The following is a 72,089-nucleotide window of genomic DNA, read 5'->3' on the forward strand; positions in this document are numbered from 1 at the left end:
AAAAAAATTGAATTGAGCGTTAATAATTTATAGAACCTTTTTCATAATGTATTGGTTAATTTTTAAATAGACTTCTATATTAATATGATTATTTCATAATATTTTATTTCTGCATTTAATATTTGCTATTTTGGAGATTCAGCAGCCGGGCTGTGCACTCTGGAAGTCGCGCTGCATGGTTTCTCAGCAAATTACACTAGAAAGCTTACAATTGCTCTGGCTGCTTTACATCTCCTTGACTTTTCAGTTTAAAACCAGTCAGTAAACTGCTTTGGAAGTGGCAGTCTTTAACACCAGCCTCTCCCCTGCTAAAAAAGCATTGGATTTGCATTAGTTTTCTAAAGCTGCTTTTAGTTTGCTGGAGAGCTTAGTGTGTCATGAGGTCTACCAAGTCCAAAAAAACTAAAAAACCAAAATGATACTCTGCAACAATTAAAATGATTTTCTGCCATTAAAATTCTCAGGTGGATAACAACGAATAGTGGTTTCTTTTATCCCAAAATATTCATCTCCAAACCCGTAACTGTTCGATTTAACTGCAGTCTTTGAGATAGACCTATCCTTGATACTTAGGTTTTACTTTAAGAATATCACAGTTAGGTCCATCTCAAAAATGGCTGTTGATGTATTGTATGTTTGAAGCATGGTTACATGGGTGTCACCTCCAGAGTGCAGAATAACAGCTAAATGCAACATTTTGCTATGTTGTTTATTTTCCTTTACCAGAGCTCCTTCCATAGCCTGTAGTTATCTTGATTCCCTGCCAAGATGCTCATGCATGTTGCATCCGGACCCTCACTGCAGATGGAGGGTCCATAATTAGCTTCATTTCCCTTCATCGGTGCGGGGGGGGGGGGGGGGGGTTGTAAAGCTGTTACTGAGACCAAGAAATACACTCTGACTGAAGGGATGGCTTTCAGTTGCTGCATCTGATGAGAAAGTTCTTGACGTCCAGCAGGAGCCTGCAGGCTCAGGTCATCATGTTTCTGGGCACTGTTAAATGGAGCTGTGGCCCTAGCATGGCACTGCTGTCAGACTTCACAGCCTCTGCCAATGACTTAGGGGGCTGGTAAGGGGACCAGGGCTGATGGGTTTTTAGTCTCCTTGGGCAGCCACATGTAAGAAAATTGGAACGATCCTGTGGTATGTGTGTTGGTGTGTGTTATCATGTGTGTTGCTGAAAGACACACTTTGAAGGTCCAGAAATAAGGACATGTATATTTATATACCTCTGTCTGGTTTGGGTGGGAAACCATGCAAACACAATTGGCAGAGGTTACGTTTGGGAAGCCAGTGAGGCGTTGTGCCCACATCGCTGCTCTAGTCTACCAACCAAATGGTTGGTTAGAGCACCTGAAGGGAGAGAGATCTTGCAGAGAATAGTCTGGACCTCTATGTGCATTACAACTTTTACAACTGAAAACAGCACTGTATTAAAAAGAGTCTGTGGAAGTATGGGTGTGCGCTACAGAAGATGAACTACAATCCAGAAATTCTAGTTTGACTTGGATTCCTGAGTTGAAGGACATCACATGTAAAAACACTCCACTGTTATTTATATGAGACAATTTTACAACTTTGGAAAGTTTACAGCATGATTTTATCTTCCATCTTGTGAGGTAAACTGGAAAATAACAAGGTTGATGTCACAAAGTGATTTACAGGGATGTACCTTAAGAAGTTGTTGGTGGGACTAGATGGATGTAAATATCTGCTTATTCTGAGCAACTAAAGACTGGGAAAATTGCGGAATGCTCCAAAAACACCTGTTTGGAACATTCCACAGGTAAACAGGTTGATTGGTACTGTAACAGGTGAGAGTATCATGATTGGGTATGAAAGGAGCATCCTGGAAAGGCTCAGTTGATCACAAGCAAGGATGGAGCGAGGTTCACCACTTTGTGAACACATGATTGTATAATGGATATTACTATACATGGAGTCAGGAACACTTTGTAAAACCGTTCTCAGTAAACACACTTTAAAATGATTGCATTCTGATTTTTTTTATGTTTTACGCGAATCCCAAATTGTGTAATTTTGCCAACAATTCATCATTTCCGTAAATGTGAACTGTTATGTGTTGGTTCATACCACCATTTCACAAGATGTGATCCTTCATCTGCCTGTGGCAAGTTCTCTGCATTTACTTTTTAATACAATATGTTCCTATAGGCACTATTTGCAGGCTTGATTCAAACCCCTTAACAAAGCCACATTTCTATTTTAGAAATATTACCTAAATATAAAAGACAATTGAAATAAATCACAGTAGAATGTCCAAAGAGAGCTGCATGAAAACCAAGAATTTGCTGAGAGAGTAAAGAGAAAAGAGGAGGGTTGAGAGAGACTATGAAGTCTAATGGTTAAGTATGTGTGAATGTAGAAGAAAAATGCATCCTCCAGTGTGTGAATGAGACGTGATGTACTCATGAGGGCGGATCCTTGTATCTTGCCAAATGTTCCAAATGTTATTCATGCTAGAAGGAACTCTCGCTTCCTCTCGGCGTGAGTCTCTTTTTCAAAGTCTCAAATCCACAGGCCTTGTGTTTGCCAGCATGGAAATGCTTCTGATGATCAAGCTAATTTAAAAGTGTGCTCTTGAAGTCAAGACATTTGATAATATTTTTATCAGGGAAGTGCCTCTTTAAGTAATAATCCAGGACAAGGACTTCTATCACAGAACGCAGTGGTGAGTCCTCCCAGTGCATGTTTGCAAAACCATCGGCAGTGATTTCTGCTGAACAGAAAACAGCAGCAGTGATTTGTTTAAATTAAACAGAAAGATACACATGGTCGCATGAGCCAGCCACCATTGCTGAATCATGGCCAGTAGGAAAACATAGAAGCAGTATTAGTGAGGAGGGGAGCTTGGTAACGAATGTATTGTCAGGAAGGCCTCAAAACATACTTTTCTTTAAGCCTTATTGTTAAGGGGCTGTACAGCCTATTGTAATAGGACCCAGAGATGCAGACCTGAAAACAGAGGTTGTGTGAAACAAAACCAATTTATTAATAAAAAGGAAAACAGAAAACACGCTCAACGAGCGGATAATACTTAAACAAAAGACGCACTCAAAAGGAGTGGATAAACAGAAGGAGCACCGACGAAGCGGGTATGACACGAGGCACGCGTGGAAGCGGCAGGCAGACACTGAAACAAAGGAAAAACACAGCTCACTTAGAGACTGGAAAAAATGTGGACAACAAAAAACGTAAATCTGGTTGAGAGAGAGAGACTAAAGACATGTACTTACGAACCATAAGACCAAACATCGACAAGGAGCTCGAGGAATAATCCGGCGACGAGGAGCAGGAAGTCCACGTCTTAAAAACTCTCCCTGATGAGGGAGAGTGACTGCAGGTGAGTCGCAGTGGGAGGAGCTGGCAGCAGGTGAGGGGCTGCCCAGCCATGGAACCAGGGGTAGACAGACAGACACACACACAGGGAAAAAGGAGAGGAGACACACAGGGAGAGACAGGAAGCCAGGATCGTAACACTTATCAGAGGAGCAGAAGGTAAATTTTCTATTGCAATCATAACTTCTTGTGGAAACAATGAGGCACGAGAAACATAAGGTACTGTTACTGTTCTATGTAATGTATGCATGTAATAATGGGAAATTTGAGTTGAGGAACATTGAACTTGAATTCATACCCTGACCTCTATAAAATAGACAGACAATTGTTGGACACATGTATAGATCTTTTTCATCAAAGTACAGAATGTTGTTGGACATAGAGCCCCATCAAAACATAAGAGAGCATTTGTTGCCACACATTCAACCAAATTTGAGCAATTTTAGCCAAATGTTTTTAGAATATTTTGAGCTATCCTGCAAAAATGATCAAACTAAAAAAACAAACTGCATCAAAAACAAACTGTGATGAGGAGATAATGACCTTGGATCCACCACTTTTTGTTTGTATGTGCGTATACATATTTAAATACATGTGAAAAATGAAGGGGTCCTTTTTCAAAAGAAGCACTAATCTGTATTTTCTGCGGTACATTGGAAATGAAAGCAAAAACATATGCACATTGACAAAAAATACTTACAGTACACGACTGTGGAGGTGTCATTCCAGAGGAGCAGCAGGCCTTTATCCACATGATGGTCGTTTTAACATATGAATGGGACTCATGTTTAGAGTGCTGTTTTGGTAATTGCCTGAGCAAATATACAGGAAAGGTTTGACGAAGGCACAATTAACGGCATCCTCTCAGCCTGCAGCTGCTTGTGTATTAGCAGAGGGTATAGAGGGACTCTGTTGGAGGGGCCTTGTTGATTTTCCCTGTTGATTCCTCCTCAAGATCAATATCTTCTCAGGTCCCCTTCAGTCCTCTTCCTTTCCAGGGTTAATTGACGACAATGGGAAGCTGTGGGGATTTGTGGAGACCCTGCCTTCTAATCCTTTCACTTTGTGCGAGATAAATTGAGGGCTGTTGACAAGATCTCAAGTTAATTTGGAGCAGAAAATAATTCTCTACGTTATCCAGGCCCATGGACGCACCAGCATGGACCCACCCCGGGCGAATCAGCCCTGGAGAACTGTATGACAACAAGACTTCTCCAAGCTTAAATGATTTTGTATTCAAATGTTTCAGACTGTATTTTCTATGTCAGAAAAGCAAAGCAGTAATTTATGTGATGCCTAGAGGTTCTCTGCTGCTCTCAAAGTCAAGGCTGTGATGTGAGGAGTCACTTTTTGAATATTCCCACAACATTTTCATACACTGTTTAATAATTCACTCAAAATGATAAGAAATGTGGCAGTGTTTGTAATATACATAACTAGGTCTAATCGTATGCTGAATTTTGTTAAGCTGCCTGAGGCATTTCATTCAACATCATCATACTGCATGCACAGCAGTCACTTAAGACTTGTAAATACACTGCATGGATGGATGTTGACTTTGGATGGCGACCTTGTTTTAAATTGCATATTACAGCATAATCATTGATTTGTTTGATCTTTCAGAAAGCCTTAGGAGATTGTACCAAGAACAGAAGTTGCAACTAATAAAGATCAAACACAAGCCTGCTAATTTAATTTCAGCATGAGTTATTCTGAGGCTAACACTTCCTTGACCAGTTTAAGATCAAAATTTAAATGGTGGTTACATCAGTTGGAAAGCAGAGGTGAAAAGTTCAAAACCCATGTCAGTGAAAGGGTAATTTATGCCTCTCTCTTTATTTCTGAGCTCATGCCCTTCTTCTCTGGAACATGTCAAGTGCTGCGATGCCAACGTCCTGAAGAGGCTGAGGAGAAAACAAACAAAATCTGGACGCCTGAGGTTTGGGACGAGGCCAGATTTGACAAAGCAGTCAGTCATCACTCTCCCAACAATCCTGAAAACAATGAACACGCCACAGTGGGCCTACCATCTGTTTGGGAGGAAGAATTGTTGTTTGGCTCGCAATGTGGTTAGTGAGACATAATATGAGCTGCTGTTACTGCAAAATTCAAATGTATTTTGTAAATTCAAATACATTTTGGTACTCATTTACAACAGTTTTGCTGACACAATCTTAGAATTTGGTGCCCTATTATGTAGCTTTTCTCCAGCTCATTAAAATAGCACACCAGCACAGAAGATGCTCATGAGCTGCAAATATTAAGTACAAGAAGTCCAGTAATTACCTTTGCTATTCTCTTGGGGGTCCTGGGGTCCAACAAATTATCATTTTCATCACTGATTCATTCATTGAATATTGATGAGGTAATTTTATCAATAAAGCACCTGAAAACATAAAATTTCTTTTGCTAAATGTTATAATAGTGCAGGTGAATGCCTTGAAGTTGCTCAGATTCATCTAATCGACAGTTCCAAACCTATAAACATCAGATTTCTAATATTTCTAAATTTATAAGAGAGAAAAGCAGCAAATCCTCATGTTTAAGAAGCTGGTGACCATGTGCTCCGTGATGCTGGAAAATACCACACAGTATCAAAAGCTCTACGAAATAAGAACTTTTATTCATAATATATTCATAGTTGTACACAAGTAAAATAAAATGCATATCTATGGTTCCATTGCAATCGCCATAAACAAATTGACAGCATTCTTTTGGTAAATGCTACCCATATACCCTTTCTGTCATGAAAATAGAACGAAAATCAAGGGGAGGTAAAACATTTGTTTTAAAAACATAAAAAAACATAACATTACCCAACAAATGCATCACTTTGAATAAATAATGGGGGGGAGATCGTTTATCTTCATTAAACGGACCCAACATTCTTTTTGTGCGCTCTGTCTCTGATTTCCTGGATTTTTTTCTTTGTTGTTGTTGTCTTTGTCTTTGTCTTTTTTTTTTTTTTTTTAACTCTTCCAGTGGTCTGTCTAAGCAGTAAAAGTTTTTGAGAGGGAAAAAAGGGAGGAGTCTCCGAAGTGTAGCTTAGACACAGTACAGTTAAGTACATAGAGAACAAACAATTTTGGGCACCAATTCATTATATACATTAGATCTGTAGTGTTCTGTAAAGGCATCCATTTTGTTAAATGTACTCTAGCGTCCTCATCATCGTTTGTCCTGACCCGTGCTGGGTCAACGTGACTCCTCGCTTTTCAGTCACTGTCTGTTGTAGATGTCACTGCATCTTCTGTTATCATTGTCATGAGCATCAACAATCTTGAGTCCTATGTTCAGAGTGAGATCAGGAGTCCTAAGACATGGCTAGAGATATCCAGATCATGGGAATGAAGAGAAAACGCAGCACTTGCAAATTAGAACCCCGGCCTTTGATGCACTGGGTGTCTGATTTGGGCTTTTTGGAGCACTTCTTTTTCTTTTTGTTTGATGCTGTCGATGACTCCAGATTGTCTATAAGATCAGGGTTTAGATTTTCCAAAGACTTGTCCAAGGTGTTGGACAAGGTTCCCAGCGGTCCGTCATTCTGCTTGTTCTGGGTCTCATTTTTCGTTCGTTCCGGCTCTTTATATTTAGTTTTAGACATGTTCTCCTTTTCCTTAAGCGGGTTGTTAGTGATTTGGCGGCTCTTGCCAGACAGAATGGAGGACTTGTCATTATCTCCAAGGCAACACCTGGGAATGGTGTCTCCAAGAGGATTTTCAGTGGAGGAAAATTTCCCAGACTGTGCTTTGGAACTAAATAAATTGGTCTGGATTTGAGGTGTTTCCACACACCCCTCCAAGTCTTCACTTTTCAGTCGTTTCAGGTCCTTCCCTGCCAGGAATTCGGGAATGTTGCACTCCAACTCAGAGCTGGAACCTTTGAAACGTTTGAACCAGTCCCACAAGGTCCTCGCCCTGCAGTCACAGATCCACTGGTTCCCATTTAAACGCAGATACTGGAGAGACACCAGGGGGTCCATGGTCTCCCCCGTCAAGACAGTAAGGTTGTTGAAGAACAAGAACAAGGATTTCAGCTTACCAAGGTCACTAAAAGCCCTTTGTTGGACATAGACAACTTGGTTCTGGTGTAGCAGCAGCCGGTCCAGATTGATTAAGCCTCGAAACATGTTGTCTGTGACTATCTTGATTTTGTTATTGTGCAGGTAGAGATAGGTGAGGTTGGCAAGGTCCAGAAAAGTGTCATCATGTAGGGTTAGAATGTTATTGTCCTGCAGGTAAAGGTACTGTAGGGAGAACATTCCTCGGAAAACCCCAATGGGGAGCTCTGACAGACCACACCTGTGCAGGTGAAGGGTGTGCAGCTTAGTTAAGCCCCGGAAGGCTGTAGGGCTGATGGTGCGGAGTTTGCTGTTATCTCCGATGTCCAGTTCCTCCAATTTTTCCAAGCCGTAGAAGGCTCCAGCCTCAATGTAGCTGATGTTGTTGGAGTACAGCCAGAGAACAGTGAGATTGTGGCAAGAGCTGAAGCTGGTGGACCTCACCACCGTTAGCTTGTTGCTCTGGAGGAATATCCGCTGGCTCCGCACGGGGATCTCAGTAGGGATAGAAAACAGTCCTTGTTGTTGGCAGGCCACAGTAGGCCTGGGCTCACTATAGCACACACACTTGGCAGGGCAGCTGTCAGTTTGAGGCACAAGGTTCAGCCACATCGCTAGAAACAGGAGTCGCCCCCCTATAAGACAGAAAAAAAAAAGAAAAAGACATCAGTGGATTAGTAAATAATATATGTAAATATTAAAAGTCACAGTTCTAATATAGTTGCATAGAAAGAGATGAATTCAGGTCAGAATGTAATATGCATAAACCTTTGAAAGAACACCCTCCATTTTAATCAGACAACATAATTGGAAAATCAGTCTGACATAGAGCACGAGCATAAACTCTCATAAAGCAAAGATGAAATAGATTTTTCATTTTTGCCTGAAAATACTTAAAATACTTAATACTTAAAAAAAACAAAAAAAACAAAACATTAAGGACCCTGCTGTATAAGCAATATTCACAATGTAAGCCGACGACACTGCACACAGCACCAAATTAAATAACAAACAAAATCAAAAGTGTTTTCTTGCATGAAGTTCAGCATTCGGCGCGCTGCTACAAAACAGGGAATCCTCTTCATAACGGTGATTCATCATGTATTTGAACAGTAGTGTTATGTGGATCAGGGAACACACCTCTTTCCCGCTGCCCCTGCTGACAGCTAGACTTAAACAGCTGAAGAGAGTCCTGTGAAGGCACTCGTTAAAATTGGGTGTGTGGCTTTTATGTGGAATTAGCTTGCTCTAATAGCGCAGATATAACTAATGGTGTTTCAGCATTCCTGAGGTTGACATTTAGTCTGACGCTGGGAGATAAGCTTTCATGCCAGGCTAAGAGATTGATGCCTGGGGCCACGGTGGAAAGAAGGCTACAGAGGCCCTGCTAGAGTTTCCACTGTGCAGCCACGACTGAAGAATTTTTTATAGGAGCAGCATGAAGATGAGATACACAAGAGGTGTGGTAGCACTCAAAGCGAGGCTTGTAAAGATTTTTGTATGGCTTTGCCCTGAAGGCATCCATGTTTAAAATGAGGCATATTCCGCATTTGCTTGCATTAATAATTTCTGCCTGTCCTCTGCCGTGGTTCAGATCAGCTTGCTGCACGGTCCTACGATAAGAGAAATGGGCTGGATTATCACATGTGAATGATCACTTCGAACATTGCACTGTTGTAGCTACCGCTGAGATAGAAATACGGTGCATCTATTGGGGCTCACTCATTCCTTCATGTAGAGATGATGGCATCAAAGTGTCATAGGCATGTCTACTATCAGCATATAATGGCAGGTACTCCTCCAAATCTCTGAATCCTCTTCAGCACCTGTCCAGACTGAGGATTTCCTATCTCTGCTCCCATGCACATGTGAGGAATCCCAGGCTTGCAGGCATGACAGGTAGTGAGCCTCTGGAAAAATGCATGAGCCTTACTCAGCCCTCCCCCCATTCCCACTCTCCCTCTTCTCATTCCCCTGCAATGTGTTGTGGTGCAGCTCATCTCTGGACCTTGTTAAACGGAGCTCTGGTGTGGCCTGACAGCAGCCCTCTGCTGCACTTTCCTTCCAATCTCCATGCTCAGCCGTCAGACTGCCACCGGAAAGCTGTCAAGACTTTCCACTCTTTCTGCATCGCAGCACTTTTCCCTCAGTACTGCCTAACAATAGCAATATTTTATCGCACAACACGCTTCGTGTATCTCCTCTGCCGTCTTCATTTTTTCGCTCTGTGCTGTCTATTCATTAACAGGCTATTTCCACCCACGCCTCGCATGTCAAAGCCCGGTTTCCTCGGCTCTCTGCATAATATGTCTTGTCTTTGTAGGCATCTGTTGAATGGCAGCCTAAGCCCCACAATGTCATCAACTCTGTCCCAATTATTTTTTGCTCACTAACAGCATCTTCACATCTGCACCACACTGATTGCATTACCATATGATGCAAACATAAATCTCTTAGTCATGACTGATATCTTTGTGCAATTTCATTCTGTCATACACACGTTTCCCAATAACCTCTGCGTGACTTCACAGTTAGACCTCTTGCCTTCCACTCTAGAGACCTGGGTGTCATTTTCTCACTTTTAATCACCAAACAATGCTGGTTTCCCCCTTTTATTTTCATCCCTACTTTGTTGTCTTCACTTCTAAACTGTAGCAGAGATTACACAAAAAGGAGCTAATGTTTAGCAGTTTGTCCTCGCAGCTGTTGTTGACACAAACTCTACTATCTTAAAATACAGCATCACGGTTTTGGGTGAACCAAGAAAAAGAAAAACAAAAAAAATCCATTCCTTATCGTCTTTTGCCAGCTTTGGTTTCAGCACTTAATCTTCCCATATCTGCTGTGTCAAAACAAGACCCTGAGCACTGCCTTCCTGTTACAGACCCTGCCAGTGGCCTCTCTTCTGAGAGCTATATTGCTGTACAGTAGTGATCATCACTCTGTTTAAGAGCAGACAAGCCTCTTTGTTTCCTCCTCACTGACACTGTTGCCCCTTAAGCTTTGAGTAGAGCACATCACTTCACCCACTCCCTCTGCTCCAAGACAAGCACTTCTATTAACAATGGGCGCCTGACAATATGGCAGGTTAAAGAATCGAGGGTAACCAGTGTTCTTGGTGATACAGCTTCATTGCTCAACTAATTGAATTGTCTGTCAAAGCAAATTCTCCAAAATGCTGTGATGCTGCTGAGGACACTCTGGTCAGGACATGAAAATTGGGCTGATATTGGTCTTCTACCAAAAATTGGATGTTGGTGTCACAGTGTTGGTTGGATTGTGATATGATGTGATTTTGTCCAGGCAGCTTCAGGCATGATGACTTCAAATGATACCTGTTTTGTTCTGCATGAACAGCTCACCTTAAATAATTTCATTCGTGTGGACTGCAGGAGAGCTTTGTCCTGTGGTCAAAAAGACAAATAAAATACTTTGGACTTCATGTCCAAAAATACTGGTATGGGTTCTAAGCCAGAGGACACTTCTTTCAGCAGCAAAACACAGAGATGCCCACAGGAGAATGAGTGGGTACAGACAGCTTTGTTTACTTATTGTATGAGTGCATCACTTAGCCAGACTCCTTGCTCATTTGCATGTGTCCCTGGCATGTTTGGAACTCCAAACAAACTCTCAGCGCTCCTTTGTCTTATTGTGAAAATACAACACAAATTTAAACCCTTCCTCTCGCTCCGTAACCCACAATGAACACAGAGGGCATGTCGGGACAGAACATTCACAGGGCCTCCGATTCATCACGGTGGCTTTACTTTGAAGGGCTGGGGATTGGGCAGGGACAGCTAACATGACAGTCTTATCCCCTTGGCCCAGAGTGGAAGTGATGTCTCTGTCAGAGATGAATCACAGTAGTTTTCCAGAGGGACCTCCTGGCCTCTTTCTGAAATCATACATTATTGTGTTTCTCAGAGGCGGGCCTGCATTTAATATAGTCATGATCCCTCTCTCTAAGGTCATGTATCTTGTGTAAATCCATCCATGCATACATAAATTGTTTTTATATTGCATTGAAAAGAATAACTTAGAGAAAGTATAGGATATGACAGTTGTATGAAGCCTAATTTTGGCACAGCCAAGGCAGCTATAAATGACTTTGTGAGCTGAGAGTAATAAGGGCAATAACTTGGTGCAGCGCAGACTCACCAACACAAAGTTCTTATGAGGAGTGAATACAAAAATAAGAAGATTATATTCCTCCACTCAGAAAAGTCCTACTTTTTCCAGTTTGGTATTTCTACCTGAGTTAGACAGGCAGGTCACTGGGACTCTACCATCTTGTTTTGTATCAAACGTTATCGCGCTGTTTTTGTCTGTGTTGTTGTTTATTTCTGTTTTCTCTCTCAAGCCTTTCATCAATGGCTGACAATTCCACTTCCTTCTGCTCTCCCTTCTGGTTCTCAATATGACGTGGTCGACTTGGCTATCTAGCCACGCTAAACCCATTTAAATTACAAATAAAGCAGGTAGTTAGCTACATAAAAAAACCTTCCTTAATCACACTCACGCAAAACACCAGCAATTTCATCAAAGCTCAGGCACACCCTTGATGATTATGTCTGGTTTATGAGTTTAAGAGATACTATCCTGAATGTGAGGCAACCAATTACCTGCACTCTCGTTATTGTAGATGAATTCCTTTTTGTCTCCTTGAACTTTCTCTTGAGTGCATTCTAAATCAGTGCTTCTCCTTTTCACTCACGTAAAGTTTTTGATAAAGTGCTACTTTTGGAAAGGCAAGAATTACAGAGTAGCCTACAGTTACACTGTCATGGCAGACCAGGAGAATATTCCATTTAAGTTTGCTTTGAACCTCTTTTCCCTCATAAGCCTGTGAAAAAGTTTTATTATAGAGAAGAAATGATCTTCACTTTCAAGAGCATCACTGAATTGCAGAGGGATTGGTTGGTGGGGCATATTCATATGGAAAAGGTTGTGATCAGAAGGCCACATTGGCCCTTTTATGGCTGCCATATTTACCCTGTCACTGAGAGTGCAGTGTTCAAAAGAGCTACTTTACTTCTTTTACTCAGTTTTCAGTGCAATTATTCCTACTTCTAGGTCAAGTAATATTTCTTCACTTGTACATTCCAGGACTTTTTCAACCTTGGCACTGTCTAAATCTGCTTCCTCTTGGTGTCCTCATTACTAAAGTGTGATTGTGGTTGCAATGACGAGTGCACAGCCATTTGACCTTTGACTTAAATGGCGAATGGATTCAATGTTTGCTATTGAAAAAGGCTGCATATGTTTCTGTATTTCATTCTCAAAATGATTCATCTTCACCCCTTTCCTGGAAGAGCACAGGCACACATACAGACAAGCTCACAAAGACAGATTTGTGCTTGCCCTTACAACATTGATGAACCAGATGCCATGATCTTAAATAAAGATGCACACATCAGATTAAACAGGTTATTTGGGACATGATGGACCACAGCGTCTGGCTGGCGTCCCTTGGCTAACAATGGACCGTTGCAGGGGCATCAGTGGCGGCCTCAGCATGCAGAGGAGGACACAATTAGAAGATGAGCGTGGGGACAGATGAGGTCCTGTTTGACACACATCTGACACAGCACTTGCCCAAGCAGATGGCTCATGAATAACTGAGGGAACCGGAGGTCGGCAGGCAGAAGGAAAAACAGAGCCAGGACCACAGCGTGTGTGTGTGTGTGTGTGTGTGTGTGTGTGTGTGTGTGTGTGTGTGTGTGTGTGTGTGTGTGTGTGTGTGTGTGTGAAGAAAAAGAGGGTGTTCATAGATTTGTATGCATATGTGGAAAAATGTGTGCACATACTGTACATGAAAGTCTCCTCTTTTCTGCAAGAAGGATGAAATCAATTGTGCCCATTCAGTAAATACATCTGCTTCAGCCTAACTGCAGTAGGCTGTCATGTGACACTACTGAGAAGTGACAGCAGTAACAATAGGCTGTCGGCTGGCAATATCCTGACAGTGAGAGAATGAGCTTGCAATCAGAGGGCTGTCGGATCGAATCCCTGCCCGGATAGCGAACAATTGGAAGATAAAGTAGAAGCGAAGAGTTCTCCTTTTCAACAACTGTCATCAAATTACAATCGACCGTTGAGTGATGTAGTGACCTCCCAGCTGCTCAAATGCTCACAGCAGGATATCAGTCAAGACTGTGTTCTGCTCAGCATTTACAAACTGCTCTTGCTTTATACAGTGGTGGAAAGCAGCTTGATAAAGTAAATTTGCTCAATGCTATACACAAACTTTTATTGCCACTTGCCAAATGTTGTTCTTTTTACTCCACCACAGTTTTTAATTAGTTACTTGTATTTTACATGCAAACTGTACATATCATCAGCTCATTGAACATGATATCTTATTACCTAACAGGAGGGGTGAAAGCAATAGGTTGTAGGAATTTTGGTTTTAATGGAATATTTTACCTTGTGGTATTTAGTTACGATTACACTGATTTAGTATTGCACTCCTATTAAATTTGCAGTGGGGGACTGAGAATGATTTTTAAAAAGAGCAGTCAAAATCGATGCAGCGGTGGCTGAGATATTCTGACTTTTCGTGCCTTAGGTCAAGCTCCAGAAATGATTGATCCCACACCTACTACTGCAAATCCATAACCATCCTTTATTTGCCCTTCCTGCCTGGTAAATGCCCATGTCTTTCAAACCCCATGGTTTCCATTGAAGGCTTTCCGTTACAAATTGTGTAGTCTAAAAGTTAAGACCGAGATAGTCAAGGTTTGCTTTCTGAATAAATTTCTCAGACTGGATAAAGCTCCTCCAGAGCCACAGAACACTTAAACTGTTTTCAGAGGCTGTGTAGTACTCCACATGACTATTGCATAGTTTCTGGCATGCGCAAGTGGTGAAGTGTCCCTTTAAGTAGAGGATGGATGCTTCTTACACCGCTGACTGTAAATAGTGGCAGCTCTCCTGCAACTATCAATCAACTTAATTGCTAATATGACAATGCCTTTTCTTCTAAGTTGCATTTGAAGAAGACTGAAAAGGAGTTAGGTATGCTTAAATGCCACTAGAGTGGATTAATTGTAGTGTGGTGGCAGAGAGCCTCTGGATTAGGGGGCAAAAATGGCACATTCCTCACAACTCCATTGTATAGTTGGCAGCAAACCAAGTCGCCCTCAGTGCTGCTACAGCTCACTATGTAATGTTCCACGGAAGGCATTGGGAGTCAAGTCTACCCGTGAGGTTTTGCAGAATGGCTCAAATCCAGCTTTGTACCCGCCTCCACATGTCACAGACATGGACAATTTTCACATGTGAAACCATGTAAAATGCATAATTCAAGTAATGTAAGCTGAAAATAATGCAGGCATCCGCCGAGCATGAGTGTGTGGGGGTGTCCAGATGCACTTTTCAAGCCACAGAGGAGCAAAAATTCGGAATGCCCTACTTTGGATTTTGTGCCGTGCGGTCTGCCAGAAGTGCAGCCAAGCATTTTTGCTTAACAGAGTGTATAAGGCTTTATCTTATCTACACATGGCTGGAGAGAAAATAAATGAGGGTAGCAGCTACAGTGCATGCTCTATGCGTCTTGGTGTTGCTTAGCTCTCAGCCAGACTTTAACACAGGTGTTAACAACATTAGCAGGCACAGTTTTTTTTTTTTGTTTGTTTTTTTTTGGTTAAAACAGTATATGTCATCCGCCTCAAGTACTAAGAGGATTTGTGTGAAAATCTACCGTGCAACGAAATACAGCAATGAGGCTCGCCCTGTATGTCATTATGTCTTATAGTTGTGCCATATATGGCTATTTCCTGGACAGGTTAGGCTGCTTTGAAATGTTTGGTGTGACGTTTGGTATGCGAGTGTTGCTACACATTCTTTATATCTTTATATCTCCAAAGTCTTTTCTCCATAGTTAACTGCATGTAGATGGATCGAGGGGAACGTCTTCTAGTGATTTGACAGTATAAAGACATATTATGGCTGATGGATTGATTTTTTTTTTTGTTCACTTCTATTGATTTTTTCATTTGAAGCTATTCAGAGTTTAATCATTACATTTCCCAAAAATCTTTGTGTGATGCAAACAGGTAATGTGTTGCCTTGGAGTCAGTGAACGCACCCATTTTTCCAATTTTAAATTTTTTGTTTCCTATTGACAATCCTGTCTTGGTTACTAGCACTTCTTGTTTTCACTGTGGTCGTTGTCAACTGAGCTCTAATTGTATTTAGTAGGTAGCATTGAATCGAACAGTACCTGGATCGTGTACATGTGTTTCCATCTGACTATGACTCCAAGAAAATGGATGTATCATATTTTGAGTGAGGTCCTTACATTTCAGGTGCACTAAAAAAACATGATTCACCACTCCCAAAACTGGTCCCTCATGCAGTTCTGGGTCTCTCGTGTCAACAATTTGAAACTGCTGAGGGATGCGAGCCCTCACAGCTGATGCACTGCACTGGCATGAAAGCAAATGAGGCCTAATGAATCACTGTTATATTATCTAAAAGGATAGTGGCCTCAGTAAATATCCCATGATAGCTTCAGATAATACTAACACCTCCTCGTATGAAGTGTCAGCTGGAGAGGGAAAGAGCAGTGGCAGCATCCACAGGCAGTACATTTGGGCATGCGAAGATGGGAGAACACATTGAGGTGGTCTGAGCAGAGAACACGCTGTAATGAGTGGTTACACAGTTTGACTCTAGTTTGATGTCACTGTATGCGATGCCTACTTTGCTGTAGGCAAAAGAATGGTCTATTCTGTTTTCAAGGCCTGGAAGTGGAGCGGGTGCAAACATTATACACTCCACATCTTTCTGACAGCTTCATTACCACAAAATTCCTGTGTTTGGCAGCAGCCCTCTCAGACTGGCACTTGTTGTGCTTGTCGAAGAGAAACTAGCTCCGGATGAAGTGTTGTGTTTGTGTGAGTTGCAATTGGGGGAAAAATACATCAAACAAGCACTTAATCTCTGACCAGTCTAGACTAAACCAAAGTCATTCTCTGAGTAATCTATTTAGTTGGTTTGGAGAATTGCTGTGTAGGAAAGCGTAGCTGGAGAGGAAACCAAAGAATTTCTAAATTACCAGCATCTTTCCTGCTTTGTTCTTGACATGGGCTCTCTGTTTAACCTTGCAAAGCCCTTGCGCCCGGATTAGAAACAATTGCAAGCACACACATTAGTCATTCCAAGGTTATGCATAGGTGAATGCACTGTACAGTACAGAGAGGTATTTTGAGGAGGCACACTTCTCATTCATGTGAAATCACAATGAATGATACAGGTATTTTCACTGCCTGAGGCGAGAAGTGGTGAAAATGAGCCTGAGAATGCTTCACAAGACAAACCATTATTGACACCCTTTTTACTGCCATAATGTGTCATCTAACCTTCCTCGCTCTTCTCCAGTTTCGCAATATTGCACTCTGCTGGATTGGCCAGCTGACTATGCAGACTGGCTGCAAATGTGTCATATGCAATCACCTCAGACTGACTGAGACTGGACAAGCCCAGAAAGATGTGCTTTAACCAGCAAGTGTGGCTTGAGAGAACCGTAAACATCACTGAACTCATCCTCACTGAAGTGAATACAGTGCATGCTATTCCATATGTCGTGTCATGTAAAAACACACACACACACACACACGCACGCACGCACGCACGCACGCACGCACGCATGCACGCACGCACGCACGCACACACAGATCCATTTGGTTCAAAAGATTCAAGCACGCAGTGGCATCTGCTGCAACAATATCCACACATGCAATTAAGCGTGTATGTTGTTCATGAGATTTTCATATAATCTCTTAATCTGAAATCATGTCTCTGTCCTAAAATGGAGAGAGTAGAAAGGGTGAGCTGTCACTACATAACGAGGTATTTAAAGCTGCTAAAATATATACTCGTATATTAACAATGGATCAAATCACTGCATGACTGTGAAAGGGGTTGTTTGATGTGACAAACCCACGGAGTATAATCACCTGACTCCCCAGTTCCCCTCAGCTCTGAAAAGCATTTCCCTTTGAGCTCAGTGATTTACTTTTCCTTCACACCACTTTAATGTTTTTGTTTTATCTCACCACACTCGTCAGCATCACTTCGCATTGTCAGCTTAGATTAAACGCCCTAAAACTCGATGTATGTTACCTTCCCAGCACCGGGAGATGGACAAAGTTGGCGACAAGCTGGTGAACATATCCGACCATTTATTTGCTAAAAAGACTGATTTTTCCATCAGGAGCTTTCTGTCACAGTTAGGTAGTTTTAACAATTCTATAGCATTTTGTTGTGGACTGTGATTTTGAAGTCCTGGTCTTCATAAAGAAAATAAGAAGTAAGCATTCATTAAAACACCCTGTGGCAAAACACGCAGGTTAAATACAGTGCAGACTCTTCCAGTCAATCAGATGGTTATTTTTCACATTAAACATGCAGCCTGACAGAATGACATAGCTCACCATGAGATGACATGTCATACAGCACAGTGCTCATCAAGCTGTTATTTGTGATGCTAGCCACAAAGCAGCTCAGCTACGCCGTGACATATGAGAGATTTGAAAGAGATGAAAGGGGGCATCATGTGGGATATACGGCCCACATCTGCTAGAAGAGCAGGACATTTTAATGACGTGTGAATGACAGAGAGCGACCCAAATGGTGCCTAAGAAAAGGAAAGTCGATGAGATCTCGTGAGTGGGAAGATGGATGAGGCAGATAACTGGGATGTGGTGGGCAGGTGGCGTCCTGTTTGCAGTCTGTGGTGACTGACCGCTTTGTTGTAGTGCCGGTGGTATTTATATGGTCTATTTCATCACATCAGGACGTCTGCATGCTTAATTTCTCAACTTCTATTTACAGCATATTCAATTACATCATCTCGTACGACACATGCTATCACATCCTGTCTCATAAGGTAGTCATTAGTTATCCATTTTCTCACACAATGACTGTTTAATTCCTTATTGGCTCATGTGCATGACTCATCAGATACGCAGCGGAAGGGATACTGAGACGCTATGTGCCCACAAGCATCTGTAAGAATAGCTAGAGGAAGAAAGAAGTACTGAGACGAGCAGAAAATGGAGACAATAAAATAAATAAATAAATTAGGTAGATCATTGTGTGAGTGTTAACTAATTCTGGCCAGCTTTCCTGTAGATCCATCTATTTTGGATGTGAAAGCAGCCCTGGAGGGATGTTGACCTGAAAAAGACAAACCCCTCTCTTCCTTTCATCTTTTGAGTCAGTTCCTGCAAGCAAATGTATTAGGGCCAATAACACAAGGCCTACTTCTGCTGTTCTGCCCTGTAACAAGAGCAGCGTTCTCACCAGTGTTTTGCTCCCATCACATTGGATGTTTTTTTTTTTACTGGCTGTTCCAAAATAGTGTTGTCAAAGGGATATGTTGGGATTTGTTGTGCAATGAAAACTATTGAAAATCTGGTAAATATTTGTGGAGGCTGCAATACTCTCAGTGAGTGTGTGTAGGTGGACCTTTGACATTAGTGAGGTATAGGATCTCATATCCTGCCATGCCTCCACATACGTCTGATTCATTCTCTCTGCTGGACCTTCCACTTAAACCCAAAGCATGTGAAAACTGCAGCTTTGAAACTGAGTTTGGTCGCTTCTGTTGACTCAAACAGTATTGACTGTATATATTAAAGCACAGCAGAGAATAGAGACTTTCAAGCACACTGTAAGGTCTCCATTCTGTGCTTTAAAGAGAGATCCATTGCAGCATTTTGATTGTAAATGTAACACCACTGGAGTGGAGTTACAGAACTGAGTGAAAACAGGAGGTGAATAATAAGAACACTCGTATTTATTTGTAGAGCAAATGGAAAAAAAATGTGGACCAGATCAAAAACAAAATAAAGTAAAAGATAACCCATGACGATATTCAGAAGAGGGAGGGAAAGTCAAAAAGGGACATGTCAGAGTAAGTCTCAGCACTTTCATGTCAAGGTTACAGTGCTGCTTGTCAGGAAAGGTGAGCAAGTTTCCCAAACTTGACTTTCATCAACGTTGCTTTGAATCCTGTACAGAAGACGATGGCCATCTGCTCCTCTTTCTTCATTTTTTTCTGTTCTAAATGTCAAAGAATTCATGAGCAAGTTGGCAATCTTATCTATCGGCAAGAGATCAGGCACTACCTGACTGCAGGATCTCTGCAGTGCACCAGAGCATACGCACACTTAGTGACTTTGCAAGCTCCATGCATCTTCAATTTGGAGTAAGGGAGTGGGATAATGGGCCCTTGCAGCAGATATTGTCTTTAGGGATATTTTCATTTTTACCTCACCTCACCCCCAAAAAAGGAATCCACTAGCCCACTTCAGAGAAGGTCTTATAGTGTGCGCTCCCTCCTTTGGAAGAATTGTAGGAGACTTGTGCATTATTTACCATCAGCCTTAGTACCGCTGCACCCTGCGCAGACAAAGTGGCCTACTGCAGGAAAATGGATTTTTCTGCAGAGGAGCTCAGATAAGAAGGATAGAGGGAGTAAAGGATAGAGAAGAGAAAAGGAGGGGATGAAGACAGAGAGACATTAGGATCACCCCCGCTCAGCCAAGCCCAGAATCAGTTAAATTTCTTCACACCAGCCTGTCTGCTATCTCCTCCTCTTCCTCCCTGTTGGCCTGATAAGGGCAGTTCTTTACATCAGAGGCCTTCACGGATCAGTCACCTTTTTTACTAGAAAGGTCGAGCACTGGCCCAAAGCTCAGCTCAAGCTGGGAAGTCATCATTCCTGCTCTTTATCTCCCAGGTGAGGGATGATCCAAGGCTGAGTGCCATGCCACTCTGCCCCCAATATGCCCTCTAACCTCTTCAACATCTCTCTCACACCTCCCTGGGCTGCATCCAGAGAGATAGAGGGAGAGCCGGTGACGTGTGAGCACCGGTTTCACAACACCTTACGGCAACGCAGCAATCAGATAAGACCAGAGTAAAGATCCAATAGTGGCAAGTCGTCACGGTGGCAGTATCCGAGCAATGGGTTGGTCAGGCTATCTCCTCGCTTCGGAACAAGTGAGCCACAAGATGAGGAGAAGGGATAAACACATCAGCATATGGCAGCCACTGGGGACTTTACCCTACCACCCAGAAAACAAAACTCTCCTGCGCACATTGCTCCACTGGATTCCATCACAGGTGTGCATGTGTTCATGTGAAGTTGTGATTGTGTGTATCGCTGTTGTCACAGTCCCAAAACGACTGTAGCACTGTAAGTGATGCGCTGGCGCAATTTGCGTGTCACTGTACTGTGGGACGACCCAAATGACAAGACTTCCTGCTTTGCTGCCTGGGTAATGAGTCATTCCAGCCCTGGAGAAAAACAATCTGGTATTTTTAAACTGCATCCTTCAGCTGTTCCTTTCTCCCTGGAGCTCCAGCTTGTAAGCTCTTGGTGACTTGTAATATGAATGCCATTTCTAGTGCTTGTGCTAATGGGCCTGATATGCAGGAATAATACAAATGCATTGCAGTGCTTTTAATGGTACTTATGGTCCATCCATGCCCTGCTGATTAAGACTTAATGCTCTGCACTATGCAACAAACTACCTCATACATTTGAGTTCAAAATCAACCACTAGACTGTCTTCAGGTAAAACCACTGTTTTGAATGCTGCAAAGAGGAAAACAGTATTTGTATGTGTGAGGGGAAAAAAAAGCCTCAATTTCAGGAGCTAAATAGTACGCGACAAGCATGTGAATATTGATTCATAGAATAAATGTAGGCGGAAATGAAAGGCATAAAGTTAAGGGGATTCTGTCCCTAAATTACATAGCACATCAACAATTAAAGAGCAACAACTAAAGATAACAACAAATCTTCCATCCTCTTCAAATGGAGCAGGTCACTACATCAGGGGTGGATAAAAGGACATCAGTGGAAGAAGTGTTCAGACCCTTTACTGAACTGAAAGTCCAGGTATTGTAGGTGAAGGTGTTATGTCCATGCACACTCTGAAAACCTAAATGCAGATTGCATGTATGAAATTATGTGAGAATAATGATGACTTAATTTACTGTATTAATTCAATCCTTTGTCTGATACTTGTGTTTTTCTGATGTATCATATTTTCTTTCCTGTGATATTTACTTAGTTAACTTAAATGAGTACCTTGCACCAGATGCTCTGTGAGCCAGTGCCACCATTATCACAGCAGTCTATCAGTGTTATGGAACTAACTTAAGATCAGGAAAATACTGAATATAAGAGATTTATATCATATTTCTAATATTTATTGGATTGCTATTACTGATTCCTTATAGTGTAAGCAGAGATTTAAAGCTGGTTTAGGTGGAGCAGTGTATAGTTTTCAAAGTTTATCATGTTTTGTAAATACAGTCATGATCTGCTTAGTAAGTAGTCATAACTATCATATAATTAGTATAGAGTAAGATGTTTGATAAATTTGTTGCTGAAATGTTGTGCAGAAGTTTGAAATATCATAACCTGGGAATACCTTAAAATTGTCCTTGTATTATATTGTATTACACCACATTTACAAGCTACAATTTTGATCTTCTATATGTGATTAGGAGCTTGCATGGTTCAGTGGTTGGTTGTATTCTTGTCTATGCTAATATCTCTAACAAGTTGCTCAGTCGGTGTGGACACATCCAAGAGACTGGTTGTCAAGCATTTCATGCTAGTCCACTTTTATAATTAACATCCTTTGATTGTTTGTGCTAACATGTGGGGCAGATTGTATACTCTTCTGTCAGTGATGCATTTGGATTAGCTAGTGGTTTGTACATGTGCCTCTTCACATTATGCATATGTTTGCAGGCTGCATGTGGCATGTGGCCCTGACAAGAAACAAGAAAGAAACAGACAGCATAGGACGAAATCCCTCTTGATCTTGTCTCATATGGAAACCTGTAAAGTCTCCTCTCTCCATCTGCATTCTGCTTAGAGAGGCGCCAGCGTTGTGCCGCATCACCTGAGCAGCCATCACCTGACAGCAGGGATTTCAATCATTGTGCTGAGCTCGTAACCCATCTCCACCACCGCCTCCCTCTTACTCCCAACGCAGCCACCCGCCACTGTGATGCTAATTTACGAGTGCACACCGATGTGAGCGCTCACGTTTTCAGTCCTTCTCATAGACCTCATCATGGGCTGACAATTAAAGTTATGCATGATTTGAAACAGGAGCACAAAACGTGATAGTTTTGTGCTCTCCTGAGGAAATCCAGCTCAAAGGTCATCAGACAACAGTGCGTGGTTATACACATATATCTTCCAAAAAGAAAAATAGCTCCAGGGCAGGTAATGCAGGGAGAGTTAGTTACAGTTCATGCAGCTTCACAGGTATACCAGTGCATTTCTACAGGGCATCCAGAAAAAGCCGTGCAGCAACTGAAGTGGTTAACAATAGATTATGTTTGCTCTTCCACTTTTGTTGGCTATATCTATGGTAAACCGCCTCCGGTAAAGTAGAGTACACAAGAAGAGGCTCTGTGTCTGCTCTGAGCAACAAATCATGCTCCCACAGATTATCATTAGTCTCACCAGCCAGCAGTAAGCAAGACAACAGCCTTGTGCCGCAATGAATTGAACACAAATTTAGTCCTAAAGAAGAGCAACAAATCACAGCGTGTTTGTATTACCTTTTCGCATGAGTCCAAATTAACCACCTTTATAGGCTAATCTTCATATCCACAAGGCTCTGCATGGGATTTTGAAAACAAAGCACTTTGCACTTTCAGAGCTCACCGGGAGCTTCGGGAGCTTCCACACTTTCTCATGAACATGACATGCCATTTATGATTAATGGCATTGCTGGCTGGGCCAAGATAAGAGCTCAATTAGCTGTGTGGGCAAGGACCTTGACTCTATCTCCAACAGCTAATCCCATGGCTTTTGTTATGATTAGCAAGAGCAGAGTTTTAATCTTGGCTTCTGAGAGGATGGCATTGGCCCAAACACGACAGATTCATTTGCAGTTAAAATGCACTTCTGCTTTAAGTGGCACAATTCAGCACTGCATGATGGCGGCTACATGGATGTTTATATCCCCCCCGATCTACCAATCTATGCCATTCATGTGCTTTTGCAACATCAGTGGCAGCATTTATTGGCAGGAAATTAAATTAAGCCTTTTAAGTGAAATTAATTCATCCACCTTGTTAATATTTTAGCAAGAGGAGCCTCTTGAGAGTTACCATCCGTACAAGCCCACTCATCCTCCTGGAGGGGATGTCCTGCCTACATGCTTGAACCGATGCTAGATTCCTACAAATATATTTCTAGCTACCACAGCATTACCCAGGGAGTTTCTCTGAAGCCCATAATCTCTACAGAACTTGGCAACTGTCAAACAACTGTGGATCTCTCAGAGTACTATAGCACAAAGAGGTCCCCTGATGTAGCTCTTAATAATTCACCGGTTATCCACTGAAAACAGTCAAGGACAATTATTTTAATCATACAGCTTTAGTTTGGTATGAAAACTTTTAGCGGGGCATTATGATGATCCTTGATTAAATATTTAGCAAAAAGCTAACACAAGGATAAACCTTTTGAACAAGAGGCAATGCTGCAGTATGCGGGGAAGTATAGGAATAAGATTGGAGATGTGTGCGTGTAACATGATATATTAGTGTTTATTTGTGCTGTTGGAAGGCACAAAGTATAAGAGATCTACTGTGGTATTCTTTTATGCAGTAAGACCTGTCTTGCATGATACTGCACTTTGTAGCGCTCACGCTCTGCAGGGGGAAACGTAGCGCACCATCTGTTCGCCGATCCCCAGGAACAAAACAACAGACAGACCAACACAGCAGACAGACCAGCAGACACAGGCGGGCACCACTCCCACACCAGCAAAGGATTGTGGGAAGCAGGGAGGCAGCTACACAGACGCAGGGCAGCTAAATGCAGGATGAAAGCAGTCATCAGCTGCTAGGATTTGATCAGGAGGCCTGAGCTGACACTGCACACCGAGGAATGATGCAAATTGAGGTAGACACTGCAAAGGAGCCGCCGTGCAACGAGAGATACTCCCAGAACAGGAGAAAGAGAGACGCAGGGTTGGGGCAAGAGACGGAGGAGAAAGGGGGAAAAAAAAGAGAATGTAGCTGCCGTACAATGAGAGAGCCTCAACACAAAGTATAAAAGCAGGAGAGATTAGAGAAGGAGAGAAAGGCTAGTGTATTTTAAGAGGCGGTCCGCAACAACAGAAGCTTGACAGTGCTGTGTAGGGGTTGCACAGAGAGAGAGAGAGAAAGAAAGAAGGGAGGGGAAGAAGGAGAGACTAAGATTTGGGGATGCAATCCATTTTTAATCCGAGATGCCAGAAGTCCACACAACTTGCCTCAATCAGAATGGTAAATAGCCCTACGAATGTTATTTTTGGATTAAGATTAATGTGGCTCACCACACGGAAGCCCACACCCAAACAAATATGAACAAACGTATGAGTTCACAGTCTGTCACATAGCACTGTGACACACACACACACACACACACACACACACACACACACACACACACACACACACACACACACACACACACACACACACACACACACAATCCAAATTGTTAAAGGATGGGAGAAGAGAGAGGAGGACTAATTGCCTAAAAATACAGTATGCTATGGACATGTGAGAAAGGCTTAAGCTTGCCCCCTAGTGTTCATCCCAGTCCCTGATGGCATCACAGTGCAAAGACATCTCCATCTTAACAGCCATCATGTCTGTTATTACATCCTAATATCTAACTTTGCTTAAAACAAGCACAAGGGAGGTTTTTGACCTGATTTCAACAAATACTGATTCAGGATTTTCCTTTAACCAAGTGTCATTTTCTTAATTCTAGTGCAGCTGTCTGCCTTTTTCAGTCTGGTTTCAAGATAAGTGATGCTCACTTCAAGACATTTGCTCACACAAGGAATGCTGCGTTGAGAGCAAGTTTAGTTTTTTTTTTTTTTTTTGGCTTACTGTTAATCGTGAAGGATCCTTTTAAAACTATCATTCTTAATGTGAATATTTTCAGAGCTTCAATAGAATAATTTGCATGTTCAGATCTTTGAATCTGCTAAAGCAGCAGTTGCAGTAATTACTGTATTTGGCATGAGAATATATGATGTCATATCAGGGGACTTTCATGAATGAAACTATCCCAACATAGATAGATAGATAGATAGATAGATAGATAGATAGATAGATAGATAGATAGATAGATAGATAGATAGATAGATAGATAGATAGATAGAATGGGTTTACAAGTACGTTGATATATACCAAAGCAGTCTGGCATCAAAAGCCATGAAATATGTCCCCCAGTGGAAAAAAGAAATACAAAATAATGTGAGAAGCAGTCAGCCTCATAACTAATAGTGCATAAGCCTGTGGATCAACATCAAAGTCAGCACTACATTAATAGAGAGATTCATTATTTGGAAGATAAAAAAGAATACGATCCATTAACTAGACCTTCTTCCGCTCAGTTCTGGAAATTCTCCATTTTGTAGCGCCAGCAGCACATTTGATTTAATACTGTGCAATGATTCAACAATGAAAAGCCGGCGCTAGGCAAGGCAAACAAAGAAAACACATCAAACTGTTTACATTCAACATGCTTGGACTAGGGAAATGACCTAAAGTTGTTTCCTGAATGAATGAAATGAAACTGGATGGAGAGTTTATGTCCTCATATCCTTCATAATCATAACATCTGTGAAAAACAGCCCAACACTAAAGGTGCAGATGTTTAACTGAAAAAAATTTAATATCATACAACACTGATGTCATACACATAAACCATGATCATCTCTTGTGCAGAGAAATACCTGCAGTGCTCTTTGTCTTCATGCAGCTTATTTCCATTTTTGTTAACCTTTTCCAGCTGCCCAGGCAACATCTTTCTGTGTGTGTGTGTGTGTGTGTGTGTGTGTGTGTGTGTGTGTGTGTGTGTGTGTGTGTGTGTGTGTGTGTGTGTGTGTGAAAAGGCATATTCATGAGAAACGTTGCCCTTGTGTCCATGCAGTACACCAGAGAGATGTTCTAAAATGTTTTTGTGTTTTGCATCCCTTTGTTTTGAGCTAAGCGTTGCAGTTTGACAGCTCAAATCCCAGTAGCCAGTGGTATAAAAGGCAAATCACAGCCAAGTGACTGTAGCGGCTTATGCTGTCATCAGCTCAACGTGGTTATCAATGGTGTTTTTAAACATATCACTGAACGGTGTCAATAGCCCTAATCATGGTAAATTCCTATTATCAACACCTTGTCAAGAAAGGATTTATCCTCCAGTTAGGCCATTATATTAGCAGACAAGAGGACAGAACCCCAATCAATACTCCATTTGTAAACGAAGCAGTCGGTGGAAACCATGCGATGGCATGGATTTGATCCATTTTCCAAATTTGGTGCCTCGCATGAAAGTAGTGCATGTAAAAGATGGCACTGAAATATTTCTTGTACAACACCAAAATGTAACTATGTGGACACAAAGGACACAAACATTAATGGCAGGAAACGTATCAACTAAAAATGAAACCAACAGCCCAAAACTGAACGATCTCAAGGTTATAAATGGTACATGGCTGTGCTTTTATCCAAAACGCTTTACAGTTTGCCTGTCATTCACACACACACACACACACACACACACACACACATGCACGCACAAACTGATGGCAGCCAGCAGTGCAAGGTGCTGGCCTCATATCGGGAGCAACTTGGGGTCCTTTCCGTGTCTTGCCAAGGGACACTTGCACATTGGACAGCATGAGCTGGGGACCATACCGCCAACCTTCTGATTAGAGGACGATATGTCCTGAGCCACAGCTAAGATCATGAGAAAAGGAGCAAATCCTCACATTTGAGGAGGTTGAGCCATAGATTGTTTGACAATTCTGCTTGAAACATTTTGTCAGTAAACTGATCAATAACTCCTTTCAGCACCGGACCACTGCACGCCACAACTGTTACTTCAGAATCTCATATTTGTATTATATATTCCTGCATATTAACATGCATTTGTTCCTGACTGCTGTGGTGTTACTGTTTTACTCTGTCGTGTTTTCATTCCCAGACTTTGCAGTCTGGGAATCCTAACACTGGAAACCCTGACTGTCTATGATGCTGGCTCCCATTCAAAACTCTTGCTTGTTGAGGGCCAATTCTTGGTTGGGGCAGGAAACGCCTACATGCAACAACAGCCTGCGTTAAAACAAGGTGCTTCTTTTTTGTTGTATGATTTCACAATTAAAATTCTACCATTCAAAGTCATGTTTTCATTCTTTAATGAGTCTAGCAGAAAAGCAGCGTCATCAAGACAGGAGGGAACGTGATCGATGACCACGGTAACAGCATGAAACAGGCAGCCTCGGTAGCATAATATGATGGAAGGTCATCAGTAAATCCTAATCAAAAGTTGCTAACTCATTTCTACCTCAGTCTTTTAACTTTTAGTCTTGTCTCTTGTCTTCTCATTATGATTTAACAGGGCATAGAAAAACAATGCTGACAACCCCCTGATACTTAGACCTATTATCTAAGCATTTCTGCTTCCCTTAGTGGAACAAATTGGTTGTCTTAACCACGACTCCCTTACACAGTGCAAGACACAAAAGGGGAATGGTGCCCAGGAAGAAAAGCACATGTTTCTCACAAAAGAGAGCATCTCGTTCAATAGATTCTTCCACAGTATTTCCTCCATTTTTTTTCCACTTGAGAGCTTGTTTCCCCGCTAGAGATGGCTGGCCATGGACATGAAGGTTATGATCTCATGTCTCCAGATCTGTCTAACGAAAAGATGCTATACAGACAAGATAAGCACCAGCCCTTTATAAACGAAGCAACCCATTACACAGGGTTGTACAATCTGGTCTGTGCGGGCTGCCCTCTGATGCAGCCGGGCAGAGCTTAGGAGTGAAAATGCAAAGCCATCATCTTATTGCAAGCAAAGGCAGACTGTATGGATTACATTTCTTTTTTCCTAGCGTATCATAACACAAAGAGGGGATAAGCAAACAACAGCAGGAAAATCTGCTTGTACATTTAAATGTACTATCAGGCCTGTTTGTGTTTGAAATAGTTTCTTGTTTGGCATTTCCATATATGTGAGCACACGTAAAAGGATTAATTTCTCTGAGAAGCTTGCAGGATTGCGAGGCAAGCTGACCAGCTAGACATTATTGGCAGCAGAATGGAGCCAATAGTGAGGGTGGAGAAAAAGACTCCAGATCAAAAGCAAACATCAATGGACTGTTGTCACCTTCACTAATGCCATTATTCAAGCCCCAGTATTTCCTGTTCAGTCAATAGGGTCTGGCACCGGGCACTAACAGTCTGTTGGTGTCTGCCCTCTCCTCGAGACTAATATCCTACCAGGAGAACTTATCTGATGGGACGTTACACTTAAATCAACACTTTGAAGATCAGGGCTGAGGTCACCATTTGAGTCTATTCCCTAAAAGATCTACTTCCTTGTGAGAGGTGAGACGAGACACACTCCCCAAAATGGAGTCGATAAAGTATCTGCTCATCAGGAGAGTGTGACAGCCTGAGAGATGAGACCACATCAATCACATGGACTGCAATAGCTGCTCTGTGGCTCAGATAAAATAGGGAGCGCAGACTAGAGGCTCCTTAAATAGGCACCAAAGGAGCCAACTGGAGACCTTCTCCATCTCTCTTATTTGGCGGGAGGTCAAGAGGTCATTATGCCCTCAAGAACTTTGGGTTTTTTCGCCGCTGTGTTGATTGAGAAGCAAACACTTTCTGAATCCCAAAGCGAGCTCTCCTTCTTTTTCTCTTTTTTCTTATCACTCACACTAAAGTCAAGCTGACTTCTCTGAAGTGATCTAAGCGAGATTTGCCCATACCTCCAGGAAACAAATCAAACGCGATACAAGTTCCTGTATAAAAAGGAAGATATTAAAAGGCCAGTTCACCCCGTCCAACCCCAACCCCACCCCCCAAACGTAACTTCGACTTCCCCTCAGCCTTTTCATTTTCATGTCTCATTTCTGCCATAACAAACTTTGCAGAAATGCAAAATGGGATGTGTGATGAACCCAAACCAGCTCTGGCATCGCACTCCCCAGGGCAATTTCAGAGCAGGCGAGTCACAGCAGCAACAGCTGTTGTGCTCTGGCACCTGTTGACTACGATGTCACCCGAAATCTGAACATGTGTCGGTGAGTTACTTAGAAGCACACTGCCTTTATATTGCTGGGGAATCCTGGAACTTGTTTTGAAGGTTTGTGTTGGTGGTGTGAATGTATTTAGACAGAGGCCCCATGCCGACTTCCGACCTACTTTCTCTTTCAGAACTCTATTTTGACATCTTCTGTCCGACATCGAACCCTGCAGTTAAACATTGCCATTTGGTATTTTACACATTTTACAAGTCAAGTCAAATCTTTTCATACTACACATTTACTTTAAAAAAATACCATCCGACTGTACTGTGCCGCATTCCTGTCAGCTTAACAAAAGCCGAAAGATTTTGAGTTAAACAAAAAGTTTCTAAATGACAAAATTTGGTTTTTACTCAATGTGACTTCTTGCCAGTCGAACAGTGCTCGAGAAAGTGTGTTGAAGAAAAGTAAGCCCTTCTTGACTGAAAGGCGCAGTCCGCTAACTTTACACATTGAGTTTAATTTACTGATGTACTATTCATTATTATGAAAACAGCTCAATAATGCCCTCCATGGCTGTGAAAGGAGGAGTCCAAGCCAGAAAAAATAACCCTGCTGATGTTGTTTAAGCTGTCATTTCTATCACTTTGGGAAGTATACTAATAGAAAAAATAGTAGAATAGAATAAAAAAAAAGTATCATCCTCAAAAAAACCTTAACTTACCAAAGTTGTTGGCAGAGCTCTGGGAACATGGCAACATCGCTACGACAAAGCTCGACAGGGCGAGAAATGTGAGCGGTGAGCTCATCAGACAGGTTGTAAACAACTCATCAGTTCATTTGGACATAAAGCCAAAAAGTGCACACACCAGAGCTGTCTTTAATATCCCTCAATGCAACACAATGTATAAATGCCCCATTTGACTACTTTATCTATTTAGGCATTTTTATTGATACAGTGACAGCGACAGAGACAGGAAAGACAGAGGAGAGAGAGGGGATGACAGTCTAACCTGGGCCGCTGTGGTAAGGACTGCCTTGATACACAGTGAGCAACTGGGGGCGGTCCCATTTGACTTCTTTTTCCTAGATCTCATGAATTAAGTTGGTGATTGATGCCAAAACTGCATGAAATCGATCCTTTGTGGTGTATGTCAACATATGACTGCAGCTATGTACGGCCCTACAGGCCTCTGAGAATCAACCCATATATTTCTTCCTCCATGCTGACAGGACACCAGCATGAGTCACGCTAATCTGTTTCCATCACATCTTCTCAGATAACCCATTTGAGCGCTTCCTCATGTATTCACTGTAGTACAGTACGCAGCTAATGACACAAATATACTGCAGACACCCCGCCATTCATCTCCTTACTACCATCATTTCTAAGTCAATTAGCCCAGTCAATATGCTGTGTCAGTTATTATCTACGATACACTGTAGGTGAATTACTTCCATGCAGTGCAGACAGCTCTATCAGGTTAACACCATGGTAAAGGCCTTTGGATAGGAGTCAGGAAGACGTATTAATGGCACAGAATGGAAACAACCTCAGCTTGGTGATTCATGCGTGCTCTAGTGTGGAAGTTGTATTCCAAAAAAAACATTCACTGTTGTAAACACTTGAAAAACTGGAATATGCTCATATATCGGTTTTTAAAACCCGAATATGACCCCTGGGTTACTCCTTTTCTAACCCGAATATTTGTTCATGTATACGCCTATCGGAATATCCCCATCGAACGGAACATTAATTTGTGTTCTGTGCATGTTCTATTCGCAAGGAATCTTGGTCTTTTGAGTGCAGGTAGCATGGATATGGACGGTACAGCTCCGGCTCCATTTCCTATTTCTTCACGTTCTCGCCTTCCATTAGTGAAGAAAGTGAGACAGAATAGTGTCAAGTACTGGTGGTGGGTCAGCACCAGCACCAAAGCACAAACAAAGGCGACTGCTACCGGCCCCGGGCTGTTCATTGTCCACCGTGCTGCTGCTGTTGTTGTTGTTTTTGAAATGACGCGCATTGCGTCATGACGTTGTCTGTGCGTCGCTGTTTTGATCGGGATATCCCAATTGATTACCCCTGTTTGCTCACGCATGTAAACAGGTTATTCCGAATGTTTCAGAAACTGGAATATTGACCATAACCCGAATATTAACTGCATGTAAACGTAGCGTGAGAGGCATCATTAAGATATAGAGAATGAACTCTAAAGTTGAAGACCCCTACACAAAGTAGTGAAAGAGAGACAAGGATCCAGAGGGCGGCATTAGTATGCATGCTTCCCCTCTCTTTCCCTGCCTTTCTTAGTTCCCAGAGTTCTCTACTGCAGTCTGATCTTGTGTGCCATCACCAGCCCTGCTACATCGTCTTCCGAGATCCTCTATTCCCTGTTTTATCTTAAACATGCTATGTCGGTGACAGCAACATCGCATGGGGAAAGAACAGCCGAAATCTTCTTTTGAGAAGCTCAGGAAGCAGTTGTGACACTCGATCTCGGAGATTATGCTGGCAGCTGGCTCCGCAGAGGAGGGCGAAGGACGTACACTCCTGCCGAGGGGACATGGTTAAAATTTACTACAGGTTTTGAGATACAAACACAGAAGGCAAAGAAACTTTCAAAGAAACGCAAGGCCCATGAAATATACAGTATATGGCGCTCGGGTGACAGAGAGGAAGAAGGTTTTGTCTTGCAGTCACACTGCTAGATGTATGTTTTGTTGTGCAGTGGCAGTCGATGCAGAATAGGCTATTTCCATTCCCCTGCTGATCTGAACAGCCTATAGGAAGCCTGTGCCGCCTTCCATGAACTTTATTTAAAACCACTGTTTGGTATTCAGAACAGGTTGCACTTGGCTTAACTCTTTTTAATTTCCACACCACATTTGGGAGGCAGCATTGCCTCATCAGAAGCTCATTTTTTAACAAATTGAGTGGGGAACAGCTGCAAGTGTGGAGTTTTTGTTGCCGACATGGAAAACAGTCATTAAAGCAGTTACTTGGAGTGTTTGTGGAGCCCATCTTGTGTACCAATGAAACAGGAGTCACCTGGGAATCCAGCAAATTCACAGACCAGCTCACTCTGGAAAATATTAAAATTTAGTTTTTTTTTTAGTGTTATTAGGTTTACCGCTTGATGTTATTGCCAAACATTTCAATAATAATTTCTTTAAACAAGAATAACAATAACAATACAGCTGCAAGTGTCCCATTTGGCATGGCTCAAACTCCTTGCAGATCTAACCTGCATATAGCTGAATGTTAATGAACCTGATAGTGCTGAGATTGAATTATTAAACCGGCAACTGACTCATATGGTTCAAAATACCTTCTCCTCTGTAATCAGTCAGGATTTACAAGAGTCCATTAGTTTTTAATATCTAGACTGTTAGAACATCAGCACAGATGATTTGGTTTGTTATAATGAAGTGTGAATAGTACCAGACTGGACTAGCAGGGAAATAAGGCCTGAGATGGTGCTGTTAATGAGAGAGATGTTTTCTTTCTGTCAGATCAACAATTCCAACCCGCATGTCTTTTCTTTTCCTTCCTTCTCTCCTTCCTTTGTGTCTCTGATATTTTAGGTTCATTTCAGTCGCGTTGCTTTTTAATTTGGGCTGGCATCCTTGAAATTAAAGGAAGATAAAAGGGAAACTGGCGCTATGTTAATATCTCTTTGAAGATGGAGTCAATCTGGCAACAGAATGCCTAGCCCTTATTTTCCCTTCCCTTTCCCCTCTTCCTGTATTCAGCACAGTGGATAAGAGGTAACTGCAGACTCAGCTTAGCAACAGCTTACCTTAGGTGGAGGAACTGTGAAAGCCCTCTGCTTTCATCTTGCTCCTTGTGGCAGAAACCCAGCTTTGTTTTGTCTTTTTAATCTGCATCTGGACACTGAATATTTATCTATGTAATTTCTGTTTATTCCTACATCCTTCCCTGCAGAGGGACTCCGGCTGCACCTGTCTGGCTGGATTTTCAACAATATAGACAGTGCTGGAAGAAATACTCCCATCTTTTACCGAAGTAAAAGGAGCAATACATTATGCAGAACAACACCATATGATATGTTGTAGCTGTTTAATTCAATTAGAATCAATTTATATAATTTAATGTATAACAATGCATCATATTTTTTAAACTGACCATATAGTCTGTATGTCAAACCTTGATCTTCAAAATAACCACTGCTGGCAGATAAATGTAGTACAGTGAAAAGTAAACTACTTTCTTCTGAAATGTAGTGGAACTTAAGCATAAAGCATAATATAGAAATACTTAAGTAAAGTACAATGAGTGTTGGAGTAATGTGACATCCTATCACTGGGTATAGTGTCCATATTAAGTACAGAGAGTACACGATGGTTTCTGCTGCACCGCAGGCTCCAGGCTGTCGTGCACTGCTGTTTCTGGAATAATGGCTGCACAGTAACAACAACTACGTGTGTGCAGCCGTAGCCATTATGCAAGTCCTTCATGCATTTAACCTCCATAATCCCCCATTAGAACTCCAGATAATGAAAAGTAGAAGCATCTTGGTACATGGCAGTACAAAAGTCAGTTAATCACCAGACAATTTTATGTAAATTCTGATGATGTAACCTATAATTTTTCCCGAGAGTTACTCTTGAGAATTGCTCCAAAGCGAGGCACAGTTTCAGCAAATACTGCAGTACAAATGAGTGTCAGCAAAAGCAGCATCTGTAGTCGTAATACCTTTGGAAGCAGCTTTTTCATAGCTTCCTCAAGCACCTAATTCAACTGTTTTCCCAACTTTCTCCCACTGCAGCTTTTGCATTTATATCTTAACATATTCTTATCGCTACTGTCTTGCAAATAAAGCACAAATACAGCATGAATGCAGATGTTTGGATGTTGATTTAACATTCAAATTAAAAACCCAAGAGTTCTACTCATGCGATACTCTGATATATCATTGTTTCAGTACACAGATTTTCAAAAGAGTGAAGTGTGAGAAGCAATCTGCCAGAGTTTTGACGACACCCGTATCAAGACTCTGCACCCAAGCCTCCATCTTGTCTTGTCTAAGAGCTGCCGCACGCGTCACGCTGCGACTTTAATACCCAGTTAATTACTCTCATCTTGACCTGCCGGTAAAATGAGCTCGGCTGCCACTGCCACCCATGTTTCTGTTATCTGTGCAAAAATGCATTAGCGTGTGCCCCCTTTAATGGCTTTAATTAGTCGTAAACGGAGCTGATTCTCCTGTTAAGTGGATGAGGAGTCGATACTGTAATACAGTCCCAATATGCTCAGCTCCAACTCTATCTCATTGAGAAGGTGGTGCACAGGATACTTTGCGCAGCAATGGCAGAGGGCAGACTGGATAAACCCACTTGGTAATAAAGAAGGTATCACATACTTCAGAACCATATCAGGCAGAACTCACCCACTGCTCTGATAGGAAAAGGACACAATTAGAGTGCTGCTACATTGACAGAGGAATCCTTGTAGAGAAGCTGTTTCAATGTCAGTTACATAATGTAGAATAAGTTTCCACTGGAGGAGACAAAACATCAGCAGGGCCTATTGTCGGCGGAGGGTAACTGGTTTGATTATGACATCTTCCTGTCATAATAAAGTAAACATATCCTTGGAATGGAGTGGGAAGAGAATGAACATGGGCCCGGCAAAATAACATAAGAGCCTGTTTTTTTCTTTTAAGAGGGAAGGCTGTCTGAAATAATACTGTCAACACAAAGACATTGTTACCTCAGCTTTGGTCTGCAGTGTTTTCCCATTCAACGCAAACCCAATAAAAACCCTGCAGATTCAGAAAATGAGCCTACTTTGAGGAAGAGATATCCATAAAGTCCATGTCAGTAAACCATATCTCCTTTCATCTGCTCATCTGCACTAAAGTTTCCAGTCTCCAGTGCCTCCATTTGCTGAGTAATGCCTTGCCCGGCTAGTGGTGAGGTGCAGTGCCCTCACACTGGACGAAGCTAATGGCTGTTTATGGTTTATAATGCATGATGCTATTGCTTTTGAAATAACAGGTCTCTATTACGACATGGTGAGTGGATAGAAATCATTGACAGGAAATACTGCCATACCACAAGTGACCTCCTGGAATTTCTATATGTATTTGTCTTGACATCTCTAATGGAAAGTACCAATACATTAAATGTGGCTACCGACAGAAAGAGCTTATAAAGTAGATTATCTTATGAGGCACAGCTAAAGTGTTACTTATATTTGGTGACTGGTAGAAAAGATAATTTGTTATGGCATGCACAGTCCTCTTTATGGAGCCAAGCGATGGAAAACCTAAAAGCTGAAATTCATCCTATTCCCCCGAAAATCTCATGTCACAAAATGTCAACAATTGAGACAATGTATAAAAAACTGCAGATATCAACTGTAACGTAAAGCAGAATTTAGGCAAAGGTATGGCAGCTGTATAGGGACACCTACTGCAATGCCGCCAAAACACTTCCATTAGGAGAAATGTACTGCAGCTTCAGAAACAATGCCCATTCAAAAACAGACCCAAAACTAATAAACCATGGAAACATGCTCAAATTAAAAAGGTGCTGTGAAACGCCACAATAAATACACTGACAGCAACCCGCTGCAAATACAGAAACACTAATGCATGTCCAGTAGACACAATGGAAGTGCTCCGGGCCTCTAGAGGGAGCACTAAGTGGAGCAGCTTGGATTTTGACCCGAGAGCAAGAGAGAGAGAGAGAGATGATATAAAAAGGATACATTCTTTTATACATTTGGCCTCTTTCTTCCTGCTTCCTGTCTGTCTGTTTTTTTAATGTTTCTCCTAATGGAAATGTTTTGAGCCACTGCAGCGCATTTGCCCTTGTCAGCCACCGTACAAAGGAACTAGATAAAAACAAAGACTACCGGCACTGTGGAGAATCCAAGAAAAATCAAATCAAGGCTTGAACTTTTTCAGAGATAAAATAGAATAATAGAACAACCGACAAAAATAGAAATAGGCAAATATAAATGATTCAAGCCATGTTTCAGCTGTGAGTATGTTCTACCTTCAGAGGCAGAAAATAATTCTGAATGAGGTCATTGGATCATCCTGAGTTTCAGGGACGTTGTTTCTGGAAGGACATGTTGCTTTTCAGATGCAACTGTTAAATTCTTTTCCACTCACCTCCATTGTACTAGGGTGCAAACAGAAATCTCAACAGCAGATATGACAGTCTCAGTGAAAATGCAATATTGCATTCAATTCTTAAAGGCACGCATTCAAATACTTTATGCTCTCTTAAGTTTTACCCTGATATAGAATCTAAGTAATTTGTACATTTATACAGTTAAAACGAACAGTTTTTTAACTACTCAGTTCTTTTATTGTTGTCCTGACTACTTAATCTACATAATCGATTTAAATGTATTCATCCATGTTTTTATACTTTTGCAGTCTTCTTTCTGTGATTTTTATTATCTGCTGTTTACTAGAATAACTAATGAAGACGTATGGACGTTAGAGGCCTTTCTTGACCTCTCTGTGCAGTCTATGTTCATGTAAATAAATTGTACAGAGAGTTCAACATTTTCACGTCGATAACAAAGTGGCATAATTGACTTGAAAAGCTCCTCCTTTAGACTTAATACGTTAATGGTAAATGGACCGCATTAACGCATTTGGTGCTTTTTCTTACCAGCCACTCAAGGCACTTTACAACATCATTCACTCATTCACACACACATCATACGCAGGTGGTAGAGGCTACCATGCAAGGTGCCGCCTGCTCATTAGAAGCAAAAAACCATTCACCCTCACACACAATGGTACAGTTATCTGAAGCAATTTGAGTTTCAGAGTCTTGCACGAGGACACTACAACATGTGGACAACAGGAGCCACGGATTGAACCACAGACCCTCTGACTGCTGGATGACCGCCCTACCTCCTACCACAAAAAGCTGAAAGTAGCCTCGGTAATTCTGGAGAAGTACGGTTCAATGATGATGAATTCTGCTGCTGCTTATGTGAGTTAAAACCCTGAGGAGCTCATGATAGATTTTGTTATCCCTGATAGGGAAATTTGAATGCTGCACGGTGGCGCAGCAGGTAGTGCGCGTGCCTCACAGCAAGAAGGTCGCCGGTTCGATTTATGGGTCGGGCCTTTCTGTGTGAAGTTTGCATGTTCTTCCCGTGCATGCGTGGGTTCTCTCCAGGTACTCCGGCTTCCTCCCACAGACCAAAAACATGCTCATTAGGTTAACTGGTGACTCTAAATTGTCCTTAGGTGTGAGTGTGAGCGTGAATGGTTGTCTGTCGTGTGTGTTGCCCTGCGATCAACTGGCGACCGCTTCAGGATGTACCCCGCCTCTCGCCCGTTGACAGCTGGGATAGGCTCCAGCCCCCCGCAACCCCGAAAGGGATAGGCGGAACAGAAAATGGATGGAATGGGAAATTTGAGTGGTCATGGTGCAGAAGTACACAAAACATAAATAAATACATATGGGCAATATGCACTCACCCCTTCCATCTCCCTTACACACACAAACAGAACACCTACAAACAGAGCATCTCCAAGCACCCTTGCTCGAGCATACCCTCTCACATACACACACACGCGCACACACACTTCCACCCATCCTCGCTCTAGCATTCACTGGCACACACACACACACACACACACACACACACACACACACACACACACACACACACACAAATGTCAATGGTGCAAATAGACACTGCGTGGCATAATTTATTAGCTGTGTCAAAAAATATATTCATTGGTACGTTGGGTTGTTGACAGTAAATGTAAACTCTGATATTGACTGCTGGAGGAAAAGTAGTCCAGTACTTTGAGTTCTGTGTTTCCAGTAGACCCGTATTTGAATTCCTTGTTGCGATTTTGAACTGCTGATCAGATTCTGTAGAGCTTCCAACTCTAATTTCAGTGTCACAGCAGAGTAGGCAACAATAAACAAGTGAAAAACCAGGGGAGGCTCAGGTGTCTTTAACTTGGAGGGGAAGGTGTACCTATTTCATGGCTGTTTCTTCAGAGTTAACTGTGGGAGATGGGAATGTAACATGTACTACTCACCCCCCTGAAAATACGGTCCGCCTCCTAAGCCTTGTGTGAGTCAGCAAGCAGCAGGGGGCTCTTGCAGCCGGTGTGTGTGTGTGTGCGCACACGCATGTCGAGCTCATCTCGCTGAAGTGTGTATGAGCTGAGAGGAAAAGTGGAGGAAGAGTGTGTTCTCTCTCCTGTCTCATATTTCTCTGCGGTATAATGTGCCGCCTATTCATGCGATGCCTTTTAAAGGCATGGTGGGAATCGCTTCACAGTCAGGCACGAAACTCAATATGCTAATGCCTTCCAAGGGAGCAATGGAGGGGGAGAAAACATAACCTGTCAATTACCCACGGCAAAACCGCTGAAAGATTTATTGAAAACCACCAGAAATTTCCACAAGACAAAAGAGCTTAAACATGCGATAGATCAAAACACAAGCCACCAATTGTTTGACTAATTGTTTGACTAATACTACAAAATGGTGTCAGTAAAATTAACCTCCTCTGACATAATGGCATAAAGTTGAATTACATTACATATAAGGGTGCATATGCAAATTGTGTCTTAAACAGTTTCTTCTTGAAAGTGCCAGGTGGAGATTTCAAGCCTTGATTTATCCTAACAGAGAAAAAGCTGGATCTGTCAAAACTCATTATCCAAACAAGTGGAGCGGAGTCTGCACTTCTGATGAGAGATGCAAAATGGGTAAATACAGCTTGGGAAGACAAAAAAAACAAAACAAAAATACATCACAGACGCAGCGTACATCTGGAAGGCACTGCTGTAACAGCCAGCTTCCTTCCTGCGGCGGCACAGTTTCACCCCCACGAGTATCTGCTGGCTGAGGACCCCGAGAAGGCGCAGCGGGACCATCAGAATTGGTTTCAGATTATTTCGTTTCTCACACCGACATCATCAAGACCCCTCAGCATAATTTGTTTACAGCTCGGAGATGGAGTGTTGGCAGTGCTCATCTCCCTCACTGGATAATTGCTGAGATGATAGGCTTTGCTGGGAACACGGACAGGCATGTGAAAAAAGCACCATTTCTGATTTGACGTTTTGGAAAGCGTGCCAAGTTGACGCACCCGCGACATATCCCCGGCACAATCTTTTCGCTCATCAGATCAATTCTTCCTTTGTGCTGCCCGATCCTGAATGTCAAAGGGATTCCACGGGAAATTTTTCTACACAGGTCTTCCTCCCACTGTAACGCATTGAGAGTCGAGTCAAAACTCTGCACTGCAGGAGCTGTTGTTTCAGTGATGCCATGATATAATCATCCACAGTGTGTTCAGATGAATACATGTCCACTTCTATCACTCACTCAGAACATATTGGGGGGGTAAAAGCGTCTATATTTTCTACACCCAACATAGATCTTTCTTGGGGAAAAATCACCCGGGAAACAGGAGGTGATGCATTTGGTGATGGTTGCAGTAGGATTGGTTGGAATAAAGAAAAGAACCAGGGTGTTATCATGATCACTGATTGCTGCCATATGGCTGAACACAAACATCATCAAACACTGCTGAAGCCGATGCTTTACGATAGAAAATACAAGGATGATTATGTCAAACCAGCATTTATGGAGCAGAAACGCAGCAGCAAGGATCGCTGAGCACAAAAGTTGCAGTCAAAAACGAGCGAAAAGGAAAAAAAAAGGGGGAAACATCAGCTTTCCACAAACTTGACGTACTGTATACAGCAGCTCATGACCTCATCTTGTGATGTTTCAGCATTGAAAACCACTCTGGTTCATGGGACTTAAACCCATGGATGACATATGGTCCCCGCAGCCCTCATCAGTGGAGGGAAATCCATGTCTGCCACTCTGCTGCCAGCTCCCAGATACATACTGAATCCCCCTCCATCATCATCCCTCTATCTTCCTACCCCTCCTCCCCACTGCATCCCCTGAGCCCAGCAGATTACAGATATCATTATAATGGACGTCCTGGCAGGCTAGCTGTGGTCACATTTAATTTGCCGTGGCCTGATATCTACACAAGATAATCAGCATTTACACCTGAGAGTGAAGACATAGGGATGAGCATCAGTGTGTACGTGGGCGAGACAGTAATAGAATTAAAAAGAGAAGAATGGCCAAGACGTTGTGCCGGGAGCAACAGGATTCCAGAGTGAAGGAAATGTGAAGAATTGTGGAGAAGTACGTATTCGACACACAATCCACGGAGACAAAAGGTTGAAGCACGCTTGTCAGATTTGCATTTTAATAAGACTGACCTGCTCTGCTCCCCTGAGATGACTGAGAGCAAAACCTGATTCAAATGAATGACCCTGAACACGGGCGTTACATCTTGCAGGGAGTTACCTTTCCCTCGTACTGTATTTTGCTTTGAGGGGGCAGCCCTGTGCAATTACATGCAGATAAACAACAGCGTTGTTCTTTCAAACTGAAGGTTATAGGGCACTCTTATTGTGGCAGACGAGTGGGATCTTCATTGATTCCACTTTTGTGCTTGTGAGTATGTTTAGAAAGTCTTACCTTGCTCCTGCAGCAGTTGCAGGATTATGCATTTCTTGCTCAACAAATCCTTTTACTCCCACATGCCATTGAGGCCATTGATTTGTGTATGAAAGAAAGTTATACCTGCCACTTAAAAATTGTGCAATTCTTGTACGAAGCCACCAGAACAAGTATATATTATATATGTTTAGCACTTGAGCTTTCACATCTATTACAGATCAATTTCCCCTAAGCTGAGGAGTGATGACCTATTTCCTTTGAAGGGCTCCCCATACATATTTCAGCTGCAAAACACCTACCAAGCTCACAGGGAGGCACAATACTGTCGTGAATGTATTGTAATGTGACTGCATGAAAGAACGATATCTATCTGTTTTTTTTTTTATTACCGGGTCTAATTTTACTGCATTAGCCATTCAATGTATTTACATTCAACAATTCAAGATCTCTGTAGACAGAAGTTTAGCGGTAGGCTGCAGTCTGCTAATACCACACTTGGATGTGGATCCCTCATGCTAAGCTAAGCATGAGGGAATTGCAGGAGTCCTTGGAAACTCTGCATGCCTGTAATCCAGCCAGTTTTATCTCATAACAGCCTCACTGTTGACTCTGTTTACACCATGTCAGAGCTGTGTCGAGTTATCCTACAACCTACTGCTTCTTCACATTGAAGGCGTTCAGCTGGAGAAACACTTTTATTGCGATACCGCCACGGAAATCTGATGCTATTAGGCGGACAAAACAAGGCAGAGGTCATTGTCTGCATTTTGTGTCAGAGGATCCTTTTTAAATTTTGCACTCGAGTGATGGAACAAGAAGGAGCTGCCACCAGTAAGCTGTTGGATGAGGGGCTGCAGGTGACCAACTTTTCTGTGCCCTGCTGTTGTGTGGAAAACTACTCACACTGTCTGCGGCAGGAAGTCAGATCAATGTAGTTACTCTTGACAGACTTCTTTTATTAAAACCTGAGATTGTTTGGCTGCACTGTAAACTGATACACCAGTTGATCTTGTGGTGTATTTCTGAAAAAGACGCTGCTCTCGGAGTGTTTGCTGTGGCATTAAACTGTCAAGGAACTTCAAGGAAAGTTTCTAAAAATGAGCACCACCATCTTGAAACAAGCCTGGGAAAGGCAGCTCACAGGACTATGATCAAAAAAGACATTTGACTAAAGAAAAGTCTTGAAACAGAATGATTTGTGTAGGGAAAATAGGTCAGATAAGTCAGCCTATTGGAAGAAAATGAGATTTTAAAGAGTTATAATGGGCACAATACCAAGATGGAGCTCATTTTCAGTGTGTTATTAAGTGGGCTCCTTTTTTTTTTGCCACAGACTCCTTCTCCTTTATCTATCTATTTGTTTTTGTTTTTGTTTTGTTTTTTTTATTAATGGGTCCCATTTTACTGCATTAGCCATTCAATGTATTTACATTCAACAATTCAAGATCTCTCTAGACGGAAGTTTAGCGGTAGGCTACAGTCCGCTAATACCACACTTGGATGTGGATCCCTCATGCTAAGCTAAGCATGACATAAGAGAATAAAGACAAATTATGAGAAGAATCGGATCCAACAATGCATACAGTAGAGAAAGATGACCCCCACCCCCCCCTTTGCTTAAGCGCCTCAATGACGGGGTGCCAGGGATTGAGTAAGACGCAGCATCAAAACATCAACTCCCATCTGCCCATCTGTCGAGGTAGCAAACTAATCACAACAGGCAGACTCACTCTGGATGATCCGGAGGATGGGTAAGGACTCCATTTTGTGTCACAAACACTAATAAGACCAACCCGGCTAAAAATACCAGAGATTATTTTTCTGTTCCTAAAGGAAAGAAATCTGAGGATCTTCCTCGGGGTATTCTCCATCTTAAATATTCGCTTGAACATTTTACAGTCCTGCTGTTGAAAGCGGAGCTGCCAATACTGGCTGAGTGCCGACAGATTAGGTCATATGTCAGCAAAACATGGCTAATTATATCAAAATGTCCAGCGTTCATTGAAGCCAAGTATTGACGGACCTGCCTCTTTGCTACTATCAAGCTCTCATTGTAGATCTACAAGAGCTGATTTTTTTAGTAATCTGCACATGTTGTACACTGTATATCCAAATGTCAACATATCACTCTTATGTATCTATCAGGGTTTGGCAGGAGACAGCAGGTCTGATATTGTTTTTATTAATTATGTTGCTTAATAGTCTCTCTAGTTTTGAATATGACAACTTTTATGCTCTCATTACAAGTAGTCCGTTTTGTATCCTCTGATCAGCATTGACACTCAAGTATTCAACCTCCACTAAAACCAAAAACACCTTTTTAAATGAAGAATTTCAGGGATTTTTAGACTGTTGCAGCGTAGGTATGAATGAAAAAGGAACTTGCAGGATATCATACCAATTCAGTCTTTAATAAAAGGCCAACACCTGAGTTACATGCAGTATTTATGTGTGTGCGTTTTGGTGTTGATCAGTTATGCTAACCCTCCTCCTAACACTGTGATCAATGACTTTGTACCCGCACTCACGTCTTGGATCAGCCAGCCACTTTATCTCTCTGAGTGGCACTGCAGCCTGCAAGAAGAGTAGCGGAGCAGGGTTGACTTATAAGGCTGACAACGGCTCCATTCATGCGTCTAATTTAAGAGCGGCTTCTGCTCTGTCTAATTAACAATTTACTAGGCCATCAGTCAGCCTCCCCATTGTGGTATAATCAGCGTCACCGACATTCAGCCAGCTCGGTGCACACTTCTGGATCTGCAGTGGATTAGAACAACCATGCAACTTTCATGGATACATGGACAGGAAAGTGGGCACGGTGAGTTCCAAGGACATAACGGGAACAATTGTGAAACCCTAGACTGAAAGCTAACACTGTGCAGAGGAGGAAGATTGGCAACATGTTTGACAAGTTAGTCAGCTGTTTATGCACGCTATGCGCTGCAACCATATAATGTTATTGGCATGTTAAAGGAATCAACAGATGCATATTTGCTCCCCTGGGGGGGGCTTTTGCGTTGCTTCTTGCTGCCTGGTATGTATCACGACTCCAGTGTGAACACAGCTCTGATGCAACTCCATATTGTTTCACTTGTCTTTTATTTAAGGGTTGGGCTTTTGCACACGGGAGGTTTTGATCGCTCAGTCATGCGTATGCACCTTTAAAGGATTATGATACAGTGTCAGAGTGGATTTCTGTAAAGAGACATAAATAAATCCCCCCATAAAGACTTCTCCCGCTTCACCACCCTAAAGTTGCATTCTAATTCTTCTGGTCCTCCCCCTTCTCCCATACCCTCCTTAAGACAAGAGCCAACACTTATTGTTACTTTTTATTTTTTCATTTTCGAAGAGGAGTGGGGGGAGAGGGGGGGTAGCATCGTCACTGTGATTTCTGCTCGTTGTCCCTCTAAATTTTCTGACAGTAGAATAATAACCCACAGAGAGGATTAAAAACTGGTAATCTGGGGGAATAGTGTGTTCCATTTCTACTGCTGTCTGTGTATTTTCGCCCCTTAGCTTCCTCTGTATAAACAAATAGAATTTTACTCGTTTATCCACTTAGTTCCTCTGTCTTGCTGATTAGCAGTGGAGGGCTGGGAGGCTGGGATAACCTAGAGCGGATAGTTCCAAGGATATCTGAGGCCAACATGGATGAGTGTGTGTGTGTGTGTATATCGGTGGGAATCTGTGTGTGTGTGTTCATGTACTGTATAAACAAATGCAGCGCTACTTGAAGGGCGCCGCCAATTAAAAGAAGCCCCTGAAGGAGCGATGCTCATCAGGATGCAGTGAACGCAGCAGATCCGCTCTCGGATAGCCTGCTGCAGTCTGTCACTGTAACTAAAGCATTGATACCACCAAGGGTATGTAGCACAAAATATTGACATTCTTTATCATTTAGAAATCAATAAGAAATATGAATCCAATGGCTCACAGGGTCAGATATGGATAAGGAAGCCCAAACAGTTTAATGTTTGAGTAACATTTATTGCACAAACTCCTGTATCTTGCATGTGTTGTGACTGATCATGCAAATGCTGTATTATACTGTATATATTGGATATAAAGCATCACTAAAATTTGAAACAGTTGAAACAATAATACACTATAACATTAATAAGAATGATAACCTTTGTCCATGAATTGGTGATTAGACTGGAATGAAATGTGATCTTCTGTTATTTTGTACTGATGATGTACAGCATTACCCCAAAACTGTCATCCCTACATAAAACTTGAAATAGAATACCAAGACCAGATCTCTTTATTTTAACAACTCTCCAGAGGTGTTACTAGATCATGCAGCAGCACATTACAAAAAGAGAACAATTACATTTTGGATATGTATGTAGAAGGATAAAAAGTCTTTTTGATAAGCTTTAAAACAGCTATCTCTTACCACAAAACTTCAATTATGAATCTGGGTGAACACGTATAGAAATAATTGGATGGGAATGTTATTGACTTGTGAGGTGAACAAATAGATCCTGTTGTGTTGGAACAAAAAAGTAGTGCAGTGTTGTGCAGATAAGACAGAGACAAGTGGAGCCCAGCCTGGGTGTCTGCATTGGGGCCAATTACACTCAAAAACTACCGTCTCTATTTACCCTCATTGTCCACTTGGTCCAGTGGCAACCCAGAGGACAATGCTGATGTGTATTGTGGAGGGACACAATTCAGTTGCCAAGCCAAACCTCCCATGCATCTCCAGTGTGCGTTTGTCTTGGGTTGCAGCCAAATGTTTCACTGATCACACCGATGTTGATTCCTACTGACCCCCAGAACTTCATCACAAAGGGGGCAATAATCAAATTGTGACCTTTATTGACCTCTATTGGTGACCAGGAGGAACTGCAACAGAATTAGCAGAACTTATTATCTCCTCTTCTTGGAGCTGCTCGGGTCTCTGGTACAAGTAATGAGGCTTATTAGTCTTCATAGCTGAAAGGTCTTGCACATAGCACCATCCTCAATTGTTAAAGACTTGGAAAAAGTGAATAAATGAGACCAGAGAGACTGGGAGGGTCTTTGAATCAGGATGAAAAACCTAGAAATGAAAGCCAGAAATCACAGCACCTGGCAGAGTAATCAATGAGTCAGCTGTACTGATCAACAACATTCCCTGCTACAGATATACTGTGGTCATTTTGTATCATAGAGTGCTAAAAAATCTGACAAATTTCCCCTTGACTGTTAGAGTTATTGGTCTCAATGTCAGCCTTGGTCAAGAGAAGAAGGAAAACAAATAAACAAAAACTCAAGGAAAATTCACCAGAATGCGAGCACATTGTTCATTGATAGAAAGAAAAGGACAGCTGCTAATTTGTTTTCTCCCTCTTTGCAGCAACATCCATGCAGCTGACACATGTGATGAGACACACACGGAAAACACATGCTGGCAAGTCACGATAAGTGCCATTGCGTTCACGCCTCTCAATTTCACATGCTTTCTCTCTTCCCTTCCTGCTGTCTGTCTGTCTTCACTGCCTCTCCCTCAGACCTCCCCATACACTCATAGAACCCTGCGCCCACACACACATTATCCCTCCCAGCCCTCCCCCCTGTGCTCATATATACACCCATACAAACACAAAGATGGATCAATTTCACATTTCGGGATGCGGAAGATGCTGTGTCTCATTGTGAGCCTATGACATGATGTCTGAGGCCACCTAATGCAGTGATGCAAATTAGCTCGTTATTTTATATTTTGCATGCTATCTTTTCTTTACTGCTCCACACGTTCTAAAAAATTATCTTTCCACCTCAGATGCTGCATCTTGTGGCCTATTTCTGGAAAATAGGGCAGGGTTTTTGGCAAGGCACTGCCAAAACAATAACAAAGTTAACTAATTGAAAAAATGCCCTCATTGTGTAGTGGTTTAAAACTCCTGAAGAGAAAGCTTTCAGTTCCACCATAATGGTTTTATCCATTCATTTGGGCTTTATTGGCTTTGCTTGGCACTAGACAGGGAGCAACGGCACCCCCGAGCAACAGCTTTCCCACAGAGTCATTTGATCATATGCTGACTGGGTGAAAAAGAGTGCAAATTAAAGTCCCTCCTCACTCCGACACCTTAAACACAAGACACGACAGGCCATATTTTCTCTGCCAAATCAGCAGCCTGAAAGATGGATACCAGTTATAATTGCATCAGGAAAAAAAAATCAGACATAGGTGTGTGTCAGGAGCCTGGTGCTAAATCACAGCAGCAGTTGGATGATGAAAACCTGCCTGATGGGTCTGAGGGACCCAGAGCCATTCTGTGCCAATGAAGGGGTGTGCACTTGAATTTGCATCACCCTGTGACATATCAAAGGGAATGCACAAGTAGAAGTGCCTCTTTGATTTTGCTAGTTGTGAAATGCAAAGTTACTCTGTCGGCCCACAATAATCTGTGGCTTTCTTACCATAATCCTGCAGTTTTAGCCAAGTAATGAGCAACGTGAGAGAGTGTATACAGCATGTTGCATAAGCACTCTGCGTGTGTGCGCGCGTGTGCGTGCTGAGGCAGTGTGTGCAGGGGTGGGGCAGGGTGGAGATGAGGGTTTACCACAAGCTCTTGATGGAACAAATTGGATGTTACATACATGCACTGATCTCATCGTGCTGCTGCTTATCAAACATCACACGCCATGTCAGTGTTATTCTCACTGCACTGCATTGAACATATTTTCACAAAACAGGCACGAGTACACTCAGGCGTGGAGGAACACACACGCGCTGACACGCCAGGTGCTTCCTCCTCCCTCCACCTATTGGTACACCGGCGCGCGCGCGCACACACAAACACACAGCCGACGGCACGCTCCTGCCAAGAAATGACATTTCTTAGCTATTTCCGGCGGGAATGTAAGAGCATTCTCGTCCTCATTAGAATATCTGCGCGTCCAGTAGGTGAGAGCTACAAGGCCCAATTTCCTGTCTTTTTTGGCGGCACCCTGAGTGGGACGATGCCACAAACACACCAATTATAAGCCAAGGAGCTGGAGGGTGAAGCGATATTATTGGGCCGCCAAAGCGGGCCATCTGTAGACTTCATCAAAGCTCAGCCCACAGTGTCCAGACGGGCTGATCGGATGCCTGGGTTAAGTTGCGATATCATGCAGAGCATATTGACCGGCACAAACACTACACGGCCTCTCACTCCCTCACGCGCGCTCGCGCACTGATACACACACGCACACGAAAAGATAAAGCCAGAGGCACGCACAAAATCTGCTCTGAATTACGACTCAATTAAAAGCCACTGAGTCAAGGTCGTTTACAGCCGCAATATCCATAACTGATATTGACTCTGCGAATTAGTCCGCTCCTAAAGGAAAATACTTATTTGGAGATGAGATGCGCTTTTTCCGCATATTGCCATCCATGGACCAGTTTAACCAAAGCCCGGAGGGGCCAGCAGAGTAAACTCCAATTAGGACATCTGATTTATCTTTGGTTGTTCTCCACAGAGCAGTGACGCTGCCCGATGTGGACGTGAACATTGCGCAGTAACCCAGCAGGGTCCTCCTGTCTGCTTTATGTGAAAACTTTACAGAGATGCCCTATTGTCTACTGTGTACTCACCATCAATAATTACGGTCTTCATGATTTAGACGGGGGTGAAATCCAGAGGCTGTATAAATCCAAGTCGGGTGAATCCCAGCTTGTGCGGAGACAGATACGATATCCGCTGTTTATTGCAATTTATGGGTAATTGCGAATCCAGTGCACGGTAGGAGACGGACAGCCTAATGCACCCCTGCACCCTTCAAACTTTAGCCGTAGGTCTTCCCGAGTGGGGAGCCACGTCTCCGGCTGCACCCGAGCTCAGTCATTTGGACGAGGGATTAAAAAATAGTCAGCAATAAACATCCAAACTGGGATCAGTAGACTCGACACACCAGTCGACACCTCCCCAAAATATAGGGCGCGCAAGCAGAGAAGACGAGAAGTGTTAACGCAGGAGTGGAGAATCAACGGCACAGGCGAAAAATCAGTATTGGATCCATGTTTTGAAACCGCCGCACATATCCAGTCCGATCACTTGCCCCGCTGTATATCTCCAAAGTACACGCAGAAAAGTGTGGTGGTTGCGCACGGATGTCGGCCGCACTGGCGAGAGTCGGTGTGCGTTCACCACGGGGAGGTGGGGAGGGAGGGCGGGGCAGCGAGGTGCGTTTGGCGGAAAGAGAGAGAAAGGAGGAGAGAGGAATCTGAGATGAATGTTTTATGGCTGTATATCACGCTGCAAAAAATATCCCTCTTAAACCCCAAAGTGGAATCTTCATATCAATCAAAGCAAAGCGAAATTTAGCATTTCATTTTCTGCCTGGGTTCACCCCAGTTATTAATAGAAAATCCCTTACAGACACACAAATGCACTTGGGAAAGAAGTTATTTTACGTAACTGATGGACTTAAAAGATTTCAAGAGTGAGAGACTTAATGACTTATTCAGACTGACATTTCTTTCAGCGCAGGGCTGCGCTCTAATGAATGTTTTATGGGAAGGGGGTGGTGATGGCGGGTGGGTGGGGGGTAAGGTGACGTGAGGCGAATCTGTTTGGATCGGACACGGCCAGGCACGCACATGCATACGAAAATATCCCCAAAAGATAGGCGGAGAGCCAGGCCTGCTGGTGGAACCCGCGCTCCCTCCCGGGGACTGGACAGTGCGGCTGCTCTGATGTTGTAGGCAGAGTTGCTAAAAACCGACAGAAAAGGCAACAAAGACTTCATTTCTGCTTGGTTAACCGGAGAGACAGAAACATTTGAAATCCTCAAACTTACGTGAGATCTCGAACTGTTCAAAAAAAAAGAAAAAAAAAGCTCTCCTGATGGTTTTTTTTTCTAAGATGGCAAAATTGCTGCATTTGCCCTTATTTTTATTTTTACCATTACAATGTATTGCTATTGTCTAGAAATTGTCTAGAAAAAAAAAACATATTTTCTATTATTATTGTTATTATTATATCACCATTATCATCTTTCAGCCAAGGGAGACATTTCTTTCTCTGTATTTTCTCCGCATGAGAAGTCAAAGCATCTGCAAGCCTAACATGTCCTTGCAGTGAATCTAACATCACACATTCCGTTCCCCTGCATCTGATATGATAATGGTTGCTTTTACGAAGTGATTAGACTCTTGAGCACCACTGACACACTCGGGCAATTGCTGATTGGACCGGAGACCAGTTCACCGTCGCTTTGGTCTGCAGCTATGCTCGGTGTGTTGGGACCCTGGAGGATTGGAGAACCAGCAGCTGTGCTGTTATCTTTAGGTACCACACGCCCCCTACCGGCAAAAATAAAAATAAATGTTCAGTAACCATGGACAGAGACAGAGAAGCCTCATCTGTGGAAGATGATTCCCTGTCCGACCTAAGAGACAGCAAGAAATCATACTATAATATGTGTTTGCAAGCTGTGGTATATAAATTGCTGAATGCACAGCAGTAACTATGCTGTATACATTTATTCGATTTCTTATAAGGGAATTTGGAATATTTCCATTTGCTGGCATGTACATTCATAATGAAATATTGGAAACTTTCCAAATTGCACACTTAATCTTTCACTTGGAATAGCAGCACAGCAGTTGAATTGTGACACATACATAGAATAGCTTGTGTGTGTTATCGGTACGCTGGCACAGGATGAAATGCTTGTGTTAATTACATTACAGTATGTAGACTGAGACGGAAAGAAGCCAACAGATTGCCTTTAGGAGCAGGTGAATGGAAACCACATCCAGGTGGGTGGTATAGTCGGGTGAAATGGAGGTATGTGCAGCAGGCTTATCCCAAGCTTACAACTATCACCAATACTGAATCACACCATCAGAATATGTCAGCGAGCCACTAGCCTGGTATTTACTCACAGTGGAGACCGGCAGGGCCAGATGGCCAGTAGAGGCACAGTCCAAAGCTGCCGCAGTGACCCGCTGAGAACGAGGTCACCCCGTGAGAAAAGGAAATGTTGTCACCTTTCACAGTTGTATCTGTCTCTCCTGCTTTATCTGAATGCATCCGTGTGGGCAAACATGTGTGTGTACATAACGCTTTCATGCATTTGTATGCTCTGTGTTTGTGTGTGCCCTGGAGTCTCCTGTCACAGGCAAAGTGGTATTTCTTGAGCTGGATTTTATAAGTCGTTTCACAAGAGACAGGTAATGATAATGAACTGCTATCACCACCATTAACAAAGGTGTAGGGAACAACAGACAGAGATCACATTCCAACGCTGCATTTCCCGAACCAACATTCATATCTGCTGTCGTCTATACACAGAATTATAGAAAATGTTTTCTGGAACAACCCAGTTCTGAAGACATGTTTACGTACTTGCTGTGAAATAACTTTTTGGAATGTGGTAAATGACTCCTAGCTTAGAACAGAAACATCATTAAGAAGACAAGCACATGAGATGCATGTAAAAAAGAATCCTAATGAAGTCACAGCAGAAAGTGTTGGTATGATCACAAAAATTGGCCATAACAAGACATTCCCAGAGTATAACCCTGCCTAAATATATCCTCAGCTAGAAAAACACTGATTTGGCTCGCTGGTTAAGCTGTCTTCTTCTGCCAGGAAGTGAAAGGTATACTGTAACTGATTACTATACCTCCCTCAGCTCATTATGCAACATGCCCACTCACTCCTGCGTCCTCCGCTCATTCCATTACACTACTATATCACAATGATATGCACCAGCAAGTGAAAAGGACACAGGTGAATTGTCATGGGAGCTTTGAGGCTGGAGGCCTTGCACAACGAGCAACTGTAAATTAGCTAAGGGTGGATCATTGCCATGTGAGTGAAAAAAGAGATTGGGGATCTTTAATTCATGGTAGTAATGAAATGAGTCACTGTTGAGTCTCAGAGGCAGCAGATCCTTAGGCTGAGGCTTTACTATTCTTTCATCAAGTCGGACGGATGAAAAGGAGAATGGGCGGCATAAATGACTTCCTTTGGTAATGGGAAAGCTGGTTGTGTCCCACTGCCACAGGAGCTACAGTAAGAGCAGCGTTAATTACAGTCAATGAATGAAAGCTAAAGCTGAAGGCCTTTACTCACTGCAGAATGAGGAGGTACACTAATGTTGGTGATTCATGTGTGTCAGGGGTCACCCATCCATCATGCACTGACATAAAGCATGACTGTGGCATATTCATTTTTCCTCTTGAATGAGCATTCCTGAGCTCCTCTGTCCTCCAAAACATGTAAAAATTCACAGAAGGAACAAAAGAGGCAGGTATTTTCCTTCATAACACATTCTCTGCTGCATTTGGCCATTGCTCGGTCATAACTGAGCTGGAATAGTACATTTCTCACTTAAGGCAATACCAGTCTTTTTACAACTTCCCCCACAAACCCGCAGCATGGGGTGATTAGAATTTTAAAAAATGTTTGAATTCAATAAATGGAACAAAAGAAAAGAAAAGACAATCAAAAACCTGTGTGTTAAAAAAGAAGAAGACAAAATGCAAATCCTCCTTGGGGAGGGGATCCCTGCTGGCTAAGTCTCACAGTCTGTGAAATATGATAGGTAAAACCAGTTCAGAGCAATACTGTTATTTTGATTATTTTTTTTTTTTACAGTAATTGTGGGAATATGCATTATTGGTCTCATAACTCTGCACATAATAAAGGAATTGGAGGATTGTTCCTGTAGGCCTAATTAAACACACACACACAAACAAATGTTAGGTTTTTTTCACTTGTGGGGATATTACATAGACTTACCTTCATTTCCTGGAGACCCTAACCATAACCATAACCACTACTTGCCTAACCCTAACCCTAAACCAAAGCTTAACCCCAGTCTTCACCCTGAAATTTAATGATTTACATTGAGGGGACCTGACAATGTGACTGTGCCAACAGATTTATGTCCCCACAACATGAGCAATACATGGGCACACGTGCAGATGCACATACACAAAAGTGGTATACAAAATGCATGAGAAAGTACAAAAGCAACAAAACACATTTGTGCAGACTGGTTGCACTGTAGTTCTGTACAATTAAAACAAATTCAACTAAAGCGGTACAGATGAGACAAAGCATGTGTGTCATTGTCAAAAAGCTTTTGTGCTTTGTGTACATTGGCTGTACTTGCTCATAATTTTGGGTCTCACAGACCCCATTTATAGTATTTGTAATAATAATAATAATGATAACTTAAATAAAACAACCATTTCTCCCTCGAAGTGTATAGTTTATTTTCTGTGCAGTGTGTTATCTTGCATAGTGATTATGTTTGGGGTCAGTAAGACCCCAGAGAGGCTTTATTTCCTGTTAACCACTTCCTAAAACAGCAATAACAGAATTCTTAACAGACTTATCTGGAATTTGGGAGAGTAGTGCTGCGTACACAGTAACAGATGTAGTGCAAATGAATCCATTTTATTTATGTCATCTTCATAATCATATTTATAAACAATTATGATAAAATTAGGAAAAGCCATGAAGTATGTTTGAGCTGCTAAAGAGGTCCTGGACTCAGCAGGAGCCCAGACAGAACATTAGGAGAATCAAAGATGTCAACCTGCCTTTTTACTTTCCTGCTTTCAATATAAACATAAATATAGCAAATATTTATACATAGTTCCCCAAAATAGCTGAAAACAAAACAAAAAAGTATGAATTATACTGTGGAGACGAATCTGCATATGCAATATGTAGATCACATCTCTTGCTGCTCCATCAACTCAAACAGAAAACAGCTGTCTACAATGTGAAGCCATCGTACGGTGTGTACTATACAGTATATGTGCATATACTTGCTTTTGCAGCAATGGCTACAGATTTATGCAAATTAAGCATATGCAAACTTTATCTAGTGTTATATTGACAGGTCCCTATAGCAGGGAATTTTGAAATACTGTCTGTGGTATTTTATATGCACAATCAATTGTTCATTTATGTATATTTTCTGTAAATTTAATGTCATAAAAAGTAGGAAAATGTGACTATACTGAGTCCAAAAAATACCCCACCTTGTAGAATGCTTCAGTTGTACATATAAACTTACAAACTTGCAAATAATCCCCAATTTCCCTGGAAAATCCATGGGCATGAACTCAGTTGGTTCCAGTGTATGAATATACAGTGCTGTGAAAAAGTGTTTGCCCCCTTACAGATTTTTTTTGTTTTTTGCACATTTGGCACTCTAAAATGTTCCAGATCATCAAACAAATTCTAATGTAAATCAAAGATAACCTTAGTAAACACAAAATGCAGTTTTTATATGATGGTTTCAATTATTAAAGGAAAAAGGTATTTATCCAAATCAGCCTGGCCCTATGTGAAAAAGTAATTGCCCCCTTGTCAAATCATGAATTAACTTTGATTAGCAACATCTTTTGGAAAGCTGAGTTCAATTTCACTGGCCACACCCAGGCCTGATTACTTCCAGACTTGTACAATGAAGAAACCACTTAAATTGAACCTGTCTGACAATATGGAGTATGCTGAAAGATCTCAAAAGGCCAAATATCATGCCACGATCTAAAGAAATCCAAGAACAGCTGAGAAAGAAAGTAATAGACATCCATCAGTCTGGAAAGGGTTACAAAGCCATTTCTCAGGCTTTGGGACTCCAGCGAACCACTGTGAGAGCCATTATACTCAAGTGGAGAAAACATGGAACAGTGACGAACCTTCCCAGGAGTGGGCGACCAACCAAAATTACTCCAAGAGCACGTCGACATCTCATCCAGGAAGTCACGAAAGAACCCAGAAGAACATCAAAAGAACTGCAGGCCTCACTTGCCTCAGTTAAGGTCAGTGTTCATGACTCAACCATAAGAAAGACACTGGGCAAAAATGGCATCCACGGTAGAGTTCCCAGGCGAAAATCACTGCTGACCAAAAAGAACATAAAGGCTCGTCTCACATTTTCCAAAAGACACCTGGATGATCCCCAAGACTTCTGGGAAAATATTCCGTGGACTGATGAGACAAAAGTGGAACTTTTTGGAAGGTGTGTGTCTCATTACATCTGCTGCAAAACTAACAAAGCATTTGATAAAAAGAACATCATACCAACGGTCAAACGTGGTGGTGTTAGTGTGATGGTCTGGGGCTGCTTTGCTGCTTCAGGGCCTGGACGACTTGCTGTGGTTGAAGGAACCATGAATTCATCTCTCTACCAAAAAATCTTGAAGGAGAATGTTCAGCCATCAGTTCGTGACCTTAAGCTCAAGCGCACTTGGGTTATGCAGCAGGACAACGATCCGAAGCACACCAGCAAGTCCACCTCTGAATGAAAGAAACAAAATTAAGGTTTTGGAGTGGCCTAGTCAAAGTCCGGACCTGAATCCGATCGAGATGCTGTGGCATGATCTTGCAAAGAAGAGTGGGCCAAAATTCCTCCAGAGCGATGTGAAAGACTCATTGCATTGCATTGCATTGCAATGTTATCGCAAACGCGTGGCAAAGGGTGGCACAACCAGTTATTAAGTTAAGGGGGCAATTACATTTTCACATTGGTGATTTTGGTTTTAAATTATTTTTCACTTTCAATAAATTGAATTATCATTTAAAAGCTGCTATTTATGTTCACTCTCAGTGTCTTTTTCTTAAATTAAAGTTTCTTCAATGGTCTAAAACTTTTAAGTGTGACAAAAAAGCAAAAACAGTAGAAATACAGTAGGGGGCAGATACTTTTTCACAGCACTGTATATGCATATATAACTACTGTAAGTTTTGGGTATGGCAGGTGCAGGTGCTGGACACCAGTAGTGACATTACTTTATTACCACTCCTGCTTATGTCTTTGTATGTATTTTTGCAGTGGATGGTGACACACTTCAGATCATTGTCAGTTTTCTGATTGTCACGCTGATAAGGCCCCTTTGAATTGAAACTGCCCTTGAGGAGCAGAATCCAATCACAGCGATGCATTCTCTCACAGGTGCCATCACTCTGTGTGCCATCCGTTTCTTATTTTTATTTTTGTGCTTTTCCTCCCCTTTCTTCTCCAAACTTGCAGGACAAAGAGTTCGCTCTGCTCTCCCAGCTCTTGCTCATTAGGCCTGGGAGTCAGATATTAATTCTGGCCTGGGTGAAAACCCTGTCGCCATTAAGATCCGATGACAGCTCATTTTCCTTGGTGGCCTGCAGAAGACAAAAGCAGTGATGGAATTGTTTTTTCCAGTCTGTAACCTCATTAACTCATTGGAATAAAGACAATGTGGAGTTGTTTGCATTAAGCTGTAATTATGCTGATTCACTCTCTTTGTCCCTCTCTCACTCACTCTCTCTCTTCTCTTTCCATTTGCCATTTTAATTAGATTCTCCTCTGCTCAAACATTGACAATGTGGACTTGCTTTTGACTCATGAATTAAGCACCCACCCACCACATCGTTTCCTATATGGATTTGAGTGCCGTGTGAGAGGAGAGAGAAAGGAGAGAGGAAAGGGAAGGTCGACGGTAACGAAGGGTCCCATGTAAACATGCCATATGTCTTCACTAGTCATATATTACCTGGCTTGACAAGGCTACATTCCCTGAGACTGTCAGTGGGTTGGAAAGGACAAGTATGTGGAAATTTATTCTCCTGCAACTTCATGTGCTCGGTGGCCTGACCTTGATTTCCTCGTCCTATTCAACTGAGAGATGGAGAGGGAAGAAAAGGAAAAAGAACGATCAAGAGACATAAAGAGAGAAAGAGCGATGCCTGGATGAACACAAGCTTTGTGCATCTGTCTCATGTGGATTTGATTTGGTCTTGACTACTGGGTGACAGGGGCACAGATAGCGTGTCAGCTGTAACTTCCTCCTGTTGCTTTTTTCAGTGCACAGCAGTGTGTGTTCACAATCTTCACATGAGATTAATGAATATTTTCCTGAATTATGTAAACATGAACATACAACCACATGATGTCAGGGATTTTTTTGCTTACTCATAGGTATGCTCATTGATAGCACAGGTTTCCTGAGGCAAGATGATCATGAGTTTACCCTTAACTTTGCTTGTCTGCCTGCCAGAAAGAAATCTCAAAGAAAATCTCCTGCAGTATCTAGGTGGCTTTTAGCTAGTATCTCATTACTTAATGAAGAATACCTGTTTTCCTGAAATGAGTTCCAAACAAGCCAGAAAAGTTTTAAGAAACCTGTTGGCAAGTACACACACGTTCACAATTTTATTAGATCAAAAAGAGGTTAAGGTCTGGCTGAATCTCCCAGAGACAGCAGTGTTCTTTACAGCTCATGTGGATGTGTTGAAAGGTTGGAACAACATACTGATGATTTTGCTTTTCTTACCTTGCCTTAGGGCTAAAAGTTTTTCTTGAGAGTTCCAGACTACGAAAGGCCATGTGGCCACTAAAACCACCTGATTTCGCTCCCCCTGGTTGCATGAATGTGAGCAGCAAATTGCATAGCACTGGTACACCAGATATATGTAAATATGAGACTAATGGTGCATAATAAGTCCGGACTGCATATCAGTTCGAAGCAGATGTTGAGTATGTAGTGTGTTCACACTCGAAAAAGTGATAAAATGAAGTGCACTTAAACTAAGCAGTATGCATGCTAATTAAGGTCGCTTTTAAGTGTGCTGACAATGGACACTATTTTTCCACAGTGCAGTGCACAAAATAAATGGAGGAGCTGCTCATGGCTGGAAAAATAATGTGAGTATGGGTGAGACAACTCCAGAACGATATCCTAAAAACAAGAAAAGTATTACATCTTATTTAAGACAGCTTGTTTTCTCTCTCTGAAGTTTAATTATCAATGGCAAAGTTGTACTTTGATTGATGCTGACTGTGTGTTTTGCATCATTTTCCATTAGTCTAAAATGAAAAAGTGCTGAGAGTCTCTAGCATCCGTGAGCTTGTGCTTAGGCACACTGGTGCTTTGAGCTAAGTAGCCACTAATGTCAGCATGCCAACAGGCTCACAATGACTGATAATGTGCTGTTCACCATATTCCCCACTTTAGCTTGTTAACATGCTAACATTTACTAATTAACAACAAAAACAATGCACAGTGGAGTTTGATGTGAATTTCATTAGCCTTACAGATTTTTCACCATACACCAAAATATTAACAAAAAAAAGTTTGAAAAACAAAATCAACATAGTCATGAAATTCAGTCAGTTTTGCCAGCAGTTATCAAAACATCTTGGTCTGGAGTGAGTGTCATATTGCTGTTCTCTGAACACTTAAAAGTCTTTCTTAAATTCAACATCATTTATTCATAAAGGACAAGGAAATGGGTCTTACTTATCAAAAAATGCAAACTCTTCACTTTTAGTAAAACTCAACCTTTTAGGAACAAAACAGGTCAGCTATGAGATTCATGTAGATCCAAGGAGGGAGGGTTGTACAGGTTGGGTCAGGGGCTTGTGTTCAGTCAATCAATGCAAAATCTGTTCTTAAAAACTCTAGCATTAGTTCTGTTAGTTACTTCTGATTAATATTTCTTTATAACATTATACCATTAGCTAGCTTGTGTTGGTCAAAGGCGTAGCTTATTATCAAGCTAGCAAAGTGACTTTCCAAGATGGTACAGTGGAGGTGAAAATGACTCCCGATGTGTTGTGTTCTGTGGGAAAGGTGACTGCAAGTTGTGCATATTCCACATTCATTGTAGAACTTGTTTTCACTCCCAATTCACCCCATATGAACCTTGGTCAGGTCACTTTGGCATCACTTTTTAAGGCACGTGGTACAGAATGAAAGAATTAGAGAATAGAGATGCGCTGCTTTTTTTTCTGTTTGCTGTGCATGAACATTGATTGGCATCTCCCAAAATGCATTGGAAGACCGTAGTAATAGCTAAACTACTGATTAGAATATTGTGTTGGTCAGCAATACTTTTCTTGTACATTCTTTAGGGATCAGATGGACTTTTGTGCAATTTCTATTTGCCTTTTGTATCTAACCTGCTGATGCTCATTTTTAAGTTGAAAAATCCTTCAATTTTCTCTTCAGAGTAGGCCAGATTGATGCATTTAATCATTCAATCACCTTCCTCCCATAATAGTCGATAGAGAAAATCGTTCTTCTCTATCCACGTAATGTTCCAGCCTTTTTTACCTCTACCCAGTCTTATGCCTGTCGTATGCCTGTTTAAAACAAACGACTAGTCTACCCTGAAGATCAAACACCTCTATTTTATGTAGTGTGTTTTGTGTTCTTGTCCAACAGCCATACAGCAGGACAATTTGTCCTGACTTGCTCTGAACAAAGAAACAAGTCAAAGCAATGGAGTCCCTTGGATTCCAGGTTGATGCAGGTCACATTAAAAGTCTACAAGGTGACATGACAAGCAAAGCTTAGGCACTGCTCTCTCGGTTCTTTATTTCTCAAGTCCTTTTCATTCCAGATTATTTAGGGGTCTAATACCATCTCCACAGCAGATAAAGCCGATTACACACCGTCTCTAAATAGAATTAGGTAATTTGCCTCACTTCATTCAATGTAATCTCCACTGCCAACCTTCAACCACTCCCTCTCTTGACTTGGTTTTTTTCCTTATTATCAAATCTAGAACCTGAAAAACCATTTGGGATATGCCCGGAGTGCTGTAATTGAGACCCAGGAGCGAGTTCTCTTTTAAATGAAGAAGTCACACACTTCACACAACAGCTGGTCCAAAGGATATGGCTAAAACACAAAGGTTGCCTCAGTTCTACCTATCAAATTATTATGGGAGTCTAGGATTTGCCACCAAATTCCAGGCTATTTTGGGGCTTCTGTTGTTCACAAAGTGAGTGAAGGCAGATCTCATTGTAGCTCAGAATCAGATTGGATTATGAGCTTAGTCTATTTTTTTTTTTTTCCTGTTCTCTCATTGTATTAGTCTCAGGGAATGCATCGCAAGAAGTGCAATGATGCAGTGCTTTTTCCCAGCACAATCAGATTTGCTGTATTCTTCAAGACAATTACCATCTGAAGTCATTCCTCTGCAGTAAATGTAAAATGATACGCAACAAAGTTATTTCAGAGAGCTTTATCTATTGATGATCTTTCAAGCCACTGGAGTCCAATATTAAAATCAAAATGCAATTCCTGGCCACAGTTAGTGAGTTTATGATTTGTGAAATCATATAATGAGATCTTCTTACTTGCTGATACATTGATGGTATCATCCTGTAACATCAATAATGTGTGGCATGTATTGTACAGTGATAGACCCACATTGATAAAGTCTGATGGTATGTCCATGTTCTAATTTAAATACAGTCTGCTGTTAAATCTTTCAGAATAAGATGGTTTCCTGCGAGATACTGAGACTCTGTGAAAATATGTAATCAATCTTGCATTGAGTCAAAATCTTTTTTTTCTCTAAGCTTACAAAAGGCGATAAGACGCAACCATCAAGATTGCATGCCAGTGGTCACTAAAAGAATGACCCCTGCACATGATTAACAAAAAAAAGAAAAGGAAAAAAAAGCATGCTGTGTTTCTCAGATTGTCAGTAATCTGTCAGTCTGGCTTGCATAACTGTTCATTTCCTTTACAAAAATCTTCTCTGTCTGCCAAAGAGAAAACCCTAAAAGTCTCTTAGCAGAACATATAAATATACGTTGTTTCCTGGAAATACCGCGTAAAATCTTCCTTACCCATTTCACATGTACTCTGCCCAAATGAATTACACATGAGGTACTCCATTTGATTTCAGGAACCTGCCCATGTACATGGGGGTTTCAAAGTAGCCCTGAGCAGGAAGTGAAAGTGCCCTCAGCCTGGCATGGTGCATCTTCTTACTTTGCAAGCTTTGCCTATGAAATTGATGGAAAATCAAAAGAGGTTTAGCCTGAGGATTCTCTACTTGGATATCAAGAAACAGGACAAAGGTAAATCCAGGGTCTTGTTTCAAACTCAATTTGGTTTAAAGTAGAAGCTCACTAATATTGCTTACTTTGCACTTCACAACAGGCAGATCTGATGACTTCCCCAGTGGGCATAAGAATCTATCAAAAGACACTTATGGCTACCACTAATTTACATGTAAACCATTACATGATCTTCACTAAGTGAAATAATGACTGCTGCTCATACTAGCTCATACTGATCTCTGAAGGAGAACATGGTGTTCTGTCATCTGAACACAAGGCACTTATGAGCCTAGCGCTTAGTGCAGAAATTAATGAACAAGGGATTGAAATCCATCACATTACTCAGAACAGGCACCAGGGGAGCTTTTACTGTATGGACAGACTCATGGCTTATGCCACCTTACTACAGAAAACAATGATATATGGTCAAAATATTCAAGGGTTGGCTGGAAGTCTATTGCCACCCATCTGTGTCCAAGAGACCTCTGAAAAATTTCTCAATGATTGATGGCTCACATGTCATCTTGACACCCTTCATGTGGCCTGCAGTCAGAGATTTGACTGTTGGACCTGCCATCTGCAGAGCCAGGCATCATTTTTGTGGCTCTGTTGGGCATTTTCTAATAGCACCTCAACTCAGTGGACACAAGGAATAGTATTCATTGATAGTAAGATTTAGGTGTTGATAAAAAGAATATTAGTATATGGGCAGAATTCAAGGCAAATCAAAGGCAGCCCAACCCTGACAGACACTACTCTCTGCAGTCAAAGCACATTACTGGTTGAAAATGATGGTAGTGATTATTTGTTGCATTAATCAGAAGAACATGATGCTTGATGATGGTCAAGGTTATAGCTTGTGGCTGGGGCTTTCACTGGTTTAAACAGGGAAGCAGTAGGTGGGAGCAGTTTAATGTATGAGTAACACCTGCCTTCCTTTAGCATGTGTTTCTCTTAAACCCAGACTGTGATGCTTCCTGTGGTCAACAGGGGAGGGTGAGGTGAAGCATTTTTGGTTGTTTGATGTTTTCTCAGTTTAAATGACTTGAAAAGTACAAGTTCAAATAAATGTAGTTAGCATTAGTTTCAGAGTGATCATGAGGTGGTATTAGACCTGGCATGATGAGCTCAAAGGCTGGACTTTACCCATGCTAGAGCAGGAGTTCTGGGCAGCTGCCTCCACACAATCCCGTGGCTAACAGCTCTCACTTTGTCTCTCTGCAGGCGTCTGGCCCCAAGCTACTGGCTGTCTCTACAAAAGGTCAGTAGGAACCCTCTGGGCTCATAAAGACAGGCCAATTAACACGCCTGCATGGAAACCTGCATTATTTATTCAAAATCTCTCCTTCGGACGAGAATGGGAATGAGGGAGGAGGCAGGGAGGGAGTAGGAAGAGATGAAGGAGATCAATGGAAATGTGGAGTTTAATTACTGTCAGCTCGGCAGGCCATCTTCACAGGACTAAATCCTTGGCAGGGGCGGGTGGAAACAGACCAGCAGCACCCGCAGCCAGTATCTGTGTTTCTGACACATTTCACTATTCACAGTGGTGTTGTGTTTAACAGCACTTAGATCAGGGCGAGAACAGTCCTACTTGACAAGGCCGACACGCTTTATGATGAATAATGAAAGAAGTGTTTTCGTCAAAACCCTTAATTGGCTTAAAGGAGAAAAGCGTTTGCGTGGAGTTTGAAAAACCTCCCTTCTTGTCAGGATGTAATTGAACGTCCTCTGTAGATAAGTTTCCAGTCATGATGCACTTACAGCATCACTAAACACAAATGTGTTAGCTCGGCTCAAGGATAAACACTTAGTTTCACACCAAGTGAAAGAAATGTGATTAAGTCCCTACATCTACACATCAAGCGATAAACATCATTAGATGGAAACCGCCCTGTCTAATTTGTTGTGATGTGCCTGTGATGTCATGATTGGATGTGCTCCTCTAAATGAGAGAGAGGCAATTCCAGCCGGTTCGGAAAAACACTTTGATTAATCATGCTATGTTGTTGACTGCAATTACGCTGTGATAATGGAACAGGTTATTTCAGGCGTGATTCACACCAGCTGAACAAAGAAATGTACAGCTTAAATGTACTTGCTCAGAGATGACAAAGTACTGTGGGGTTTTGGTGGCAATCTTTTGCACAAAAACACACTTTCATAGCATTGAGCCTACACAGAGCATGTCATGGTAGCTCTTGGTACACTTTAGCTGTCATGCTGCAAATCCCCTAATTGCATATATGCTTTATGTAAAATAATGTGCATACTTTATATTCATGGAAGCAACGTTTTGTTTTTTTTTTTCTTTCTTTCTTTGAACACATACAGTAGCAGTTGCAAATTTACATCAAAATGTTAAGGCTGGTAAACAGCAGTCATGTTATCAAAGAAGGAAGCATGTTCTCACAGGTATATTGTTGTGTATTTATTGTATTTATTGTACCTTTTGCACTGAAGGAGCTGCTCTGAATTTCATTATACAGGGTATAATGACAATAAAGGCATTCTATTCTATTCTATTCTATTCTATTCTATTCTATTCTATTCTATTCTATTCTATGTTGAATGTTTGGGCTGTTGCAGAAAATGACATTCATTATGAACCAGATTCCTTTGAATTGTACAGCATAATGCGACATCTTATTTTTGTATAATTTGTAATAAAATGAATTAAGACTATTTAGGCAACTTTTCTCAGGTTGACAACTTCAAAAGACACTGCTGATGGATTATAATACTTTGCTTCTGCAAAATCCAGTTGGAAATGTTTAAATGAGGCTTAAGATGAAATCTAAAAGCACAAAATGTGGACAATAAATTTGTTGAGCATGTTTGCAGCAGTATATGGATACAGCTGTGTGCTTTTTCACCCTCGCTTCAAGTTGCACCTCTAGAATGGTTTAATGCTTAACAAAACTGTACCGAAGGGTGTGAGGTCAAATGACCGCCAAATTCAACCTGCACCCGTGTCCATTAGGAACATCACAAAGGAAACTGACTGGACTGCTCTCTGAACATTTGTTTATGATAGACAGATACACCCGTGACCTAAGGGCAGAAGCATAAAGCTGAGTGTGCAGGCAGGAGGGCAGGTTCTCTCATCTTTGACCGCTACCCTCTGTGTATCGACCGCCTATAACACAGCCAGTGGTGAAATACACTCAGACCCAATTAAAGGCTTCTTCCAGAACAAAGTCAGGGTAATATCATTGCCTTCTTCGAAGCATTTCATACAACTGACATACATGATGTATTTAATGTCAGTGCATACGTTCACACATTGACTTAACCAGGTAGGCAACCTGACAGCACATTCTGCTTTACACTTGCTGTTGGTGTTTTCTGTATGCAGCTCAGCTTCATTTAAAGCTGGAGTCATTGGAGAATCCAACAAGATTTTGATTTTCAAAGTATAAAACCAGCCCAGCTGCTGAATGAGATTCTGTTGCTGTACAGCGACACACTTGTTCTTTAGCTCAGGGGTGTGTTCAGAGCTGCTGGGTGAGCTGCTGAGTCGCTGCTAACCATATTCAACTACCTCACGTCTCACTCACATGTAAGAAAACACCTAATGTTATCACAATGAATGTAAACAATGATCATGGCTATTTGTTAGTACTCACAGCTGTCAAGGTAGCATAAGTAGGGAAATTCTGCCATTCTTGTGCTACTAGATCACTTTAGCTTTAACAATGTATCTGCCTAGCCTTGAGGAAAATGTGCAATGAGTGCACAGGCAGAATGTGTGCAGGTAGGCGGGTACGTAGGTAGACAGACAGGCAGGCTGCATAGTCATTTCACTTATTACATTATTATTACTTTTATGAATCTATCAACACACTGTTTGTTATTTTGGGAGCCACTGGAAGTAAACCTACTGTATTCGATCGTTTAGGTATGAGGACATGTTGGTTTAATCTCCAGCACAGCTCCACTGAACCAGTCTGGGATGAGGGGCCTTACTCAAGTGCACTTTTGTAATGATAATGACAATATGAAAAAAAAAAAAAAAAATCATGAGTAGTGAGTGGATTTGCCAGGAGGCACTAACTTGTCTAAAGGCAAGCATTGCTTTTTCACTTTCACCCCTCAGCTGTAGCCCCTCAGGACTGGGGTTTCAACCATCAGCCTTCCACTCACAAGCCCACTTCTCTAACCTCTAACTGGGAAGAGTTCCTGATTGTATTTACATAACCATGATAAAAAAGAGTGTTGAGTCCATCCTGAAACCTTATCTGAAGTGATGAACCACAGATGTGGAAAGTATCAGAGGTATTGTCACAAAGGACTCCATGCGACATTTTAAAAAATACAAGTACTTTGCTTTTTATGCACCAGAGTGACTGTAGCTCAGATGGTAGAGCAGGATGGATCCTATCATTCAACAGGGTCAGTGGTTGGATCCCTGGCTCGTCCAGTCCACATGCTGAAGCATCCTTGAACCTGACTGAACCTCAAATTGCTCCAAATGATGAGCATGGGGAAAAATGTATTTTGGTTTGATCAAAAACATCTGCCAGACAAAATCATTGCAATGGTAAAAACATGAGTGGCTAGCAGGTCTGAGGCAGACACTGTGCCTGTTTGGCCAAAATTCTAATTGGTTGTGAAACTGTTATGTTTTTGGTTTTTCAATTGATTTCGATATTGTATAACCTTAGATGTTTCTACCTAAGTACCCTCTCAGATATTGTTCAGTGCCCATGCCTGTCATACATTTCCAGGACACAGCATAGCAATGTGCATTAGTGCACCTAATCCACTGAACTGAAGTGGCTACTGTGTAATTTAGACCAAAGCAAGTGGGTGTTAGTCATTAGTCACTGCTGGGGTTGCTGTTGATTTTCTTTCTGTGTGGGTAGGGGATGTATATTATGAGATTACTTCACTGATCCTCACATCCTCACAGTTATAATTACTGCAGGACTGCAGGTTGGCTGAAAGCTGATTTTTAGTCCATGCAAACTCTTTAATGTACCCTTGAACAAGATGCTTTGTTGTGGTTGTTCTTGGTGTGATGAAGTTTTGTGATTTGTGATTTGATGTCTTAACAGGAAAGTAGTGCACTGCTGTAGAGTGTCAGTGCTAAGGTTATTACAGAAGCTATGTTGCAATCATAGACCTCCATCGGGTGATTGGATGTCTTGGAATTTAAATTCAAAGGTAAACAATACACATCAGTGGGATACACTTGTTTCCATGCATTTAAGCATGTAATGAATCAGATACCTAAGTATCAACATCCATCCCAATAAGAGAAGTTTTGCTTTTGGACAAGAAGTACTGTATATGTACAATGAAAACTCTACATTATTCTAGTCTGGGTCTTATTTTATAGTTTTATGCCATCATTTCTATTGGTTATAATAACTCTGTACTCACCAAAGTAATTGCTGAGATATAAGAACACGAGGATCTATAGATATATAAATAAATAAAATAAAAGTACCGGATGTAACCAAGCCAATGTTATGTAAACCAGTGGTTCCAGAAAACAAAGCAGTGTCTATGTGTATAGATTTTTCAAAGACATTCATGATCCCCAGAAGATGAATCCTACCGAGTTCAACAATTTGTTACAACAGTTTGTCTGTCACTATGGTTTATGTTGAACTGGCTAAACATCAGTATGCTAGCTTTGTGAGTGTGAGCATGTTAGCATTTAGCTCTAAGCACCGCTGTGCCTCAGTACAGCCTCACAGAGCTGCGAGCATGGCTGAAGATTCTTATTGATTTAATTTCATACCGTTTTATTTTGAATGATTTTGGAGACCAAAAGGGCTGAAAGTAAACAGTATTTGACAAGAAGGAAATTAAAGACAAGTCAAAATACATTAAAAAAAAACTTATTCTTTTTATCATCTTGCAACAGGTTTATTTGCAAAAAATCCTTAAGAAAGTGCGCCCAAAGTGTTTGGAATAATCCCTTATGGCTGGATTGATTTCAAGCCTCAATGAATGTCTGAATGCTTATATTTCTTGCACCACCAGACTTATTTTTACTGAAGTTTCAGTGTTCGCAGATTTCAACAACTGACTTGTTGAGGACAACGTTGCTATACTAGTAGGAATGGTGCTATCAAAATAAGACGCAGATTGCATAAGATTGCTTCATTGTGCATGCATAGGAGCCTGTTTAAAAAGTGGGCTTGAATCTTGGGATCAAGAAATGTCCAAGTGAAATCAGGTTTCTTCAGCACAGTGGCTTTGAGTCAAGACTCCTGAGCCAGTACACTGAGAGGTTAGTTATAACTTTCACAGTGGCTCCTTGCCTCTTACCTTTATTACTTTCCTCAGCTTCAGACCTGACAGATAAGTATGGTCTCAAAGCAAACAATACACATACAATTCACAAGAGAGCCCCGCATGAGAAACCTGAGAGAGAGTTGCAACAGACCTGAATCCTGTTAGGGTGACCTTGTCCATCAAAGTGACACATGTTACACAATCATGGTTTCAGTTATAGAAATACTGCCTTTATAACTTGATCTATATAGGACGCGCAATCAGACTTGGTTTAATCTTTATTTATCACCATGCGCTTTTTTTTAACTTGTGTGTCTTTGTTTATTTTGAGGTGAGGAGTTTTTGTTACTCCCTTGGGTTCTTTTTATCTCCTCTGCATAATCTCTACTTTTTTCTTTCTGTTTTATCTTTTTCCACATGTGCACATGAATAAAAGCTCAATTCTCAACATACTGGAGAGCTGGGTAAGGAGCCAGAGTTGGAACTATAGTACTGTGACAAAACAACGATGATTTCTTGGGAAGCCCGACACTCATCTCAGTCGGCGTCTCGCCTCAAAAGGGAGTAACTCTGGAACTCGTTAGATAAGTTCCCTTCCTCAAGAAAAGAAAGACTTATTCCTAATGCAATTACAGTTTTATTAATGCTGATTAGTTCAGTTAGATCTGGGCTGACAACTTCATGTACACCATGTATGCAAGCCGTCAGCATTGCTGCATACATTTGCAGGTGAGTCTTCACAAAACCTTGTTCTCAGCACTAGAAAAACAGCGCAGAACAAGAAAAAGTGCAAGTACCTGCTCAATGTGCTGCTATTTTAAATTGTACTGCTCGAAGCTGTAATGCAGTCTGAGCGCCCTCAGTGGCTTGGTGATTGACATATGATATGAGACAGGGTGCAAACAAGAAAAAAACTGCTTTGGATTGTTATTTGATTTTTGTTGAGAGATACTGAACAAAGATTTCTTTGTTCTCAATCAACTGCTTTTGAGTGAAAGACCAGCGCCAAAGGCAATTATCCCACGAGCTAATATTTATTCAGAGGTTCATGTTTCTACATGGGCCAAATCACTGGATACGATGAAATGAGATATCAATGTATTTAGAATTTTAAAAAGCACTGCTTTTGTGTTACTGCATATCCTAATTCTTCTCAGCTATATTTGAGCCAAACAACATGTTTACAGTGATTACATATCTATCCCCAGCTGTCTGTATTCTCCTCCATTCATTCTTGCTGCTGTATTCTAATATCTCATTTGTCCACTGTGCCTGTCTCTTCCGCTCCAGTCTTGTCAGTGAAAGGTCACTCTGGCCCTCCAAGCAGAGTGCACACTTTCTCCAGGGAAATTAATGGTTTGAGCCTTCAATTGCTGCCTCTCTCTTTCTTCGTAATTTGCCGGCATTGACTTGGAGGATGCCTTCAAAAGGTAAACATACACTCGGCCTCGTATGGAGACTGGAAACAGATGGACGCTCCCTTTGTGTTGATGAATTCAGAAATTGGAGGGTGCTTCTCGGTTTCTGTCTTTTTTATGATAAACAACCGGACAGTGAAGGGAGCAGGTGGAGCAGATGGAGCTTTCCCAGGCTCTGTTTTTGTGTGTGTGTAAAATTTATATTAAATTTGTGTGGGTGTGAGTGTGTGTGTGAGAGAGACAGAGAGAGACTTTATGAGCACCAGCATCAGTAGCAAAGTGTTTCCTTTTGATTCGATTTAATTTCACTGCATCCCATGGAGGTGTCAGTGGGAGGTTTGTGTAGCTGTAACGACAGCCACCCACCCGCTTTCTAACGTTGCGTTATTGATGATGTTCTCATCCTCCCAGACAATCACCAGGGATACATGGACAGACGAGGGAAATATGTCTTCATTCTCCTGTCAGGAAGGTTTACGGGCAGTTGATGTTCAAACGCCCAGTGCTGCCTCCAGAATGGATTATCACAAGAGTGTTGCAGGAGTTGTGAGAGTTTGTGATGAGGGCAGGACAACCTTCACAGAGGCATAAATTTGGTGCTTTATGTTAATTACCATGTGATAGATTGGGGCACAAAATGTCAAGGTGACACTTATATGCCTAAAAACACTGCTCACATGGCAATTACACTTTTGTGTAACAATATCAATTATTGACCAGGAATGAAAAAAGTCGTACATCTTGGAGTACAGACCGTACAGCTTGTCACAAAAGAGCTCTTTCTCCTGGAGAATGCTGTCTTCTTTTGGATTTTAATCTCTGGCTTTTCAACACATCCTCGCCTGCTGTTCTGTGTAGTTATCCATTATATCAGGGCTAAATACAGCCTTGACTGTCCAGTTGTTACATTACACCTCAGCGGAAGTCTCCCCGGGCCCAATAAATCACACATGCAGATACTAATGGAGGTCTTCAGACCATTTATAAGCCATCCTGTGGCAGGGGGGAAAAAGGAAATGGTGGTGTCTGTTCAGGGAGACTTGTTTTCAGACCCGATAAAGAGATTTTAATACAATTGAGAGCAAAGTGTTCAATTAGGCATTACTCAGGGAGACCTGGGTTTCTGCCAACAGCAAAGTTTTAAAAAGAATGATTAAATCCCAAAAAGGCTCTTTTTTTCCCCCAAGCAGTGCTAAAAGGGACTGGTGTCATTGCAATGTGCTAAAGTTCTGGTAGACAGTTTATTTTTCGCGTCATTGGACAAAAATTCCACAATAACCTTTCAGCATATTGTAATTCAAGTGGCCTGAAAGCGGAGTCTTTCATAGCCAGACCTATCTCCGCACTTTGTTATAGCCCTGTGGAGAAAGTGAGAGTGACAACCTTAATCCATGGCAGAAAATCCTGCAACTTGTGATGTATATCCAGTCCCTCCTGTGTCTATAGTATAGTACATAACATCTCCTGGGTCAACACATAGCTTCGGGCTCGTTATGTTCAATGCCAAGCCGCTTGTACATTGAGTGGGAAAGAGGCATGATGACAAACAGTGGGGGAAAGTTTTTAAGGGGGGACAATGGTGTGTGTGTGTGTGTGTGTGTGTGTGTGTGTGTGTGTGTGTGTGTGTGTGTGTGTGTGTGTGTGTGTGTGTGTGTGTGTGTGTGTGTGTGTGTGTGTGTGTGTTGGTGTACCAGCCTCTCATCCTGCTGTTAGCTGCAGTGTCGCCATGTTAGATGCCTGTGGCGCTCTGCCCTGGGGCCACAAAGAGCTGGAGAGGCATCTTTGAGAAGTCAAGTCGCGGTGAGAGGGACCGCGGTCTTGGTGAGGCTCACGTCATGGAGAGCGGGCCCTACGAGGCATGACTCCTTCTGCTGGCATTCGAAGTCGTGGGTTTGGTGGGAGGGGATTAGAGGAGTAACACCTATCCAAAACATTACCAATACCTCATACCATCTGTACCTTAATGCCCAATTTGTATTCAATGTTTCAGTTAAAATTGTGTATTTACTTTCATTTGTAAGTTTAATGGACACCTGCAGTTAAACAGGTACATTTATAAAGCGTTTTCATGCAAAACGTTTTCCTGGGTTTTTGCCGCTCAATCACAGATTCATGCACACACCGACGGCAGTGAGCTAGGATGCTGGCCTGACCACTTCCACACGTGGACAGTAGGAGGTGTGGATCGAACCGCCAATCCTGTGATCAGTGGATGACCTGTTTGACCTCCTGAGCCTCAGCCCCCGCTGGCAGCTAAATCCCCTTGTTCCAGAACAAAGAAACAGCTGATTCATTGTTGCCTTTTAGTTGTAGTCCATTTCAACTTCCACACCAACAACAAATCAAGCTGACTGATGGTCTCTGATGGTGAGTTAAGCCATTCTTTTTTTTCTACAGTAAATGTTCTGTTCTTTGAATAGAGGGTGCAAGCCCATGTACACTAAAATGTAAGAGTAGAACTGAACTCAGATGCCCATGACACATTCAACCAGAAGCTAAAGATTACAAAAACAAGCAAACAGATTGCGACAATTTTTTGATGAGCTCAACAACTGTGGAGTTTTTTGCTTTCAAAGTGTTTCCAATTCACCGCAGCTCAGATTCACACCTCTGACGAGCTTCTTCTTCACAGCAACAGCAGGCAAGTGTCATTTTAGTTTGAGAATTGCATGATAAAAATAGGAAATAAGGCTGTGAAGTTTGAATCCATAAGCTCTCTTTCACAAAACCTGCGTCCTCATCAGTTCCAGCCCCCGCAGCTCTCAAAAAAGTCAAATGAAGGAGGTTATGGGTAATTGGTTTGCTTGTAATAAGCCAGTGAAAAAGTAAATGAACCAGAGAAGAAAGCAAATCCTTTAACTCCTTGTTCAGGATAATGGAAACCAAGCTACAGATCTGAGATTAACATTTAAACCAATACTCAAGAGATTCAAATGACTTTGGTACAGTTTAGAAGATAAATGCAAGGATTTTAACTCAGCGCTTCTGATTCAGGTAACTCACTTTAGAAATGAAAGCGGTATCTTGATCATGTTCCAAAGCTGATAAATGCCACCTCAGATTTGTCAGGCTGAATCACGCTATTGAAATGTTGCAATATTATCTTTTGTCCACACATAAACTGAATTTGAGTGCAATCGGAGAAGCGCCGAGCTTCAGTGGCCTGTTGATGGGGTCAATACTTGTCATCTGTGCTAGTGTGCTGGATGGAGGGAGTGCATCTCTTCGTGGCTGCAGGCGAGATATGATAGATTTGAGGCCAAACCGCAGGCTGTCTCAGGTCTCTCCTGGGTGCCTGGGGCATCCACAGTTTAAAGTCCACAGCGCACAGACATTGGAAGAAGGCACAACGCTGGATGACTGAGAGGCTACCTAATGGGTGTGAAAGAATCCATGGGGATATGACGTTGGGAAGGCGAGAAGGAATGGAAAGATTGAGATAAGGATGGAAAGGAAATCATGGAGAAAGCCTATGAGTCTGTCAGACAGCACGCAGACAAAAAGAGGCCAAGTGAGCATGTACCATCAGGATTTATGAGTTGCACTATGCAGCAAACATCATTTTCACATAGCATGTACATTACACTTGAGAGTACA

At 41.9% G+C, this 72,089-nt stretch overlaps 1 protein-coding gene across 1 annotated transcript; it reads right to left on the reverse strand.

Annotated features, from left to right (window-relative positions):
• Positions 1-5,964: 5,964 nt before the first annotated feature.
• On the reverse strand, positions 5,965-49,210 carry rtn4r (reticulon 4 receptor). The gene is made up of 2 exons (XM_070964954.1): positions 48,608-49,210; positions 5,965-8,055 (listed from the first exon to the last, which is right to left on the reverse strand). Exons 1-2 carry the CDS (start codon positions 48,627-48,629, stop codon positions 6,674-6,676), a joined length of 1,404 nt encoding a protein of 467 aa, XP_070821055.1. The 5' UTR covers positions 48,630-49,210; the 3' UTR covers positions 5,965-6,673.
• Between the last annotated feature and the right edge of the window lie 22,879 nt (positions 49,211-72,089).

This window comes from Chaetodon trifascialis, chromosome 6 (assembly GCF_039877785.1).
Source record: "Chaetodon trifascialis isolate fChaTrf1 chromosome 6, fChaTrf1.hap1, whole genome shotgun sequence".
NCBI classification, from domain to species: domain Eukaryota; kingdom Metazoa; phylum Chordata; class Actinopteri; order Chaetodontiformes; family Chaetodontidae; genus Chaetodon; species Chaetodon trifascialis.

What these genes read in the sequence shown, in the direction of transcription:
- rtn4r (XM_070964954.1), bottom strand. Translation starts at nt 48,629, where the DNA reads ATGAAGACCGTAATTATTGATG. An exon ending in GAAGACCGTAATTATTGATG is followed by an intron (nt 8,056 to 48,607) that starts GTGAGTACACAG and finishes TCTGTCTTATAG; the next exon opens with GGGGGCGACTCCTGTTTCTA.